At 29.8% G+C, this 72,089-nt stretch overlaps 3 protein-coding genes and 2 long non-coding RNA genes across 7 annotated transcripts in view; all 5 read right to left on the bottom strand.

The window, feature by feature from the left end:
* Window positions 1-8,278: 8,278 nt before the first annotated feature.
* On the bottom strand, window positions 8,279-15,582 carry LOC147801031 (uncharacterized). Its single transcript, XM_087155887.1, has 5 exons — window positions 15,472-15,582; window positions 13,679-13,705; window positions 12,000-12,026; window positions 9,829-9,846; window positions 8,279-8,490 (listed from the first exon to the last, which is right to left on the bottom strand). Exons 1-5 carry the CDS (start codon window positions 15,536-15,538, stop codon window positions 8,327-8,329), a joined length of 303 nt encoding a protein of 100 aa, XP_087012013.1. The 5' UTR covers window positions 15,539-15,582; the 3' UTR covers window positions 8,279-8,326.
* Window positions 15,583-22,950: 7,368 nt separating this feature from the next.
* On the bottom strand, window positions 22,951-32,285 carry LOC147801030 (uncharacterized). The gene is made up of 5 exons (XR_015430804.1): window positions 32,168-32,285; window positions 29,958-29,984; window positions 25,861-25,893; window positions 25,117-25,134; window positions 22,951-23,193 (listed from the first exon to the last, which is right to left on the bottom strand). It is a non-coding gene; the product is annotated as an uncharacterized LOC147801030 (long non-coding RNA).
* An 8,051-nt stretch (window positions 32,286-40,336) lies between these two features.
* LOC147801029 (uncharacterized) lies at window positions 40,337-47,276 on the bottom strand. Of its 2 annotated transcripts, XR_015430805.1 has the most exons (5): window positions 47,092-47,276; window positions 45,690-45,716; window positions 41,641-41,673; window positions 41,438-41,455; window positions 40,337-40,572 (listed from the first exon to the last, which is right to left on the bottom strand). It is a non-coding gene; the product is annotated as an uncharacterized LOC147801029 (long non-coding RNA). The 2 variants fall into 2 exon arrangements; XR_015430806.1 differs by lacking the exon at window positions 41,641-41,673.
* Window positions 47,277-56,164: 8,888 nt separating this feature from the next.
* LOC107437198 (uncharacterized) lies at window positions 56,165-63,342 on the bottom strand. Its single transcript, XM_016049123.5, has 5 exons — window positions 63,229-63,342; window positions 62,072-62,098; window positions 59,266-59,319; window positions 57,670-57,687; window positions 56,165-56,383 (listed from the first exon to the last, which is right to left on the bottom strand). Exons 1-5 carry the CDS (start codon window positions 63,293-63,295, stop codon window positions 56,241-56,243), a joined length of 309 nt encoding a protein of 102 aa, XP_015904609.1. The 5' UTR covers window positions 63,296-63,342; the 3' UTR covers window positions 56,165-56,240.
* Window positions 63,343-70,225: 6,883 nt separating this feature from the next.
* The window catches only part of LOC107437222 (uncharacterized), a 5,343-nt gene continuing 3,479 nt past the window's right edge, over window positions 70,226-72,089 (bottom strand). For both annotated transcript variants that reach the window (XM_016049153.4, XM_071188259.2), the window contains 2 exons: window positions 71,511-71,528; window positions 70,226-70,429 (listed from right to left, as the gene is read on the bottom strand). In XM_016049153.4, the coding sequence (XP_015904639.1) occupies window positions 70,287-70,429; window positions 71,511-71,528 (161 nt within the window). In that variant the 3' untranslated portion in view covers window positions 70,226-70,286. The remainder of the gene's footprint in view (window positions 70,430-71,510; window positions 71,529-72,089) is intronic.

Below are 72,089 nucleotides of genomic sequence, written 5' to 3'. Positions count from 1 at the left end.
AAATGATATGCATTAGGTTGAAATTATTATTATTTTGCTCATTAATTCTAAAATTAAGTCCTGACATCATTTAATGATTAAGTTTTATCTCAATTTATTAAAGGAGTTGAACTGCCTATCCTATTCGAATGTAGGCCCTATGTTAATTCAATATGAGCTCTTCTAAGCTACTTCGAACTTCGAATCTAAGATTCCATGTAATTTAACGGAAACCAATTTTAGCATTTTTTTTAACACAGTTTACCTCAATTTCTGTTCTACAAATCATCTTTACAAGGTTTTCAGTCATGCAAAATCAAAAACAGACATGAAACTTCAAAATATAAGGTTTTCTCACGGAGGTAAAAAGGGCCCTTTTGGCTGTTTTAGGTATTTCTGTGATTATTTATTTTAATACTCAACATAAGCGTTTAAAATTTTGATTTAGTATACTTAGAAACAATTTAGAAAAAGTAAAAAATATGACCTTCGAATCACATGTTTATCTTCAAAAATTAAATGAAAAAGAGCAAAACATGATGAAAATGTCTACTTTTAGTGTTAATTAAGGCATTTCAACACCAATTATATAGTCATGAAACGAAACAGTATATCACATAACTACATTATGAATTGATATAGTAATGAACACTCTTTCCCATGAATGTTTAACCCTTAGTGGTCCTGAGAAATCTCAAGTTTATCTCCCACCTAGCATAATTACAATATTTATTTATTGATAACAAGAAGATAATAAATTAACAAAAAGGAATTAAGTTTCTACCACTTTTTACATTTATAGTCACCTGTGGTATCCCTGAATTAATTATTCACCTATAATATCACTTGCATAGTTATTTCACCACCATTGGAAAAAAATCTTTTTTGAAGATCGTACAAGTCCACAGGTATGCACATGGCAGGAGATTCGCATAACTGCCAATTTTTAATTTGAGGATTACTTTCCTCAGTTGTAGTACGGGGAACATTCAATTACAATTATAGGCCTAAATAGACCTGAAAATTTAAATTTTCTGCTTGTAGGCAGTGGCTTGTAGACTTGAATAACTTAGTAACTACTTTTTCCCTTAAACCTGATGAGTCAAAGACCGATATCGGTAGGATCTTTTCATTTAATAGCCACTTTTTGCGAACTTATTTTTTCTTAGATTAAATTATATTTTTCAAGAAAATTATAAGTATAAAAATTTAATTTTAAAATGAAAATTATATAAATATGTGATAAAATTTAGTTAAGCATACTGACTCTAAAGAACGTTTTTAAAATTATTTTTATATATATTTTAAAATATTTTATATAAGGAAAAAAACATTTAATTTATTAGGGGGCCCAGAAAGTAATGTTGTTTCGGCGCATTAAATATTCGTTAAAACCAATTCATTTAAAGAACCAATTCATTAAAAACCAGTTAAAACCAATTAAAAACCAATTCATTTTTTTTGCATCCATTTCATCTTCAATCCGGCATTGAAAGGTTGTTGCTAACGAGTGAGAAAACATTACTAATTAAAATCTTCATAACAAATATCAAATTCACCAAAATGACATTATTTTCCAGTCCCCTAATATATGTTACAGTGAATGACCGAAATTGGTGGTTGTGGTCCTCCTCCGGTGAATGTTGACAATCACATAGCAGCTTTGGTAATTGTCCGAAATATATACTAGGTCTAATTAAGTGCCACTGCCCGGTATATATTCGCCTGGTATGCCCTACATCAATGTTTTTTTAAGGTTCAGTGCCACTGTTCGTTATACCCTACACCAGGGATGGCGAACCAATGGCACGCGTGTCATATATGGCACGAGGCACAATATTTTGGGCACGCCACCGATCACAATTGTTATTACACAATGAATTGCTATTACACAAATGTTATTACACTATGAAGCATATGTAACAATTAAATTAAAATTCACAAAAACAAACAAAATAATAAACAATTATTAATAAAAAATTAACAATTAATACTAAAAAAAACAAGCCAGCAATAAACAACTAGCAAAAAAAATTAACAGTCCTGCTTAAACTAACATTTTAAAACCTAACATAAGTTATTTGTCATCGAATCTGCAACAACAGAAGTCACACTGATGTTACTTTAAGTTGTTTTAAGACATGTCAAAATGTATTTATTTTCAATGTAAATAAAGAGTTTTGAGTTGATAGTGTTAAGTATTATTATTTTCCCATTAATCACGAAGTCAAAATTATTTGACGGCACGTTTATGACCTCATTAAGCAATTTTTTAGAAAAAATGGCACGTTGGTGTATCGCCACCCCTGCCCTACACTGATTTTTTTTTAATGTCAAGCGTCACTGACCAGTATTCATTTAACCGGTACTCTGAACACTGATATTTCTCCTAATCTATCCTCAGCAGATATCGAAAAAATATAATAATATCAACTAATTAATTAATATCAAATCGGATATAACAAATGTTTTTCTGACATTCACCGAGGCAACTATGTAGTTATTGACATTCACCGGGGAAAGTAGACATTCTCTTGATTAAACATAGAAGAAAGTAGACATTCTCTTGATTGATTAAAAACTCTCCTTCCATATCAATATTTCCACCCGAAAATGATGGATTCTGGACGATTAAACTTAAATTAAGATATTGGGCATTTTACTGAAATTTCTGTTATCCAGAGTCTATTTCTGCATCGATGTACAATTATTATCAAATGATTGAAAAAAACACATTAGGGGAAAGTGACCGGTGGTTTATTTAATTTAAGTAGCCACTTACTTTTGTTGATTCGCCAAGTGGCGAAAAAATGGTCGCTATTTTCAGGTCTAACTTCTCGTTTTGTAATATCTTATTCACGCTATCCTATTATTATTATAAATTTATATCTTTATTGACATGGATTTTTAGGATTAGGATGGATTTAGAACCCGATAAATGAATGGAAAAACATTAATTTTGCTACCACTTCAAACATAAAAATAGCATTTTACGCAAAATATGTAAAAGTTGGCAGGTATGCTTTTATGGTACTTGTGTTAAAATAGAAATAATAAAAGTGGTGGAAATTAAGCAAGTTATTCGTAACTACCACTGTGGGTATATTATACATTAACCCCTTGGGGACGGGTGATTCAGAAAAGCATTCGTGCAAAATCAGAATCAAGTTGTAATTAAAAAAAAAACGGTAACTTAAATGCAGTCGTTGCTAATTTGACGGATTTACTTTGCTTTTACTTTAATTATTGTTAGTTTAATCATCCATATAATCAATGTTAATTCAAAGTATAACTAAATAATTTTATTTTGAACAAAGTAGTGGTGAATTAAATAAATCAAACAATTATAACTCCGCCCACAAATAAACAGTTAAAGAATTACTTTGATTACCAGTTTTATCTTTTTACCCTGATTGATATGGTTTTATGCTGGCACATATTTGTGACAGTCGCGCCCGTTGGTTCATTAGAAACAAAAATAGTCACATCGACCTCAAAATTCCTACCTTATCAGAATTCATCAATAAACTAAACGCCGATTTTTACAGAAAAGCAGAAAAATGCAAAGCAGCAAATTTTAATCAAAACCTCTCATATGAAAATTACAGCAAAGATTCTCACCTCCGACCAATAGCAGCTTTTTACACTTCAGATGCATCTTTTCACCATCAACGAAAATAAAATCAAGCAAACTATAGCCGAACGGATAGAACACCCGACTACTACCACAAAGATCGCAGGTTCTACCCCAACAGACGTCACTTTTTCCAAACAGCTTCAGAATCATCCTTCCTTCCAAAATTACACCAGATCAGCAGAATCATCACAGTGAATAAAATCATCGACGTCAGAAAAAATCACCAACATCCTCAAAGCAACCTGAACTTCATCAACCATGGCCATCCTGCAGCTCATCCAAATCATCTGTGAAAAATCAAAAATATAAACTATGAGCTCTATAGAACACTAAAAATAATATAATATAATAAATCAATAGAATATCCTGCTACAAATTATATCACTATGTAAATAAAAATCACAATCATAATTTCACATAATGAAAATAATCAATTTTTAATATCTGTGTTAATTTTTCTCTTTTTATTTTTATCATTGCATACCATAATGTTGCAAAATCAAAATGTTTTCACATAATGTTTTTAATTCATGATGTATGGGATAGGGGCCGCTGCGCGGCCCAGGTACCCAATTTTTTGTTAATAAATGAAATAAATGAATTTGTGACAGTCGGAGCGGAAGGATTAATAATTGTGGTACGTAACACCCACCGTGGATTGCAATTATTAATGTAATATATTTGTTTGAACTCGTGGCAACCGTTTTCCCCAGCAAATATTCGTAAACTTCATGACTTGTACGTACAGGTTTACCTAGTATAGATGCATCGGCGGGTGGCGATCCCATACCTGCCAACTCTTCCGGATTTCCCAGAAGATTTTATTTTTATATTTAAAGTGGTAGTAAGTATATACTATTTTTTCTTTTATAAACTTAATTTTTAGATGATTTTGATAACCACTATTCTTACAAAAATTAAGCACATATATTAAAATGCGTTACTATCATGGCTGTCAACTTAAGTTTTTTCAATTACAACGTATTTGTTTGCTTAAAATTGAAGTTTTAATTCCATTTTAATACCACTGGGAAAAATGATAATGGAAGGGCTTAAAAGTTGGCAGGTATGCGATCCTTGCCAAATACCGAGCTCCCACCAATATCCAGATACCGCATACCTAGCAACTTTTAATCCTTTCCATTATAATTTTTCCCAGTGGTATTAAAATGGAATTAAAACTTCAATTTTAAGCAAACAAATACGTTGTATTTGAGAAAGCTTAAGTTGACAACCATGACAGCAACGCATGTTCATATATGCGCTTAATTTTTGTAAGAATAGTGGTGATCAAAATCATTTAAAAATTAAATTTATAAAAGAAAAAAATGGTATATATTTACTACCACTTTAAATATGAAAATAAAATCTTCCGGAAAATCAGGAAGAGTTTGCAGGTATGCAACTGTATTCATAACTATAGTTCGTTCACCAGGAGTTGGCACTTGGCTCCACCTCCTCGGACGCAGAGTTCATTTCAGCGCGGGGGAATAAGAGGAAAAACATTTCCCCGTTTGAAATCGAGATAACCTCTAATGAGCGCAAAACCTCCACACGGTTTTTTATAGGTAGTCCAATCAGACCACTATGAAGGGAAACCAGCTTGCGAAAAAGCCCTTCAATAGAAAATCTAGCAAAGAAAAAAAGTAGTAGCAAATATATGTCTAAAAATTTGCTTAATTTTTGAATATGATTTGTTTGTCTTATTTACTTGTCTACGACTACAGATTCAATTCTCAAATATATATGAGAAATTCCTCTCAGTCACTTTTAAAATAGAATTTGGTTTCAAGCGCCCAAACTGTTCACTTTTTAAATAGTCTGAGCAGACTACTTATAAGAAACCGCGTGGAGGCTTTCTGATGTAGAAGGTGAGGGCCAAACACAAACAGTGAATTCTTTTTCAGTCACTTACTTCGCTTTATCATCAGCTATTATACCTTTCGTTATTCTAGCTAATTTATATTTAAAAACTTTTCGCCAGCAAAATATCTCAAAAAGAACAAACTATTTAATAAAAAGAGAGAAATATCAACAAGTTTATGAAATAAAATGCACATGCTCAAAATATGCACATGAAGATTGAGAAATAAATATTTCTGTCATACGATCGCCAAATAGCAGCCTTGTTCACATCCTTCTTCCCCAAAATAGCGAAATAGTATCATCCGATACCACGTGATGTAGGCGGAGCCAAGTGCCAACTCCTGGTGAACGAACTATAGATCCTTCTTCAAAATTAAATATATAGGGAGTTTTGATAAAGTTAATTCCCCTTGATTAGAAACATAGCAACATAGTTTCCTTTTATTGCTCAATAATAATTACAGTTTTTAGTGCGTATTGCTTCATTTTCCTGTTTGTCCAAGAGTTCCGGTAAAGGTGAAATTAATTTGTTACCATTTTTTTCTATGCAAGAAGAATTTTTTTTATAAAATAACCACTGATATTTAAGGAGTTAAAGTAAAAGAAGAACTTTGTGAATGAACCAGGTAAATGGCGTTATCAGCGTAGCTAAAAACAGGGTAAGAAGAAAGCTAGTGGTACGTGATTTATTTTATTTTGAATTTACTAGATGACAGAGATTATTAGATTTACCAGATAATTGTTTGCCAACTACTGCCCAATTTATAATAAAAATCATGCAATCATCCTCAAAACTGACGTGGTTACGGTAAAATTTAAGTAAAACCAAAAACTATTCGACTACTTTAAGCATACCCATATTACTTCTACCACTTAATATTGTTTTACCTGATTAATATATTCTCCTGAAACTTAGTCTCCAAAACCACTAATCTATTGCCTGATACTCGTCATATGATAATAAATATAAATGGGTTGATGCCAACTCTTCCGGATTTCACATAAGAATCAATTTAATTCCAAAGCTTTTCTATTCAAAACTTAGGTTTCATTTTCTTTCTGAAATTATAAACTTATTTTTTAACCGCCAAAACTTTTTTCATTCATATATATGTATACCTGCCAACATTCACTCTCTTCGAGAATGGATTTTCCAACTGGTAGTAAAACAGTTACCGAAAAACTATCTTATATAATCGGGAATTGAAAATAGCACTGTGAAAGCTGAGGAAAAAAATCGTTTTATTGATATTTATCATTTACATTGGATTGTTAGCTATAACACTTACTTATTCAAGAATAAAATATGCAGAGATGCCAACTTGCACCGGACAGCAAATATATATTTTAAAGTGGTAGTTTAGCAATTGTGATTCTTGGTTTAATAAATTCAATTTAGTAGATTTTTATCCACCACTATTTTGAAATAATTCGTAGTCTTATATAATTCACCACTTTATAGTACTTTTGTCATGCTATGCCATTTGAAAAGCAAGCAAAAATAGCCAAATATTTACCAAATTTGCTTTGTAGTTTTCTACCGTTTTTGTAATTACTTTGGAGTATCCGGAGCTGTTGGCATCTCTGAATATAGCATTTTTCCATGGAGCAAAAGCGCAGAATATAAAAATTGTCCACCGAATGAAAAGAAAAGACAATTTTCTAAAGTACGAATTTTTACATTAAAAAAAATGATTTCTTTGGAGGTTTTTTTTTCAAGAACCCTGTACGTGAAGTGGTTAAAAACGTTTTATAAAACATTAACTCTTATAAATGCTGCGACAGATTTCTAAGGGAGTTAGGGCACATCATTAGGATTAAATCTGCATAGGAGCCCATTCCCAAAAATATCCCCATACGTCCCTAGGGGTGCATTCCCTATAATGACCACCTCAGAAGCACACGTTTAAAGCAGTTCAAAATAGAGAAGCACCCTCAGCGGTGTATGATGACATTTCTCAGTATGGGTTCTTATACAATTTTAATTCAGATGATGTGCCCTAACTAAACTGCGTCGCAAAATTTATGCAATCCCATGTCATATGCAAAGTTTTTAAACTCGTAAATTTCGTCGAAAAATGTACTGAAAATTTGATTAAAAACTGTAGGAAGGAGAGAGAAACCGATTGCATATTTGGAATCATCTTAACACGTTGAACACCGCGTCAGCCATCGGGGGCTGACACTGGACTTTCCATTTAGGCCGCGTGAACCACCGGTGGCTAACACTGAAATTACATTTATGCCGCGTCTACCACCGCTTGCAGACACTGACCTTTCACATAGACCGCGAAAAACAGCTGGCTGACAGCGTATAACATGATATAGAGTTATAAAATTTACACTCTTTCATGGAATTGCAGAAAATTTATTCAAAATTTACTTATTTATTGTGATTCTTGGTTTAATAAATTTAATTTAGCAGATTTTTATCCACCACTATTTTTAAACAATTCGTAGTCTTATATAATTCACCACTTTTTTCAGATGCGACATGCTAAACCTTATAAGACAAGCAAAATCTGTCTAATATTTGCAGTTTTAGTTAGTAGTTAATTACAGTTTGGCCAGACAGGCAAGCCATGCAAAATTACCGTGTCGTTCAGCGTGTTAAAAATATGCAACATGAGTTAAAATCCTTATGCAACAGTAAATGAAAACAAATTTGCTCCACAATGTAGTTTAAAAAGAAAATGACTAAATTAGAGGCCATTTTTTTAAAAGTGTTTTATTCATGTTTCATTCTTTGGTTCTATATTATAGTTGAGTTGTTAGTCTATAGTTAGTTTCTTTACAGTTGGTTTCCTTAGTATACAGTTAGTTGTTAGTATACAGTTAATAAGTTCAACCGTAAGTTCTTCGCCCATAAGCTCCTCCTCCATTTCGGTTTTGTTGTGCTCCTTGTTGAGCTCCTTGATTTCTCTGATTATTATTAAGATCTCCTTGACCATAGTTCACATTAAAGCCATCTTGGCCACTTCTCTGGGCGAAACCTCCTCCTTGATTGGCTAAAAGCAGAATCGTACAAAAACTATATTAAAATTTGAAATATTTAAGATCAAGTAATATCACCTTTATGATTCACAATTATACTCCCGCAGAGGATCAAAATCGTGATGTCATGTCTTCGGATCATCCTCAGGAATGCTTGCCTGATCGTCGTTAAAAAGCACATTGCGCAGCTCTAAGGCGATGCAATTAAACTATTACTATTCAGCTTAGCTCTTACGTAGTTCAAAAGAATATAATTTAACGTAGTTATTTCACATTTATTTGCTAAATATTTACTTTAATATTAATCCAATTATTAATCCCGCTTTTAATAACTATAAAACAAAACAAAAAAAGGTTTTGAAAAAAAGAAGCATTTACATCTTTTAAATCTACATTTGATAATTAGTACAAAACACAGAAATGTTTTTTTTTTGCATCTATTTCTAATTCCTTAACAATAAATTATTTTGGTTGGTATGGTAGATTAAAAACAGCTATATTTTTCTCGCTCTTTTTTTTTCTTTTTTTTTGCTGCCATTTAAAAAAAAATCTTGTAACAACCCTGATGCCTGGAACATATCTGCTTGTGACGCTTTCAGTCGGATTTACATGTACCGGTCCGGTAAACGTCCGGTCGAGATACTTTGGCATAAAATTATGCCTCCGGGACAGGTTTTTGTAACGCTGTATACGTAAAGTATACCCATGGATTTAGTAAGGTCAGTTCATAAACATGGAAAAACTTTTAATAGTAATAGAAATATAACTAAATATGTAATTCTTAATTTAGTAAATTTGATTTAAAGCATACCTGCCAACTTTTACGCATTTGGCGTAAAATTTCATTTTCATATTTAAAGTAGTAGTAAATATATGCTATTTTTTCTTTTATAAACTTAATTTTTAAATGATCTTGATCACCACTATTCTTAAAAAAATTAAGCACATATATTAATGTGTGTTTCTATCATGGTTGCCAGCTTAAGTTTTTCAAATATAGCGTATTTTTTTGGTTAAAACTGAAATTTTAATTCCATTTTAATACCACTGGGAAAAATGATAATGGAAAGGATTAAAAGTTGGCAGGTATGTTAAAGTTATAATGCACACCACTAATAAAGGAAAAAATATAGCAATAACTACAAATGTTTACAATAGCACAAAAGTTTAATGGGAAAAGGGCCGTAATGCCTCAGACGCCCAGTTCCACTACTACGAACGAAGCACAAGAGTTTACTATAATGCGGAATTTTTCGCCAGCTACATATTTTTTTTTCGTTTTGTTGGTGATTAATAATCTTTAAAATAACAAGAAGTTTAGGAAAAGAATTTTAGCATAAAAAGAATATTACCTTGGTTTGATGGTCTTCCTAAAAATAGATAAATTAAAGTTATATAGTGATGAGTTCATAATAAATGAATATTGTTTTTACTACTAATTGAATTTCAAAGGATTGAGCATTTATAATGGGAATTACAAATTCTGTAAATCCTTAATAAAACAAACTTCTACATAATTAATTCTTAAATAACCAATTTATATTTATCAAGTATTATTTTACACTTATTTATCTTATAATACATTTCATTTTATTACATTTAAAATTATTATTAATTCTCTCATCAAGATAACAATGCTACTTACTTTTTATAAGATGGTTTTTATTAGATGTTTAAAATATTTATCAATTTAATTGGCATACATGTTACTTATATATTCAATTTAACAGCAATTTTTTTTCTTAACTTGCACCTTGATTTCAAGATTAAACTGGAGAGAGTTTACATTTTGAAATTTTTAAGACTCCCAAGAGTTTTTAAGAATTTACAAAACAAAAAGAAACAAACTTGGATCCAATATACATTTACATCCATGCCAATCCAGAAATCTAAACATCATACAATATTTAAGGTGGTTGCGAAATAGCAATTTACATTGACACTAAATTTTATTAATTTAAAGAAGAACTTTTAAATCTTAAAAAACGTTTTTTTTCCTAATGGTAGGAAATTATATTTAAATTTATATTAAAGGCGGATCAACGCTAAAACACATTTTCAGACCTACTCCATCCGATATTTAACTGCAGAGATGCCAATTGTTCCGGAGTCGACAAACTATTGTAAAAAAACCGAGAGAGCTGCAAACTAAAATTTGCATAACTAAAATTAAAAGCATTCGTTCAAAATCAGAATCAGGATGTAAATGAATAAAAAACGGCAACTTAAATGTAGGCGTTGCTAATTTGACATACTTATTTTGCTTCTACTTTAATTATTGTTAGTTTAATCACTATATATAACCAATGTTAGTTATAAGTATAACTAAATAATTTTATTTTGAACTAAATGGTGAATTAAATAAATCAACTGTCGTGCCACTGGTCCTTGGTTCGATCCTCGGTTCGGACACGGTTAACTCAGCCTTTCATCCCTTCAGTGGGTCGATAAAATGAGTATAAAGCATGCTTAGGAACTAAACACTGGGGGATCGCGTTGAGCTGACCATCCAGCCGTAGCATCTGCTCTTGCACCCCAGAGCCCATACATAGGTCAAGAAAACTGAGAGGGGCACAGGAAGACTTCGATGAGCTGTCGTGCCACTGAGTTTAGTTTAGGAATCATACATTAAAAGACTACCCCTCGCAGGTATTTATCAGCTGTCCGGAGCAAGTTGGTATCTCTGCATCCGCAGTCAAAATAAATTTCAATAACATTTTTTCAAATAAGATTGAAGTGTGAACGTATAAAATTTACTACAGCATGAAATATAAAAATAAAATCTTCTGAAAATCTAGAAGAATTGACAAGTGTGAAATTCAGAAGAAGTAAGCAAGTATACATGGGTAACCACAACTATCTGATATTTCGTCACAAAAAAAATGTCTCTTTGAGAACTGTGCCCTATGAAATCTCTAAATATTAAAGTGGAATCTCTAAATTCCTACTAGCATTAACATAAACTTATACGACTATTAAAAACTTCCGAAAACCCGAGAAAAACCTGTTAAAGAAAGCAAGTATTTGTTAGTTGTAAAGAATATGTTGCTTTTAACTTTGAGAAAATTTAAATATTATTTAATCATAAAAATTTCGAATTTTTCTCTAAGTTATTTTTTTTATAACATAATAAAATAGTTATTAAAGTAACTCTTACTGCTTTGAGCTAATCATTACAATGAAAACATGACAGTACTGTTTAATATGAATTAAAAACATTTAACATTTATCTGGCTTTTCACGACGGGGAAAAAATGAATTTGAGTAGTAGTAGCTAAGGTTCCTCAAAGCTACTGTAAGACTCTTAAATTTAACTTTCACTTGAGAAGAATTACAGAATTACTCCTCAGATTTGCTTGGCACCCATGTTTTTTTCTTAATTAAAATTTTAAAAGAAATTAATGGCAGCTTCAAGCATTGAAATTTATATCATTTTTGCCATCACTTTAAGAAAAAAAATCAGACTATGGGAGCCTTGTTAAGTGTAGACGACTGAAATTAATCAAACTATCATATTACTAACCTCCATTTCTGCCACGGCCACCTCTTGCTGAAAACAAAAATAAAATATTGATATACACTTTTATACGTCAACAACAAAACTTGAACACTCTCACGCCGGGAAAAGTGAAAATACTGGTACGGGAAAAGAGAAAATACTGGTGGTAGAAGAACTATTTCAATATTAGATAATATTCGGGAGGAGTTAATCTATTCTCAACAATAACAATTCACTGTACGGAAATTTATCACGGCGAAGAAGCAATTCAATGTGAAAATTGCATCCGTTAAAGACAATTGGTAGTTATGGATTTTTATTATTCCAGGAAAAAAACTAAAAAATGAAATTTATTGTTACCAGTTTTTACTCCGATGCGCTGCCAAGATGAGACAATCTAGCGTGACCCACCGGTGGGTCACCCCGGCGTGAACGTGTTAAAGAAACTAATTTTGTAAAACTGTTGGCTAAATCTCTATAAAATATTGTTTCTGAAAAACCTACCAAATTAATTCATTTCTTCAAATGTTTGTAGCATCAAAAGTTGCGGCAATAAATATGCATTCCACCTTTTTTTATTACAACTGATATCGTATTTTTCCTTTTTTAACATCAGTTTTAGATCCAAGGAGAGACCCCCTACATATATTATTCAATTCATCCTGTACGCACTATTATTACTACCCTATATTACCCATACAATATCACCCCATATTCATACCCTCCAACATTTGAGGTTTGTATGAAACATTTTTTAAGTGGTAGTAAACTGATGAACAAAGCGTCTATCAAGAATAAAGGGCGTGGCTATTTGGTCTATCTGACCTTTTAGAAATCTTTTTTAAAATTAATTATAGATGGAAGGCAAAATTATTTTAATTCAAATTTATTAAAATATTAATAAATTACCTTTCTAATGCTTAGGGAAGTGAAGGAAATGTCAAAGAGGTTGTAGGATATGATTATATACATTATTTATTATCCCTCTATATACCATTTTTTTAAAAAAATTTTAAATCAAAAAATATTATAATTTCTAAATTAAAGAATATTCCACAGCTCTCACTTCAGTAGAAATTCATAGCTAAATTCCGATTACATTACAGTGATAAACATGTTTTTTATAATTACCTATTTCTTAAAAATAAATAAGCTCGAATGAAGGAATTATACAAATCATAAAAATTTTAAAAATTTTCAGGGTTATTTATATATTCAATTGAAAACTCTCTTCATAAAATTGCAAAAAAAATCATGGCATTTTCAAACTAATTTTAAACATTTTACAAAACACAATAAAGAAAATGTATTTACTTTTTTTTTCTATTTTTTCTCGTAAAAAGAAACAATAAAATATTAAACATTGTATTACTATAAAATGAGCTATGGAAGGTTATTGCAAAAATTATATAAATAAAATAAATAGTAACTAACTAAGTACATAAAATAACTAAACTAACTACATAACTACATAACTAAATTATTAAAATATAAGGAGAGAAATTCAGAAGAAAAAAATTATAATGATAGCTTAAAAATTCTATTACAAACATTTAAAAGTGAACTTAACTTTATAATTATGCTTAAAACACAGTAAAACCATATTTATTTTGAAAAATAAAAGTTAAGTTAGTGCTCTAGTTGTGACATTTCAAGATGTAATAGGTAATAGATAAGGTACATTGATACGAAAAGTATCTTACCAGGTCCATTATAACCATTGTACTGTGCTGTAAAAAGAAAAGCAATCATTCATTTATACTTTTTAAATCAAAAAATAAATTTTTAGTTAACTTAAACATATTCAATAAAGGAAAACACAGCAATATTGAACTGAAAATGTATGAAAACTCATTTCATACATTTTTGAAATAATTCTTAAAAAATGAACAATTAGCAGAGTTAAGTCGCAATCAGGCGATAAATTTCCTTAGACAAAAATTTAATGAAAGAAATTAGCTAATTATTTTCCGTTAATGGTTCATTTAATTTTTAATGACTATTTAGTTTTGCAAAATAAGCTAATGCTATATTTAACTTCCCTAAGAACAAACTGAGATGGTGAAAATTAAGCTAATTGATGTTTCTTGTTACAAGAATTAAAAGTTCAAATTTATTTTTAAATTGAATTAAATAATAAGTTAATCTTTGGATTGTTTATTTTTAACCCTATTTTCTTTAAAAAATATCGTTGGTAAGAGGAAATTTTCTTTTTTAAAGATTCAAGATATAAAGTATTCAAGACATGAAATTTTGTTTTGAAATGTTGTTGTGTGTTGTGAAATATTTTGTGAAATGCAGATTAATTAAATTGGGTCCCATTTTCTGTGTAATACTGTATAGTGTTGATGTCTTTTATGTATAAAAGTAATTTTTAATTATTTTGCAAATGTTTACTTCAGTAAATAAAATATCTTTAGTTTTAGGAAAAATAGCCAAATGAACTGAATTTTTTTTTTTTACATAGAATAAATAATACGACTTTTAATATATCCAAATAAATATCCGAGGTATCTTCTTCAGATTTAAATTTTTTGTAGTTGTCAATATATGATATTATTTCAATTATCTTAATTTTCGCTTAAAACATTGCATGTTACCATTTTTTGCTGAAATATTTTATGCTATTGCAACCAAATATAATTTTTATTTATTATTTTGAAATTTAACGCTATTGATGCAAACTCTGTCTACTTTCTACACTTTATGGAAAGTTCTTGTAGTAGCTAAGTTTATGTTTTGTATTATTTTTTATTAAATAGTATGTATTATTTTTTTATTTATTTAGTATTTTGTATTATTTTTTTATTTATTTAGTATTTTGTATTATTTTCTATATGGTAAATTTGTTTATTTTCCACGATATTACGAGTAAATGGATTCAAAAAGTCATATGAAACGTCTCGTTATCCCAGGTCACTTGCGGTGATGATTTTGTAATGTTGACAAAACTACCAAATATTCTGAAAACGTAGCTGTTAGTTACTCTTTAAAATATTTTAAAAAAGCTTACTAGTTGATGTGCAAATTAGATTTCATTTTTATGTGTTATTTTAAGTGTTCAATGAACGATTGATTAAGATAAGTGAAGGAGAACTATTAAATAAAATTTAGCATACTAAAAAACTGCATTGAAGCACTTTAAAAATAGACATTAATAATCGTTGGCAGAAATAAAAGTACTATATTTGAAACAGAAAAAATGGAATTATAAATTTCTGAATGCACTGAATATGAAACGAATCGTAAAAAGCTAGCGGAAAACAAATTGTAGGCATTAAAAGTAGTTTGATTAAGATTTGCTAACTTATTTTATATGAGTGAAAGTATTGAATATTTTTAATAATAACATATGTTTAGAAAGTTCAACTCAATATTTTTTTCAAAGGCTTATATCTTTACTAATTCTCTTTCAAATTAATCATTAAGTAAAAAATAAACTTCTTCAGACTTCGAATAATAAATTTGGATTTTTAATAGTTAAATTCTATCTTACCCTCTGAGAATGCAGTGATAACAGCAATAACTAAAACCATGAGAAGAAATTTCATGCTGGCCTTCATTTTATCACGGGACTCAAGGGTTATTCCTAGCAGCTAGTTTGAAGAGGTAAAATGAATTGTAAATGTTGATTGCAGCTCCAGGACTTATATACTGTTTTGCTTTCACATAAAGAAGCTATACCTCTTTGCAAAGCTAAATTTATTCTTATATTGCTTAATTTGAGTGTATTTGAATTAAAAACAGATGTTTATGAAACCAATCAAATCTCATTTACTTAATACAATCTGCAACAGAATTTAAATCATAAAGTTGAGATTTTGAAATTTCCAGTCGTAAATAATGCTAAAGATAGTACTATAATGAGAAATATTGCAAAATATACTTTAAACTTCCTTTCAAAGAGAAGCTATAGCAGTAAATTTCTGAAATAGATATAAAATGCACCTGTAATTATCTAGATAGAAAAGATTTAATTTCAAAATGCTCCATTGAGAATGTCTAATAAAACATTTCAACATTATACTTTGAACAATTATCAAGTTATTCATTCAGAAATGTTTATGATTTAAAAACTTTCTTGAAATGTATAAAAGTAAGTTTAGAATAATCATTGGCTTTTTCATCAAAAATAGTTCAGGCATATTTTACATATGAGAAAGATCACGTTCTTTTTTTGTACAAAAAGAAAAAAAAACGAGTAATATTGACATGTTTACACAAGGCCCTTGTAGCCAATTGTACTTTTATAGTCCTTAACTGTTAATTAAATACAGTCGTATCGAAATGACTATTTGCCTATTTTTAAAAACGTTTATAAAAAACGACAGCCTAGCACTAGTTTATCCTAGCATTAACTTGAATATATTCTCTCTATTAAATTTTTCTTACAACCTTTGAGAATCTAAATAATATTGACATGTCTATAATATACCCTTGTAGTCATTTGTTCTTTTAAGCTCATTAGCTGTTAGCTTCAGAAAAGCATATCGAAATGACTATAAAAAATAAGTTATAAGCATATTCATTCTTAATCAAATATCTTCTATTTTTAAAATTCTTGAAGAAATCGACAGATCTCAAACATTAAAGTTGTATCTTAAAAAAGGGAAATTGTTCCTAGCATTAATTTGAATATATTCTCGCTATTAGATTTTTCTTATAACCTTGGGAACCCAAATAATATTGACATGTCTATACTATACCATTGTAGTCATTTGCACTTTTAAGCTTATTAGCTGTTAATTAAAGAAAAGCATACAGATGTGTCTATAAAAATATATTATAAGCATATTCAATCATAATCTAATACCTTCTATATTTAAAAACGTTGATAAATATATATTAAATTCTCAATGTAAGTTCAAATTAAATTAATTTTCTTCCATGAAAACCTCGTTTTTCTTTATTTTCTACTTAACAACCTTTTTTGGTATGTATCTACTTATGACAGTATGACAAAGTTCTACCAATCTGCCAAAATTCACAGAAAACGATAAATAACAGAAATGTTCCATCTGTCAACACTGGCCTCATGTTCACAGTAGCCCCCAGTCCCTAACTTTGAAAATATCTGGTGATTTATACAAAGGAAATGAAAAGACAATTTTTAATGCAACGCTCAACTTTAATGTTTATTATGATAACTAGGTAATAAAAATTATCTGATAATAAAAGATTCCACCCCCAAAAAATCCATTTCAATACTTAAAATTGCATGAATAATTTTTAGTGCAGAGCAGCCAACCCCATAGTTTGAGCTGTTCACAATATTGATAGTTGTAGTGAAATCACATATGCGAGTAAGCATATGTTTTTTTAAAAAATATCGCCTAGATAACACTAAAATAAATCACAGCTTATTTTTAGATCGTTTATAAAAATAATAGAGTTAATTAATAGTCGATGAAGGCTATACATCGTTTTCATTTGAATGCTAAATAATAAAATTTTCTCTAGCTTTAAAATTCCAACTGACCGAGGAAATTAATCGTGCTTTCTTATGCTTATAAGCAAAATACTGTTTGGAATTAATATAATTGATATTTATGCTGCTTATAGTCTTATTTCATCAGTTAGCTTTATAGCATAAGCCATTTTCTATAACATAAAATATTTCATAAAATTTCAAGAAGAATTTCGCTTAGAAAACTATTTTTTTGTTAGCTCGTTAGTCGTCAGTGTCTCCATGTACATTTCATCAAAAAGATAAGCTTATAACTCATGTGGTAATTTTAAGTAATCGCTTATAAGCGCCCTAAGTCAGCGTTCCCATGGGCCTTGAAAATTTAAAGAAGTGGTAACGAAAATAAAACAAATGCCGAATTTTAATTTCTGGGTAACCACCACTTAACATTGTTTTCACCACTAAAAAAGTATATATGAATGATAATTACAGCTTGCTAAGCCACTTAAAAATTAAACTGGTATAGTGAAATACGATATATATTCTAGAATTAACCTAAATTTACTACCACTACTAATATGTTTCAGGGACCGCGGGAGCCCTGTAAGTCCTTTTAGCAACCACTATTTTTTAAACAACAAAGCGCCCAAGCATTTGTCTGTTAGAATTCGTGATGTTCGATCGCAATTGTTAATGTATGACTTCCTAAAATTATCATTAAAAATTTGGTAAGGGTTAAAAAGTAGTTTTGACACTCTAATTGTCGTCACCTTTGCTTGATATATTTTTCTTAATTTGTATCACACATCATTAACATACAAAGTGTCTCAACTAAAGAAAGCCTATTTTGCCATAATTGCATGCGAAGAAAACCATCGAAAACCAAACTTACATACTTAGAAAGTCTATTTCTAAGCTCATATTCACAAGGCTTAATTCACTTCCTTCTCCATCTGGGCAGGAAAAATATATCGATTGAGTAAAGAATTAGGGAAAAAAGTGTCCTAACAAAATAAAGCCACATTTAATTATAGCTAATACATCAGTCATTTATTTAAATGACTTAAAATATATGATGATGCGTACTGTTTACTAAATCCTAGAAGACGTTAGCAACAATATTATCCCAGGTTTAAATAAAACCAGCCTTCCATTCAGCCAGAACAACAAACAGAAACTGCTACCTCTTTTTAGATACAGTCCTCCTGAAGATAATCATCATCGTGTAAAAAGCAATGCATTAATGACATACACACTATAATCCAAAACACCAACACTATAAAGTTTCTCCAATGTAAATGGCAGCATTATCATGCTCGAAAATCAAGCTTGGTTCGCTAATTTTCTCCGCAACGAGCAATAAATGGACTTATAGTATCTTTTGATTATCGACACTTTCACTTAGCCTGAGGAAGAGACTAGGTTATGTTTGCTACCATATATGAAGCCTTCTTACGCAATGATTGAGCTTTCACCTTTCTGTATAATGGAGACGAAATCATCATCTTTTCTTATGCCACTGTAGTAGCACAGAAAACTGTCAGGGCCCTTTTATTTATTTTTTTCCACTATCTTTTGCTTGTGGATAGCATTCATCTTGGGATGCTGATTAATTATTTTATATCGTAAATTATTTGTAGGATATGCGAAACAAAACAGTAGATCAAAACAAATGAGAAAAACTTCTCCAAATGTGCAGCAATGTGGAGGTTCATAAAGGGTTTGAAAAGGCTTCAGCTATGGTAGTAAACTGAATGTGGTCTTTTCTTCAAGTCGCTTGAAGGCAACTGATCCCCACCCCAAATAATGCTAGAATCTGATTTACTGGCATTTAAAGCTAGAGTCGTTGACCCATGTTGGATTTTTCCAGATGGAAAATGCCTTCACTTACGCTGCAAAATCCGTAAAGTAGTAGTTTTGGGGGAAATAGGGTGCCTGCATGAATGCCCTGCTCTTCTTCATGATCTCAATCTCCAAGAAAACATGAACGGCTATCCTCAAATACACAAAAAAGAAGCAATCTCATTCAATGGTAGAATTGAAGACTGCCATCATTGCCATAAAATTGATGCTATTATTCTCCTAGGATTGGTAAATGGTATTCAACATCACACATTTTAAATCAGATAAAAAATGTGGCGGATATTCTGGCTAGAAAACGAAGTGGCTTTATTTCGATGGGACAATTTTTTTCCTCCTTGTTTACTTCGTAATTTTTCTGTTTAGGTGAGACAGAAAGTGAAATACTTCTTGTAAATATGTGTTTAGATATTGATTTTCGTGATATATATCTTTGGTACCTATTGGTTTTCTTTTCGTCCAGTTATGGTAAAAATCCAAGTGGTTTTAATATGTTATGGACTAAACTGTAGCTGCCGAATCTCCTGATTTTTGCAGAAGAGTTTCAAGTGATAACAAATTGTATTCGTTAATATTCTCATCTTTAACAAACTTGATTTATAATATATTTTACCACAAATGCATAAAAATAATTTAAATAAAAAAAATCTTAATAGTATTCCATAAAAAAGCATTTGCTTAGTAAACCCATTACCATTTTTAAGCAAAATTTTCAGAATTTAGCATTTTTGAAAAGCTGATGTATTTTTCTCAGTTAAAGGTAAAATTTTCCATGCACGGCTCACTTCTAAACAATAAATTTTTAAATTTGCACTTATTTAGATCTAAGAGAAACAGTTATTCATCATTGAAAATTCTTTAATTTTCAAAACAAATCATTAATGAATTTTTGAATGTGAATGAAAATAATTACTTTCAAACTACTTTTTTTATAATTTACAAATCGGTACAAATATTTAACAGAATTTTCTAGTAGCTAATAGGCTATTTTTTATAATTGAAAAATACCAAAATATATTTTTGCTTTTAATTAGAGCTTCAGCGAAAAATAAATAAAAGGAATACCACTGTTCCATCTGAATCAAAGCGTTAATGTTTAACCACTTGGGGACGGGTGATTCAGAAAAGCATTCGTACAAAATCAGAATCAAGTTGTAATTAAATAAAAAACGGTAACTTAAATGTAGTCGTTGCTAATTTGACAGACTTACTTTGCTTTTACTTTAATTATTGTTAGTTTAATCATATATATATAATCAGTCTCATCTCATATGTGTTGGTTATCTTAGCGTCAGCCCCGCTAGGGGCATATATAAACAATGTTAATTCAAAGTATAACTAAATAGTTTTATTTTGAACAAAGTAATGGTGAATTAAATAAATCAAACAATTATAACTCCGCCCACAAAAAAACTGCTAAAGAAATATTTTGATTACCAGTTTTATCTTCTTACCTTGATTGATACGGTTTTATGCTGTCACGTATTTGTGACAGTCGGCGCGAAAGGGTTAAACCCAACACGACGTCAATATGTCAAAAACGTCGTTTTGAAAAAAAAGTGGTAGTATATATTTGTTAATAGGAAGTGGATATTTTTTTCTGCAACCTACCGTTTTATCTTCAAAAAAGCAATGTGACATGATTCACACTAAATATAAATATTTATTTTATTAATATGTACTCATATGGAGAACTGTCTTGTTTCTTCAAAATAAATCCTAATTGTTAATCACAAGTGTAACCACTTTTTTTTCTTTATAAAAGGGAATTGCCTATTTAATCCGACGCTAGGCAAAAATAGGTTAATATATTGTTACATTGTTAACCTCCATATAATTGTTAACCTCTTCGAGACGGGCAGGAGTCATGTATGAATTCTCAGAGAGTCGATAATCAGGGTAAGAAAGATAAAACTGCTAGCCAAACTATTTATATAGCAGTTTATGTGTGGGTGGGGTAGTATTAGTTTGCTTTATTTAATTCACCACTACTTTGTTCGACACAAGGATTGGATGTGTAAGATTCAAAGTTAAAGCAAAAATAAATCTACCAAATTAGCTATGACCGAACTTACGTAACCGATTTTTAATTTTTACTATCCTGATTCTGATTCTGTACTAATACATTTATGACTCCCCCGTCCCGAAAAGGTTAAAGTATTAAATTTATTTGTTACCAGTTTTTACTTCGGTGCGCCGCCCGATGAGACAATCTAGCGTGAACGTGTTAAGCAAACGTTTTAAAATTGAGTTTACTATAAATTTAGAATTCATGTACTCTTTGCTTTCTAAAAATACATTCTACTTCTGTTTGTATTTCAAATACCTACAAAAGTATAGTTGTTTTTGTGCAAGGTGATAACAGTTGATAGACTAATGATTTTAAATCATACGTCTGTCTCAAAATCAGATTTTTCCCTATTTTACATTACCTTAAACGCTATATCTCATGTTGTTATTAAAATAATTGCCTACAATTTTTCAGGAGTGTTTATGATTATGGCGCACTTGTTTTAAGTCACAAACTAAGAAAAAATAGTGTAATTTCATTTTGTATGCGCATGTTTTTTCGTAATGATAAGTGCGGAATTTTTTTAAAAATTTGCTTTTTCTTCTACTTGATTCCTGACTCAATAGTATATGTACTTGCTTTTAACACTTTACCGACCGGTAGCGGTTCGAACATACTATGCCCTTTCACCGCCCGTTCAGCTGCAGATCGTCCGAGACACCGGCTCGGTTTCGGCCTAGACTGACGCGCGGACTTCACCACTAAATATCAAAAATTACAAATATGATATAAAATGCAACGTTAAATCATCAATATAGTGATTACTGTATTAAAAAGTAGGCGTAACTATCTTTCTTTAACTAATCTTACAAAATATTTTGCTACCACTTTATTAGAACTTTTCCAGAAAGCGGAGCAGTTGGCATCCCTGCCTTCATATCGATGAAAAAATCCCGACTTTCCTCGCAGGAAAATCTAGTCGCACCCAGCTGCACGATGAAAAATCCCGACTCTTTTCGCAGGAAAATCTGGTCGCACCCAGCTGCACTCGAGAAAACGACAGCTGAATTTTTTTCAGGGCATGCTGAATTGGTGGAAAACGTAGTCACCACAGATCGGTCAAAAGTCGATTAATCGACGACCGGTCGGTAAGCGCTGGGGAGCAAACGTCGAATAATCGACGGCCGGTCGGTATACGATGAGAACAAAACGTCGATTAATCGACGACCGGTCGGTAAGCGCTGAGAACAAAACGTCGATTAATCGACGGCCGGTCGGTAAAGTGTTAAGATAATAGCTCAAAACATGGTTGATAGGCCTCTCCAAAAAATCCTCAAAGTATTTTTTGTTTTAGGCAATAGAAATGTTTTTACAGCGTTTCGCGTATGTGTAAAAAAATGACTTATTTTTTCCTAAAAATGACAGTTTCAAAATAGCAATAATTATAATTTTCTGCTAGTTTTATAAGTTTTTAAAATTTTACTATAATATTTAAAACAAAGTTGCCGAAACTTGGCGGATGCCTTCACTCAATTTTTATATAGCATTGTTATGAATCTTAGCAACGGCAGATACGCATTAAATATAAAAAAATTTCTATTTTACATAATGTTATTATTTTCAGTATTCATTCATTATTTACTGATAAATAATGTCTTATGAGATTCCATGTTTTGAATAGTAAATCAATAAACAAATACAATTTCTACAAGCTGTTTTATTTATGTACGATGACATCAGATGCTCAGACATATTTTTTTTAATTTGTTGACGCATGGTTATACCCAGTATCTATAGCTATTGATATCCTCCATTTCGGTTTCGTTGATTACCTTGCTGAGATCCTTGATTTTGCTGATTGTTGTTAAGATCTCCTCGGCCATAGTTTGAGTTGTAAGCACGTTGATTGTTACTTTGAGAAAGACCCCCTCCTTGGTTTGCTGTAAAATCAAAAAATTTTAATATTTCTTCATTTGAAACTTTTCTTTTTATCATATTATTTCTAATTATTACTCTTTATTTAAGCTAAGCTAAAATGATATTCATTTAATCAAGCATTTTATTCCTTTGCTAAGCAAAACTTTGACCTTACAAGCATAAATTTAATTTGTTTGAAATGAAAAACTTAAACTTCGTTTTTTATAGTGCCCCTCCCCCATTATAAGTATTCGAAATCCTTAAAATTTATTACCCATTAGATTGGGACAAAACATGCTTAATTTTTATTAAATTTGAAATTAATATGAAATATAGTATTAAAGTAGTAAAATAAAATACCAAACTTCCAACACCATAGCTTTAAAAAAGTATGAAAGCGTAGCTTATTGCTTACTTGTTTGAAATCATGTATCGCGATCTCATTCAATAAAACGTTTATACATCATGTGAGTAATTAAAATTATTTTCGAATTATATAAAATGGCAAAAAAATAACTCATAACTGCCATGCTTTTATTACCCTATTCATTGCTTTGTTATTTTATTACTTAATTGTTTTTCTAACGGCAGACACTGAACTTCTCGCCTTTATATATGGAACTGTTGCTCATTTAACTTTCCCCGATGAGCACCTGCGAACCTAAGTCACAGAGGCGACCAATATTACGCATGCCACACTGCCACAGAAAACTGTTAAAACTATGCGGTCCGCATATATTTAGTGATAAGTTTACTATGTAACCCGTTCCGTGTAACTTGCTCAGCTTTGTAAAATTGTATTTTCTAGTGGTAGCGAAATGTAAGTTACTTTTTGTTTGCTATTTTTCATTGTAAGTAACTTTTTCACCACTAAATATCAAAAATTATAAGTATGATATAAAATGCAGCGTTAAAGCACCAAACTATTGGTTACAATATTAAAAAGTAGGCGTAACTATCTTTCTTTAAAGAATTTTACTATATAATTTGCTACCACTTCATTAAAACTATTCCAAAAGGCGGAGCAGTTGGCATCCCTGTACTCTATTGTACCTTGACAAAATGTCACATGAATATCAGGTTGCAACGCGCGACATCTATGTGTTGTCACCGGCCACTAACGTTTGGCTTGGACGTGGCACCAACGTGTTGTCACCGGTTGTTAGTGTATGGCGTGCGTATGGCACCAGCGTGTTGTCACCAGCAGCTAACGTTTGGTTTTCACGTGACAACACGTTAGTGTCACCGGACATGAAAGTGTTAAGAGGACAAGCCACATCACACAATAGAAGACAACACAGAGCGAGAGACATCCAAGACCTAAACCAAAGCCTCCCATAACTGAAAGCCTCCACACGGTTTCTTATAGGTAGTCCGATCAGACCACTATGAAGATAAACCAGTTTACGAAAGAGCCATTTAATAGAAAATATAGTAGAAATAAGAAAGTGGTGGCAAATATATGTTTAAAAACTTGTTTAATTTATGAATATAATTCATTTGTCTTATTAACTTGTCAATCACTACAGATTCAATTCTCAAATATATATGATAAATTTCTCTTGATTACTATTAAAAGAGAAATTGGATTCATGCTCACAACTGGCTCACTTTTTAAATAGTATGCGCATACTACTTCTAAAAAACCGTGTGGAGGCTTTCTGATGCAGGAGGTGATGCCTAGACGCCCTGAAAACTAGCAACCACTGGCTTTGCAGACAGACGCGCTGATCGCACGAACACCTGACCGGCTCTTACTTATTCTAAAAGAGTTAAAAAGTGATAACATAAATTCTAAAAACATTGATCACATCCTGATTGCAGTTAAATGTATTTGTCGGTTTAATAGTTTTTCTTAAACTCAATATCAAGCTGCTGAAAGGCTGGAAAAAACTAAAATTTATCAAAAAAATGCATGAAAGAAATGTATAATTAAACAAACATACCTTGATTTACAGGTCTTCCTAAAAAGGATATCAAAAATAGTTAAAAATACAAAACTATGATTTATTCTAAATTCATCAAAATTTATTTACTTATTTTTTAAAAAAAATAGCATTGCTGTAGGAGAGATAAAGCTAATGTGGATATGGGGCTAGTGTAGACAAATGGAATATTTCTATTATTTATCAATCGAAACTTGTTAAATATTTTATCAGATTGGCCAAACTGTGTCACAATAAAAATTATAAATATAAATTAGCAAATTTAAGGACATATTTTTATAATCAAAAAGTAAATTCTTAAGTTTCTTTTTACTTGCCATTTAAATTTATCATTTTTAAAAATAGAAGTTATGTTGCTATGAATAAATAAGTTTATTGCATATTTTAAAAGCCATTTACTCATTTCACGTTTTTTTCTCAAACCTATACGAATCGTTTGTAGTATTACGCTTTGTTTAAAGATTGAACGACTCTTAACCGTTTTAAACAATCAGCAAAATTGCTCAAAAGAGAGAAGATTAAATGTTATACCACTTAAGAATACCAGAACACAATTTTAAAATGAGTATAGACCATGACAGATTTTTAGGAAAAATGGATTTAAATTTTTTTTTTCAGATACATATACCATAAAAATTTTCATTTTGACTTTCTGAAATATTGACATATTTTGCGACAGGTGATAATTTAAACATGAGGTCTAATTTTTTCTATCATTTATTAATATGTTATCAAAATACAAACCTCCGTAACCGCCACGACCACGGTAACCTCTTGCTGTAAAATAAAAATCAAGCTTTTAGTAAACAGCTTTGTATAAAAGAGATTTTCTAATGTTATTTGTATGACACATTTAATGAATAATGCTTAAAAATATTTCTTTATTGTTCTGTTACATTTATCTGGTAATGTCTTCAGTTCCTTTTTGTGAATAGTTGTATTTAAAAAATTTAAAAGTTTAGTAGACGTTTATGGTTAGTGCTTTTCTTGAAGAGTTAAAATATTTGTGTTTCCTTACATAATTCTAATTTCTCTCTTTCTTTTCTTTTCTTTCTGTCAGAAGTTTTTAAGATATGCTATTTAAACATTTATTTTAAAGATAAATTTGTCATAACTTTTCTTCATAAGTATTACCTATCACTGCAATATGTAAATTTAGTTGTTCATAGATTAACGTATTAATTCTTTTTAACAGAAAACAATACCTGCATAAATATTTTACAATCAACTTGTGTTTTATTTCTATTTGAGAAGAACATTTTGACAAAATTCTTTTTCGAATATTTTTTCATTAAGAAACTAAGAATTTCGCAGTAATAGTTTTTTCTTCAAAAAATTTAAAATTTGAAATTCTAATACTTTGGATTTATGGATATGTGTCAGGGAGATAATAAAAATGGAATGGAAAATTTCTTTTTCTTATTTATTTATTTATTTATTTTTGAAAGAAACTGAGACTTTCTCAGCAATAGTTTTCCATTTAGAAAACTTGAAATTCGAAATCCTAATACTTTGGATCTATGGATGTGTCGACAGGAGTTGATAAAAACGGAGATTTGCATAAATCTTTAAACAAGATGATCACTTTCGCAAGATTTTAAAATAACAAAACTGTGTAGTGATTTTCGAAAGAAAATAAGCAATTTGATCAAATCTTTTAGCGGTTTTGGTAAAAAGATGGAATAATATAGTTTAGATAGTATGGTCAAAGTAATGAATTAATAATGACCGGTTATTATTAAAAATAACCAATAAAGTTAAAGTATGTAAGAATGTATGCCAAGCAATGGAACTTAACCTTAAAAAAAATTTCAATGTAGGGTACACCTAACAAATATGCACCGAGTAATGGGAATTAGTCTTAAAAAGACTTCAGTGTAGGGCAAACCAGACAATGTCATTTTCCTTGACTAATCAGATTATTAAAAACAATGAAGTGTGTTTATTATCAATAGCCACGTTCCCTTCACAAATATTTTTATTAATCGGAGGGGTAAGAATAAGAAGAGTAAGATTAAGCGAAACATAAAGTGGTAGCAAATATATGACTGAAAGTTTGTTTTATTTATGAATATTATTGGTTTGCCTTATTCACTTGCCAACCACTACAGATTCAATTCTCAAATATATATGATGAATTCTTCTCAATTACTTTTACAACAAAGCAAATAAAACGATAACATACCTGCCAACTTTTAATCCTTTCGAGGATGATTTTCCCCACTGGTAGTAAAATGGAATTTAAATTACAATTTTAGGCAGAAACAAACGCAATATTTTAAACTAGCTGATGCGGACTGTCAGAACAGTATTACATATTAATATATATGATTAATGTTTTTAAATATAGTGGTGGATCAAAAAGATTTTAAATTAAGTTTATAAATGCAAGGAAGCATACATTTTACTACCACTTTAAATACAGAAATAAAATTTTACGCCAAATGCGTAAAAGTTGGCACATATGCGATAAACATGCCTCTAAACAGTGGTAATGGAAAAATTTATGCAGACAAAGACAAGACAGAAATATTTGCAAACTCAATCGAAGATCAATTTTCTCCAAATAAAGAACCAAATGATAAATCCTCAGATCAACAAATTATATCTACCTATAATACCTACTTCAGTAAAAATAAAATTAATAACTCAATGAGTTATACGGATAATGACGAAATCAAAAACATCATTAAAAAACTAAATAAGAAGAAAGCCCCCGGCTACGATAACATCACCAATATCATGATTAAAAATTTACCCCCCTTAAGACTGAACCAACTCACTAACATAATCAACGCAAGCGTCAAACAGTGTTATTTTCCAAATCACTGGAAGCATGCTAATCATCTTATTCCCAAAACCAGGGAAAAATCATTTAAACGCAGAAAATTACAGACCGATTAGTCTTTTATCTTCACTATCTAAAATCATGGAAAGAATTTTATTAAATCGAATTTACCCACTATTAAGCTTTCTCCCGAACGAACAATTCGGTTTTCGGAAAAACCTCTCCACAACTAAACAGTTGATTCGAATACTTGAATTTATTAGTGAAGGATTCTTCAAAAAACAAACCACTGCCTTACTCATGTTGGACATCGCTAAAGCGTTCGACAGAGTATGGCATACTGGTCTTATATATAAAATGATACAGCAAAATATTCCTGATGATCTTGTTCATATTATTAATAATTATTTAATCAATAGAACATTTCAAATTAAAATTAATGACCATTTTTCTACAAGGAGAAAAATACAAGCAGACGTACCACAAGGCTCTATTCTGGGGCCCATTCTCTTCCTAATATACTGCTCAGACTTCCCAGTTAACAGGGGAGATATAAATATTCAAACAGCCTTCTAGGCGGATGATACCGCGATACTCAGCCGATCCTTAAATGTAAATAATGCAATTAAAAGACTACAAAACAATGTAAAAGATATTGAAGCCTGGTGCAGCAGGTGGAAGGTTAAAATCAATAGCTCCAAATCAAACCTTCTCATTATTCGTAAAACATATAAAAAGAAAATTATAAACTACGAAAAAATCTTATTATTCATCGAAGAAGTTCCCAAAGTCCTAAAGCAAACTATTTGGGTATCACTATAAACTGCACACTAAATTGGAAATATCACGTCTCTAATATACTTAAAAAAGCTGAAGCTGCTTATCAAGCTTTGAAACCCATTTTAAATAGCAATAGCAAAATGGCTTTAAACACGAAAAGGCACATTTATAGGCACATTTATCTAATGTGCATAAGACCAATCCTCAGCTATGCATCCCCGGCATGGGGGACGCTTACAAATACACAAAGAAAGAGACTCAGAGTCTTCGAACACAAAACCCTAAGACGAATCACTGGGGCTCCCTGGTTTGTCAGAAATAACACCCTCTATAATGACCTCAAAATCGACAAAATAGACGAGTGCCTTTTTAAACTCAATGCATCCTTTTTTAAAGGTGCCAAAAATTGTTCAACACGTAAATTCAATAAGTTATTAGACATTGATTTCATAGATGACAATAAAAATTTCAGCCCGATAACCGCTTTTTTCTTAAGCGACTGTGTTCTCTCTAAGCATTTCGGATAATCATGACTATCCCCACTGCCCTAGACAAACTGTGTTCTCTGCACCAATGAAGCCCGGCTATACCGGTGGGAGGCGAGAGAGTGCACAGGGAGTCTTCCCACTTTTGTAAATTTGTAAATAGTGTAAATATTCTTTCTTTATCTTTATCTTCAATTTGTTCCCTTTATTATGCATCAACTTGCGACTTATTTTTATGTATGACTCAGACTTGATTTTATCAATTATTGTTCATTCTGAGATATAACTTAATGTTAACGCAGCACCTCCCTTCCCTTCCACCACATATTATCCAATTTAGATGAAAGAGCAGATATCCATACATGGATAGGTACTCTGAAGAAAGTTGATTAGTTAGTTAGTTAGTACTTTTACAAAAGATTTTGGGTTCATGCGCACAACTGGTTCACTTTATAAATGGTCTGCGCGGACTATTTATAAAAGACCGTGTGGAGGCTTATCCCACAGGGCTATCTGCCCTTTCATCGAAATTTAAATTGGATAATGACGGATGAAGTGGGAGAATTTATTACGTAAACGTAAAATTAGATACAATTAGAATAACTGATACGTGAGGGTAATTTTTATCATCTCCAAGCCGCAAATATATCTGCTTTGCGATTTTTGAATATTCCGGTTGTTACGAGCAAAACATTATTATATTACAAGCAAAAAATAAACGAAAATAATTGAATGAAATACTAAAAGCATGTGAAAAAGGTAAATAGCTTTAAAAATGTATTCCTTACCAGGGCCATTATAGTTATTATATTGTGCTGCAAAGAAACAATTTTGTGTGTTATTTAAAGGCAACCAAGCATTAGTTACAAATATATTTATTTTTAAAACAACATTTTTTAACTCACAAAAAATGATACAAATTTAATGATTGCTTAAATCATTTAAAAATAATATTCTAAACTCAAATTGAAATGATTTACACTCACAGATGATAGATTTTAATGAATGTAATTGAGTCACTGAATTACTGCGGTAATAAAGAACGATTTACGTTTCTACTGCATGTTTTGAAAATCAAGGCGTAATTTTTGTTACTATTTTAATTATTTCTGAAGACATTTGGGAGCCCTTTGATCATGTACAGTAATTTATTACTATCCCTGTCCCAAATTTGTTGCAACTTTTGAATACTTTTGTACTGATTATTAATTCTGATGATTTTATGATTTTACTTGAATATTTTTCTGAAATTTCAGGATGCTATGCAATCGATCAACAGGATTTACTTACCAAGCATTGAATCCTTAACTCAGTACCAAATTAGGTTCAAACCTCCAGGGCTCGTTCGCTCTTTAGCCACGCCCATTTTGTTGAAACTATTCCATCAGTAATTGCACAAAACTATGAATCTGAATTCACTTTACTGGTGTCTATTGCATCAGGAAATTATTCATGACTACTTAAAATGTAGCAAATAATTTGATGCAAAATTACCGACTTAAATGTAGCAACGAATTTGTAGCGGAGGGAGTAATAATTTCTTATAATCAGTGCATTTTAAAATAATTCAACATTATTAATACCTTACTCACTTGTTAAAATTAAAATTTAGTTGTGGATTTTAAGAAAGGGAGGATTAGCTATGCTTGTATTTTTTTCCATTAAGTTTAATAGAGTTACACATACTTGTAAAACATATATTTAATGTGTATATAAATATTATACTGCAGAAAAACATAATATGATTGGGTTCCGTAAGGCAATTTTAACAACTCTAAAACTGCCATAATTTTAAAAAAAGCTTGGAAGCTATTTCGTGTTTCGAATTAAAACAAACTGACCGTTTATTTTCAATTAAGTTTTATTTTATTTAATCAATTTAGTTTATAGATCGATAAGTTTCAAAGATAAAGTTAATGTATTATTTTTCTTTTACTTTAAAACAAGCTGAGACTACGAATTTTAAAAAAATTAAGCTCTGATTCATTTCAGATTAACTAAATTATTTACTTATCCGGTTTATATATCTCCAGAGTATGTAAATATTTACTTATCTTATGTCTCACCTTGCATTTATTTAAATTGCAGTAAAAAGTGCTTAATTTTACACAGAAACCCAGTTTTTATTCTTGCAGAATTAAATAATATTATATTGTTATCCATCAAAAAGATAAAATTAGAACAAGAGTGTGTAATATAAACCATTCGAGGTTTTTTAGTAATTTTATTGTTTTCAGTGATATATTTTATTCTTGAATTGATTTCCTTGTTTTTCATGATATAATTTATTACTTTATTCTTGATTGCTTTTATCATTCAAATGATTGCAAATCATTCAGATGATTTAAAAAATTTTTAAGTTCGCAGTTTATAAGTATATTTTAATTTTTTTTTTTTAATTCTCTGACAGAGCAGTGAAATTCTGACACCTAAATACGAAATTTTTCATTTATTTTCACTATAACATATTATCGTAATTTAAAATTTAAGCTTATTTTTTATTACCACTTTTCACTTGTATTATTTTCATGTATCGATTACATTTAACGTTACTTAATAAGCTACTTCCCGTGATATGAATTGAAAAAAAAATCCCGAAAGAAAAGCTCTGTAAATTACATAAAAAGCTGCTAAGCTAGCTTTTCCTTATTATATATTTTTGGTATATCTTAAAAAAGGCAAAAAATTTATTAAAAGTCTAAACTTAAAAGCTAAGTATCTGAAAACTAAGTAGGTTAAGCCAAGTTATATGACATTACTTAATATTACGGATTTCTAAAATGTTTTTAATAAAATTTCTTTAAGTATTTTAAATAAGTAAAAATATATTTATGGAAATGATTTATTTTCCTGGATATTTTTTCAAAGGATCATCAATCATTCATCAGATTTGCATGCATACTTTAATAAATAAAGGATGGAGAAATTTATTTAGCTTTGAATGAATTCAATATTTTTTCAAAATATAAAATTCTAATTTGATAATTGTCTATCTTACCTTCTGAGCATGCTGTGAGAACAGCGACAACAAAGACCATGAGACAAATTTTCATAAAGGTGTTCATTTTTATTATATAGTTTAAATGCCTTAAATAGCAGTTAGTTTGACAAGATGAGTTAAATTTTAAATCTGCCTTCTGCGCGATATCTTTTATACCAATCTGCTTTCAAAGAAACAAAAATTACCTCTTTGCAAATTTAAAATTTCCAAATCATTAATTGGTTTTCGTGAAGTTAATTTTATTTACAGTGAAACACATGCCAATTACGTCAATTGAATTTGATTCGTTTAATAATGCCTTCAATGCTGTTTAAACCTATAAAAATCATATTGCAAATATTTTAATCCGAAACAGTGTCGAAGATATTAAAAATTTTGCAATATATTTTAAGTTCTCTCTTATTTTCCTTTAAAGAGAAGCTGCAAAAATAAATTTTACAACCCTGGCGTAGGAATATATTACGTGTAAATATCTGATTGGTTTAATTTCAGTTGCAAAATATATTTAAAGCGAATATCAAATGAAATATTTCAATAGAGCGTTCGAGGGCCGGGATAGCCTGGTCGGTAGGGCGCTGGGCCCATATCCAAGAGGTCGTGGGTTCGATCCTCGCCAGCCGAAGACTCCCCGTGTAGTAAATGGTGACTGATGCACGTTAAATCTGTCGAGTCTCAAAGTCCTCCATGTTACCACAACAAATCAATACCTCTGGGGGTACTGATCCAGGAGTTTCCTTGTCTTCTGGATTGGTTCAAAATTACAAGGCTACGGAGTTGAACGTTAGTAGTCGTAAACCCATGAACTTGGGTCGGCTGTTCAACGACGGTTATAAATGTAAATAAATAGAGCGTTCGCCTTCCAATGAGGTAAACTGGGCTCGAATCCCAGCAAAGGCTGGTCGATACAAATCCACATCCGGATTAAACCAACCACATTGCGGACTTGAAATATCTTCAGTGGTAGACGTATCATGCAACTAAGGCAAATTTCTCCCAATACTGGATGAAGGAGTTGCCTTGTCTTCTGGAATGGGTTCGAAATTACAAGGCTACGGAGTTGAACATTAGTAGTCGTATATTCAACATTTGATCACTGTTATAAAATAAAATAAAAACTCTACTAAGAGCCGCAATGGCTCAGGGAATAGATCGTCCTCCCTCCAATGAGGTGAACTGGGTTCGAGTACCATTGGTGGCTGGTAGAGTCAAATTCCGCACCTGGCTCACACTGACCACAATTTTGACGTAAAATATCGTCTGTGGTAGACGTATCATGAGTTAAAGTTCCCTTGCCGTCAAGCTAACCACGGGAGATTTCCGTATTTTTCCACTCCATGTAACGCTAATGTGGATTAGTTCCATTAAAAAGTCCCCCACGAAAGCAAATTTCTCCCATTACTTGGTCCAGGAGTTCCCTTGTCTTCTGGATCGGGTTAAAATTTAAAAGGCTGCGGAGTTGGTAGTCGCAAACCCAAAATTGAGACGGCTGAACAACCACGGTTTTATTTATATATATATATATAATATATATATATATATATATATATATATATATATATATATATATATATATATATATATATATATATATATATATATATATATATATATATATATATATATATATATATATATATATATATATATATATATATATATATATATATATATATATATATATATATATATATATATATATATATATATCCGAATTGGCCAAAAATGTAATCGATTACATTTTTTGATTACAGCAGTAATCATGATTACAACTTTCAAAAATTTTTGATTACAGCTGTAATCATGATTACAATATTGATTACAGTAATCAATTACTTGTAATCGTGATTACAAAGTTTGATTACAGCTGTAATCATGATTAAATAGTCGATTACAGTAATCAATTACTTGTAATCATGATTACAACTTTCAAAAATTTTTGATTACAGCTGTAATCATGATTACAATTTTGATTACAGCAGTCAATTACTTGTAATCATGATTCCAAGTAATTGCGATTACAAGCAATCACAACAAAAACGATTACGAGTAATTATGATTACAAGTAATCAAAATATATGATTACATGTAATTTGATTACATGTAATTTGATTACATGTAATTATGATTACATGTAATCTAAATACACGATTACAAGACTATTGTATTCTTATAAATGATCATATTTTACAGTAGATAGTAGAATGTATTTTATAATGATAAATTTTGCACGTATTAACATGTACTGCATTTTGTACGTATTTGTATACGTACAAATGAATGTAACTAAAATGTATGTACATATGATTTTATCAAGTGCATATGTTCAGACATTTCAGTTTCACACACATATACATACACTTATGTTGTAGGTATAAAATACATGTACGTATCTATATAGATAATAATTACGTATGTATGTGCAAGCAATGTAGACATGTACATTTATGCACAATGAACATATGCATTTTATGCAAATATTTGTGTATTTAAAATGTATATCTATGTTCATGTATGCATGTATATACAAGTACTCGTGTTTGTATGAACATACATACATTGTCTGTACAATATATGTCCCATGCATGCATGTGCAATTTATTTATGAACTGTATAATATATGTATGCATGTACAATATAGGTATATCTGTAGGATGTACAATGTATGTATGTATACATGTACATGATATGCATGTCCAGTGTATTTATGTACATATACTTAATATGTTCATGCTCAATGTATGTATCCAAATATGCTTAATACATTTGTGTACGATTGTACGTACATTGGGCGTACTTATATTTTACATATATTCATACATACATTCGACATGCATAACGTACGTACATACACACATTTAAGATGCATATATTGTACAGATGTGTATACATATAGCGTACAGATGTATATGCATGTAATGTACATATGATGAAGTGAGCATATAATGTTCACATAATGTACATATGTGTGTACATATACAGTACATATGTGCATAAATATATAGGGCATAATTCTTTCGTACAAATTTTACATGTGTACATGCATGCTATCCCTATCTGTGCATATGGTGCAATGTATATATGTCCAATGAATGCATCCATACATGTACAATACACGTATGTTCCATGTATGCATATCCATATGTACTATATATGCACCTACAATACATGAATGTATGTACATACATTGTACATGCGTACTTACATTACACGTATACATATGTACATTACATTTATGTCTAAATATGTGTACAATGCAATAAATAAAATGCATGTAAGTTAACTTTTAATGACTCAAGCAAGTTAAATAACAAAATCAAACGATATTTAAATTTAGTTTTCAGCTTTAATTGTTCTTTATCATTTTGAAATTCTCTGAATAAAAAATTATTTTCAGGTATTTTCATGAAATGTTTGACAATACAGATTTATTTTTTTTATAACATAATGCATGATTCATAGAAATTTTTTAAATGGTAAGAAAAACGGTCAATTTTATGTGTGGAATAAATATTTAGAAATTCAAAATAAAATTATCGTTTGCTTTCTAAAAAATATGAGGTCTAGTTTCATATGCCTTAGAATAAATTATAAAAGAAATTTTAATAACTTTACTCATGTAAATTTTTTTAATGTATGCACAATGTATGTGTATATTGTAATTACATATATTTAAATGTACGCATGTATTTGTACATTACTTGTAATTATGTACGTGTATACGTTGTATGTACATGCGTACATTGTGCACATAACTATTTTTGTACATCCATGCATTACATGCGCATAAGTATTAACAAAGTATGTAGTTATACAAGTACATACGTATGTACATAAGTACATACTTTGCGTGCACATATATCGATGTACATATAAATATACATGTATACAAGTACGCATTTTATTTACGCAACTATGTGCATAGATTGCACCTTTAAATAACATTCTTACATGTTGTACGTAAATACGTAAAATTTTATATACATACGTACATTGTATATACGTGCTGTTATCGTAAATTTATACAATATATGTACTTAAGTACATAAAAGCATGCAAACGCATAAACATTATTTTCATATGCGTTCATACATATATTGTCTATGTATACAAAGATACAAAACATTGCCTTTTTGTACAAACTAACATACATGCGTACATGTATCATAAATGCATAATTATATGCACTAAGCATAAGCGCATTGCATTAAGTATATTACAATATAATTATGAATATTGTACGTACAAACAACGTTTGTGCATACCTTGTATGTATAGGAATCGCATATTGTACGTTCATGCGTGCGCACATTCTATGTACATAAAAATATGTAAACACATGAATACTTACATAAAAAAATTTACTATAGTATACAATCGTAATAACTTGTAATCGTATAGTTTGATTACAAGTAATCATAATTACATGTAATCAAATTACATGTAATCATGATTACATGTAATCATATATTTTGATTACTTGTAATCATAATTACTCGTAATTATTTTTGTGGTGATTACTTGTAATCGCAATTACTTGGAATCATGATTACATGTAATCATATATTTTGATTACTTGTAATCATAATTACTCGTAATCATTTTTGTTGTGATTACTTGTAATCGCAATTACTTGGAATCATGATTACAAGTAATTGATTACTTGTAATCGTGATTATAATATATATATATATATATATATATATATATATATATATATATATATATATATATATATATATATATATATATTTAAATCGTTACGATGTGCACAAGTTGTATAAATTCGCATTTTATTTATGAAAAAGTTTTTGTAGTCGGGCTAATAGAGGTAACATAACATATATTTTTATCAAAAGAGATTTTGATGGTTTTTATTTATAAAAATACAGTCTTTTCAATACTACTAATGTTCTAATAAGGGGAAGGTGCATTTGAAATATTTACTTCGGACGGAGGCTTGTGGTATTAACGATACATACTTGCCAGCTTTTGACGCCCGGTGGCTTAGCGGTAGCGCTTCGCACTGTCGTGCCACAGGTCCCTGGTTCGGTCCTCGGGCTGGGCAAGGTTGACTCAGACTTTCATCCTTTCAGTGGGTCGATAAATGAGTGCCAAGCAAGCTTGGGAAGTAAACACTGGGTGTTCCGCGTTCGGCTGACTACCTGACCGGAACATCTGCTTCTGCACCCCAGAGCCCAAGGTCAAGAAAACTGAGATGGGCACAGTAGGCCTTGGCCCTCTAGGGCTGTCGCGCCGCTGGATTTTTATTTTTTCCAGTTTTGGTGGAGGATTTTTCTTGAACATTTATATTAGCAGAGATGCCAACTGCTCTGGATTCGAAAAAATATTTTTTTAAAAAATGATAGGGAACTACAAATTAAATTTGCAACTTTTTGGTTAATTTTGTAAATTTTTAAAATGTTCAACAATGCTTAACTGTAGCAAATTGGCGTATCAGATACGCCTATGAATCATTTATTGGTGAGTAGAAACCCTATAAATCGAGAATTGACTGAGCCAAGAATCATACATTAAAAAACTACTACAGGAAAATATTTATCCAATATCTGGAGGAAGTAGGCATCTCTGTATTAGTAATTAGTAATGAGATTTATAGTTTACCCTTTTATCGAATTTCATTTGCATCGATATTAATTACCAACTTGTACGGCCTTTGAGAATAGTTTTTATAAGATCTATTTGTTGGTGAATTTTGCCTAGAGAAATCTTAATAGTTTTGATTTTAAAAAATAATTAATTGTTGTTTTATTACAGCTTTGTAAAATCTTTTTCAGCGACCGTACAATTTGGCAAGTATTCATATAAGAGATAAATTAAACCTGATAATCATATACCGTAATTTTTCTGTTCGGGCAAAATCAAACAAGTTACGCGTACCCGTTTTAGTACCCCAATAACTTGAATAGTAAACTTACAAAATATTTGGGTATTATAGCTTAATCAAGATTTTTTTCAGTGTAGAAAAGTGTCACAAACTTAATTTTTACTAACTTTACTGCAGCCTTACACTAAAAAACAGCAATGCTTTTTTTCAATATCTCAATAATTTGAATAGTGGACTTTTAAATTACTTCGATATTGTAGCTTAATCAAGATTTTCAGAATAGAAAAGTGTCAAAAAATACATCACTGATTTTGCCACAGCATAAAACTGAAAAGCAACAATGTCATATTCCTTATCCCAATAATTTGAATAGTGAACTTTCAAATATTGAAGAATTGTTGCTTAATCAAGAATTTCTGTATAGAAAAGTGTCAAAAACTGCTTTTTTTACCAACTTTGCTGCAGCATTACACTGAAAGCAGCAATGTTCATATTGAGTATCCCAATAATTTGAATAATGAATTTTGAAATTATTAAGAGATTGTTGCTTAATCAAGATTTTAAGGGTAGAAAAATGTCAAAAACTGCATTTTTTACCAACTTTGCTACAACATACACTAAAGCAACAAACTGCCATAAAGCCATATTTAGTATCCCAATAATTTGAATAGTGAGCTTTCAAATTATTGAGGGATTGTTGCTTAATCAAGATTTTCAGGGTCGAGAGGTGTCAAAAACTGCAGTTTTTTCTAACTTTGATGCAGAACAGCACTGAAAAACAGCAATGCTCCTTTGCAACAATTGCGTATTGCCTAAGCGGCAGTTTACTAATAATATAATAAGAAAACTTGGGGAGTTCATGTTTTCGTTAAGTGAACCCAATTAAGGATACTCATATTTAATGTTTAAAGAAATGATCTTGATGAGCTTTAAACTTTTTTATATTTTATTTCCCAGCCGGCGATGAGCAGTCGACCCAATATTGAGTTTCCAACTATCAATGTTCTACAAGGTTGCTTTGTAATTTTGAACCTAACCCAGAAGACAAGAGGATTTTTGGATCAAACATTAGGACATTCTAGCCTTCGTATGACTTTTGGGGGGAACTATCCCACATTTGCGTTACACGGAGAGAAAAACAAGAAAGCTTCCCGCTTTTCTCGTCGGCAAGGGAACTCTAATGCATGATCACTGAGTATATTTTACTTCTGCAGAGAGCCGGGAGCAGAATTCGTATCAACCAGCCATCATTGGGATTCAAACTTAGGGCACTTCATAGAAAGACGAATGCTCTATCCTTTGTCTCTGAACCTTGAACATCGAAATTTTCCGTGGGGAAGAGGAAATTCTCTCAAACTTGCACAGTATTCATTACTCATAATCTACTTCAATAAAAAGAATCAGAGCAGTGATGGCTCAGGGGATAGAGTATTCGCCTTCCAATGAGGTGAACCAGATTCGAATCCCAGCAATGGCTGGTTGATACAAATTCCCCATCCGTCTTGAGCCGACCACTGTGCTGACGCAAAATATCCTCAGTGGTAGACGGATCATGGGCTAGAGTCCCCGTGCCGTCAGGCTAACCGAAGGAGGCTATCGTTGTCTTCAGCTTCATGTAACGCAAATGCGGGTTAGTTCAACGCCTCCTGTAACTGAAAGCCTCCACGCGGTTCTTTATAGGTAGTCCAATCAGACCACTGTGAAGGATATCCACTTACCGAACGAGTCATTTAATACAGAATATAGTTTAAAAAAAGAAAGTGGTGGCAAATATATGACTAAAACTTTATTTTATTTATGAATATTATTGGCTTGCCTTATTCACTTGTCAACCACTACAGATTCAATTCTCAAATATATAAGATAAATTTCTCTCAATTACTTTTATGAAAGGTTTTGGGTACATGCACACAACTGGCTCGCTTTTTAAGCAGTCTGCGCGGACTACGTATGAAAGACCGTGTGGAGGCTTCTTGATGTAGGAGGTGATGGTTAGTTCCATCATGAACTCCTCCACGAAGGCAAATTTCACCCAATACCTGATCCAGGATTTATCTTGTCTTCTGCATTGGGTTCAAAATTACAAGGCTACGTAGTTGAACATTAATCGACGCAAACCCAAAAATTGACTCAGCTCTTTAGCTGCGGTTATAATATAAAAATAATAAATTAAAAAAAACCAGCAAATCAACTTAATAACACTTAAATATCAAGTTTTTCTAATTTATCATGGTGTTATTATTTCCAGTATTTAATAATTCTTTGCTGGTAAACAATGTTTCAAAAGATATGTTTGGAAAAGTAAATCACTAAGCAAAACACAAGTTTTTACAAAATATTTTATTTATGTATTATAACATCATTTGTATCTTCTTTTTTCAAATGTTAGGCTTATATATACTTAGTATCTATAGTTAATAGACTCCTCCATTTCGATTACGTTGAATACCTTGTTGAGAAGCTTGATTTCTTTGATTGTTGTTAAGATTTCCTCGACCATAGTTTGTATTGTAAGCATCTTGTCTATTATTTTGAGAAGTAGCTCCTCCTTGACTTGCTGTGAAATCATACAAAAACAAGTGAAAACTGACTGTTTCATATTATTCTTGATTATTATTCATTGTTTTAAGCTAAACTTGCACAAAAACATATTCATTTATCAAGAATTCCATTGCTTTTCTAAGAGAAATATTTAACTTACATCAACAGTCTCTTGATTTGGCTTGAAATAAACTAATGATTTGGTTTTTATCACGCATGTATCATGTAAATATGTGAAATGCCTGGAATCTATTATTCATAGGATCGGAAAATATATACGATCATAGCTGTAATTTCGATAAAATTATAATTTGCTTAATATAAAAAAACAAAAAAATTTAACCCCAACTTTTAACATCATAATTTATAAAAAATGTGAAAATGTAGGGTTTTTTATACCTATATAAAATCAGGTGCCGCTAAAAATAATCCCATGCCATTTATTAATGCATACTGAAAATTAACATACATTACAAAATTTGTATTTTCTTTACATATAAAATAATAAATTAAGTGCTAACTTCCAACATTATTATTTATAAAGTGTGAGAAAATGTAGAATTTTTTTCACTTATATAACAACTATTATAACTACTATATAACTAGCTACTATTATTTCACTACTGCTAAAACATATCTGATTTGATTCACCTGCAATTTTATGTGGACTAAGTTTAATCACGAAATTTGATAATTGCATTCCTTTCAAAAAATTTCGATTAGCTGCACAACCACAATAATAATTTAATAACATAGCAATTGAAATTTACTCAATTTTCATGTTTCTCTTGAACTCTGTTACAATTACTGAGGTGTCATAACAGAATATCAAATTTATCAAAAAAAAATTATAAAATAAATGTAACATTAAATAAACATACCTTGATTTACAGGTCTTCCTAAAAGAAATATCTTAATGTATTAAATATTACAAAACAATGAGTTTTTCCAAATTTATCAAATACATGTACCCTAAAATTCTTTTTGACTTATTGTAACTTTCATATTTTTTGAGAAAGATTATGATTTAACCATCAACTCTAAATTTGCCCCTCAATTGGTAATATATTATAAAGTTACTAACCTCCGTAACCACCGCGACCACGTCCACCTCTTGCTGTAAAATAAAAAGTAAGCTTTTATTAAACAGCCTTATTCGAAATAAAGAACAGATTTTCAAATGTTATTTTTTTATAAACTATTCAATAAATGCTTTAAAGAAATGTCTGCATTGTTTTGTTGCATTAATCTCTAATTAATATTTTCTATCCATTTATACGAACAGTTGTATTTAAAAAAAATTGAAATTTAATAAAACAGTTATGGGTAGAGCTTTTCTTGAAGTGCTAAAATATTTGTTTCTCCGAAAATATGTTAGCAATATAATTCCCATTTCTATTTATTTTTCTTTTCTGTCTGGAGTTAGGTAATGGTATTTTAAAAGCAAAATTGGTAGCCAATTGTAGAAATTACCCACTTATTTCAAGCAAACAAATGACATGCCTTTTCTTCATAAATATTACCAATCACTGGAATATATAATATCAATGTTAATAAATTAACGATTTTAATTCTTATTTACATAACACCATAGTTTAACGGATATTTTACAATCTCCTTGAGTTTTAGTCCTAATCGAGACATTTGACAAAACATACATTTTGACAAAACTCCTTTCAGAAAAATTCACGACAGAAAACGTATAGTTCTCGATGTCAAATAATAATAAACAGATTTCAATTGCTGTAAATCAATTATTAAATTTTTGAACCTACATCAAAGCTTTTATTTATATATTCAAATTAAATGAATAGTTAACTTACTGAAAATATACAAATGTTTAAGGTTCTTAATAAAAATGCATTGTTTATAAAATTCAGATGAAAAATAAGCAATATAGAATTAAAATTCGCTCTTGAAAACATTATCAGGTTTCGCATGAGCCTGGAAAATATATAAACACGTAACAATTTTTTAAAAGAAACCGAGAATTTCTCAGTATTAGTTTTCCTTTTCAAAAATTTAAAATTCGAAATCCTAATACTTCGGATCTATGAATGTGTCGCTTGGAGATAGTAAAAATGGAGATATGCTCAAACCCCTAAGCTAGATGTCCAATTTACGGACGATGTTAAAATACCATATGTGTGGGGTAATTTTCCTACAATAAGTAAGCGATTAGAACAAATCCCTTAACTCTTTAAGTCAAAAGATTAAATTCTATTATTTAGATGTCTGGTCAATGTAACATTAATATTACGGTCAATCGATTAATATTAATAATTTTCGGTAATACTAATATGCGTCGGTGTAAGTATGTGTGAATTTATACCGGGCAGTGACGCATAACCTTAAAAAAAATCCATGTGTTGCATATCAGTAGGTCATATGTGTACTGGGCAGTGATATTTAACCTTAAAATACATCATTAGTGTAAGGTATACTGATGAACAGCACTTATTTTCTTTGATTTATTCGGTTATTAAAGATAATATTGACTATTATTTATTTATTTTGATGGTAGGCACTGAACTCTTGTCCTTCGCATCGGAAGATGCCAGAAGTTCTGCTCTTTAACGTTACCCGGTGGACACCTGTGAACTTAAGTCACGAAGGCGAGCAGCATTACCCACTCCACACTGCCACAGATACCAGTTCATAAAGTGGGCCACATTCACACACCACACAACAGAGAACAACACAGAGAGAGAGAGACATTCATGCCCTGAGCTAGATTCTAACCCGCAACCATTGGTTTCGCAGCCAGGCCAACGCCTCCTATAACTGAAAGCCTCCCCTCGGTTTTTTATAGACAATCCAATCAGACCACTGTGAAGGTAAATCAGTTTACAAAGGAGCCATTTAATCGAAAATCTACTAAAAATTAGAAAGTAGTAGCAAATATGTGTCTAAAAACCTGTTTAATTTATGAATATGATTGGTTTGTCTTATTTACTTGCCAACCACTACAGATTCAATTCTCAAATATGTATGACAAATTTCTCTCAATTACTTTTAAAATAGAATATGGGTTTATGCGTTCAAATGGTTCGCTTCTTAAATAATCTACGAAAATTCCGTGTGGAGGCCTTCTGATGTAGGAGGTCACGCTGACCGCTCGGTTACCTGGCCGGTGCAGACTATTATCAAATGCAGCATTCTTTAATAAATCATAAATTTGATTTTCAAAACGTAATCAGGTTTCACATGTACCAGGAAAAAGTATGAACTGTTATCAAGATAATTATAAAGATAATTTCTCAGTATTAGTTTTACCTTTAAAATATTTTAAATTTAAAATTCGAAAGCCTAATACTTTAGACCTATGGATATTTCGCAGGGAGATATGATAAGAAATGCAGATGCGATCAAATCCCTGAACTAGATTATCAATTCATGAGAGATGTTAAAATTAAAACATAATGAGGTGATTTACTCAAGAAAAGTAAGTTATTTGATCAAATCTCTCAACTATTTTAGTGAAAAGATGAAGTAATGTTGTTTATATGTAATGGTCAAAGTAGTTGACAACTTAAAATATTCGCCTATTATTATTAGGTATAACCAAGTGAGTCGGTTAAGGTTGCGTAAATTTATATCACCCAGTGTCACATAACATTAAAAAAATGTTAGTGTAGGATATATCGAGAGAAAATGTATACCAGGAAGTGGCACTAAACCTTAAAAAACAAAAGTGTCGAGTTTGCAGTGTATCCACTTTCTAGAAAAAGAAGTATGGTCGGTTAAAGTATGTATAAATTTGCATCAGACTATGGCGCATAATATTGAAAAAAAAGGCCAATGAAGAATATTTTGTGCAAATATACCCCGTGCAGTGGCATTAGCCTTAAAAAACATCTGTGTAAGGTATATCGGGCAAATGTGTACCAGGCAGTGACTATTAATCTTTAAAAAAAACAACAGTTTGGTAAACCGGGCAAAAAATATTAAACAGTGATTATTATCCATACATATTTATTTTCCTTTAACGAAACAGAGCGGTGAAGTAAAAGTATGGCTGCATATTTCTACTCCTTTTGCGTAAAGTTATATTTCAAGCTTAAAGTAAAATGTATACTTGTGGTAAAATGTATGCTTTCCATTTATTTGTTGGATTTAGAATTTTTTTTAAAGAGGTTTTGGTCACCACTGCATATAAATACTTACTAAAAAAGTATTTCTGGCATATGAACGAACTAAAAAATATATTTCTATATATGACTGTAATTCAGTTTTAATTTTGCTTCTACATGGGAATATTATCCTCGAAAAAATGCAAAATCTGGCAGGTATGGGTAAAAGGAGTTGCAACAAGAGAAAAATATTTGAGTCCAAAGTTGTTTATTTCATCTTTTCAATAAGCAATTAAAATATTTGATCAAGTCACTTATTTTCTTTAGGGAAATTACCCCACAAAATTGGTATTTTAACAGTTTTCGTGAATTGTTCATATTGTTTAGGGATTTGATCAAATCTCTGTTTTTCTAATCTCGGCAACAGTTATTTCTACGTAAAGATTTTAAACAAATTGACTGTCTCAAACAAAAAAATAATAATAAATAAATGATGAATTAGATGTGTAAATAAATAAAATACGATTTTTCATTTTAACATTACTACTGATTTTTAAGATTTTCAATACGCATATAAATCTTGGTAACATACAAAATCTTAACTATTCAAGAATGCTTTCAAGATAAAATGTGCTACTCATTTTTATCAAACTATCACGAAAACGGGCTACAAATAATTCTGCTTTCGAGATAAAATGCTACTCGTTTTAATTAAAATATCATGAAAATGGTCTTAAAATAATTCCGTTTTCAAGATAAATGCTACTTGCTTTCATTAAAATATCATGAAAATGGGCTAAAAATAATTTGATCAAGTGTTACAACCTGGAAAAGTTTAGATGAAATTAAGCAACATTTCAGCTAATTTAAAAAATGAAAATTAAACAAATTATTTGAAAAAATTTCCAAATTTGGTGTCAGCTTTAAAAATTCTGAGCAATTTTGAAAATTCGAAGCGATTTCTGTATTCAGGATCTCAAAAGTATAGTATTCTTTATAATTGAAAGTATTATTAAAAAAATGTAAAAAAAGCAAATAATTTTAAAAATATATCCCTTACCAGGACCATTATAGTTATTGTATTGTGCTGTAAAGGAAAAAAAGTATGTTATTTAAAAGCAACTAAATATTATTTACAAATTTATTTATATTCAGAATACATTTTTTCACACCATAAAAATTCATTGAATGCATAAAATTTAAACCTAAGTAAACAGTAAATTAAGTAAGTCAAGCAATGTAATTTTAAATTACATAGTATTATATTATAAGTCATTTTAAATTACTTACACAGAGTTTCTTGATAAAATTATTTAGTATTTTGAATAAAAATAATATTTGAAAACAAAGAAAAACAATTGTGGGTATTTTTTTTAAATAGAGATTTCATAGATCGCATTCAAATCCTAGTAAATAATAAATTAAAAAACTGCTTCATTTCAAATGAAATTAAAATATTTTTAAAATAAACGTTTTTGAATTTGTTAGCACTTCATCTTGCCTTCTGAATATTCAATATGAACAGCGAAAATAAATGCTACCAGGCAACATTTCATGCTGGCGTTCATTTTTATAATGTAAGTTAAATGCTTCAACACGTTCACGCCGGGAAAAGTGAAAATACTGGTACGGGAAAATAGAAAATACTGGTAGACGAACTATTTCAGTATTAGATAACATTTGGGAAGAGTTAATCTATTCTCAACAATAACAATTCACTCTAAGGAAATTTATCACGGCGAAGAAGCAATTCATTATAAAAATTGCATCCGTTTAAAAACAATTGGTAGTTATGGATTTTTATTATTCCCGTAAAAAAACTAAAAGATGAAATTTATTGTTACCAGTTTTTACTCCGGTGCGCTGCCAAGATGAGACAATCTAGCGTGACCCACCGGTGGGTCTCCCCGGCGTGAACGTGTTAATTAGCAGTTAGTTGAGAAACATGTGTTAAAATTCAAAATCTGGTTTCTGCGCGAGAATCTTGAATACCATTCTACTGTTACAAAAACATGAATTACTTCTTTACAAATTTAAACTTGTCGTATTGATTATTTATTTTCTTGAAATTGAATGTATTTGTAATAAGACATGTTAGCATTATGTAAAATAAAAAAATATGAATTTATTAACTTTTTATCATACATTCTGAATATGCAGTGAGAATAGCGACAACAAATACTATCTTTCAAATTTTCATGAAGTTGTTCATTTTTATAATGTAAATTAAATGTTTTAATTAGCAGTTAGTTGAAGAATATGTGTTAAAATTCCCAAATCTCGTTTCTACGTGAAAAGCATTTTTACCTTTCTGCTATATAACAAAAACATGAATTATTTTTTTACAAATTTTAAACTTCTCGTATCGATTATTTATTTTCTTGAAGTTAAATGTATTTGTAATAAAAATGTGGGCATTTTGTAAAATAAAGGAGTTTGAATTTATTAACTTTTTATCTTACCTTCTGAACATACTGTGAGAACAGCGACAACAAATGCTATCAAGCAAATTTTCTTGAAGGTGTTCATTTTTAAAATGTAGGTCAGATGCTTTAAATCTGTTAGTTAGAGAAGATTATTTAAATTTTAAATCAGGTTTCTACTCGAGAACTTTTATACCATTCTGCTTTCATAAACAACAAGAATAAACTCTTTTGAAATTTAAAATTCCATATCAATTACTGTTTTACGTGAAGTTAGACGTATTTACAATGGAACATATGTCGATTATGTCAATTGAATTTAATACCCTTAACGTTGGTTAAACCTATAAAATCATATTGTGGCGAAAGGATTTAATATTGGGAAATGTATTTTAACTTGTCATATATAATTTTAGCTAAAAGAGAAGCAGTAAAAATGCATTTTCGAGCACTCGCTTTGGTAAATTTCAGAAATAGATACCTGATAGTTTTAATTTTAGTTTCGAAATATAATTAAAATGAATAACTATTAAGGTATGTCGAAACTCTTCATACGTAATTTTCCAATTTATTACAGATGTATTAGCAATTTATTTTCATTTTATAAATCAAAAATCTTTGCAGTCTAGGAAAAAGAAAGTTAAAATATATTTTTATCACAAAGTGTTTTGATACTTTATATGACTTTAAAAAGAAGTCTTTTTCAGACTACAACAGTCTATCAAGGATAAGCGACAATTTAAATTTACTACGGGGTGAAAACTGTTGAATTACACTTTTAGAATTTCCCTTCTGAATTTACCGTAAAATAACTGTCAACAGTCTGTCCATCCTATTAAGCAAAAAAGTTAAATTATAGCTGGGTGCATTTCTTTACAGATGCAGTTTTGAAACCATTTACAACTAGTAAAATTCATATTCCATGAATAAGAAACTATACGATTTTGCAACCATTTGAAACTAAAGTAGTTTCAAAACTTAAACAGACATTGGAGCTCTTTTGGGTTTTGCGCCATTTATGCGTGAATGATAGTTTTGTATTCTGAAAGAAAGTCACGAAAGAAGGTTGAAGAGTGAATTACAATAGAAACATTTCATATATTGAGAGAATGGAAGAAATATTGTGGTATCATCTCTGAGATTTAAACTCCTGTTCAGCAAGTCATGAGACCAGCCGATTAGCCCTCACAGCTACATATGTACCCAAATGCACGTAACAAAATGACTTCATACGTGGGCCTAGTTGGTACAAGATGCTGGTTGTTAAATCGTGTTAGGTTAAAACAATCAATAACCGTTTTTTCTTTAACTTAACAGTTAGAATATCATCTTTTTATGGTTATGTGATTGTTTTAGCTGAATATAGTACAATAACAGTTAAATAATTTGCTATTTAACCATATTTTCCGAGGAACTTCTAACAGTGTGGTAGTTTATCTTTGGGGTGTTCAACCCTTAAAAAACTAGCCCTTATAGAAATGCACTGGTCATCCTATCTCGAAGAAAAAACCTTCGAAAAGTGAGACACGGTTTAAACACTAGCTAATTCTTATCTTGAATAATGAGGCATCAATCAAGGGAGTAAATTATGAATAGCTACCTTGGCTCAATTAATGCTTACGGACGTTTGCTTTGTAATAACTTTATTGTTAGCAAAGTAATATATTAGAAGCAAAAAGGAAGTACCATTATCTTGAATCAAAATAATTTTATTTCCTATTTTTTTATTAGTTAATTACGTCAATGTACGAATTAATAATTAAATTTTTCATGCTGTTGTTGTCTTATACAATTTATCAATACTGACAAGCCTATTTTAGGGCAGAGGGTGCTCTTCTCCCTGTTTTTCAGTGGTGCCATCTATGGCCCAGATTTCGACTTTTGCTACACACAATCCGACAATCCCGTTCAACCCAGAGGACGCATTCACACACCATTCATCCGTCCTCAATAGTAATTTTGACCTTAACTAAAGCACGATCAACCTCCTATCCATTGTCCTAGAGATAATGATTGCTATGGGAACTTGAAAGACTTTGTGACCACAACAGAATTAGCGAGCACTAGTCATTATTTTGTACACTGGAAGTCTTCGATTGGCGGGGATCGAACTCATGGCCACTTGGACATGGAGCTAATACCGTACCAACCAGGCTACGCCGGCTCTCAATCTTTCATAAATAAGTAAATAAGATGTATAATAAAAGCAGGCATAGAAAGGGCTTAATAGTGGCTGGGTGGCGCAGTTGGTTTGTCGTCGGCCTTCTGAGTCCAAGTCTGCGGGTTCGATCCCCGGCCCAGACACCAGATTTTCGGGATGCAGAAAATCCTCAGCGTCCATGTCGGATGATTATGCGGCATGTAAAAGATCCCTGGAGTGCCTTATTGGCTCTTGGCATTTCCGGCAAAATTAAATTCCTAGTGCACGTTAGCATCCAAATAGAGTCTCGGTGCTGCCATCTAGTGTGGCAGAAACTAGACGTCCAAATTAATATGACCAACGGTATCTCACACATTGTGGTGGTCCTGAAAGAGTGGATACCACCTCTGGAGAACGCACTAGGTCTGCTCATCGGCAAGACCGATTGTGTAGCTCATTGGAAATAAAATAAAAAAAAAGTGCTTAATATAATAGAATGAAGTATTTAGAATTTTGAGAAAATGAATGCATAGAATATTTTAAAATTTTGACTTTAAAATGTTATGGCAACAGGGATTGTGTGATCTTTATTTATAACTATTATTATTCAAGTAAAAATATATTGTAATAATAAGACTTGCCATAGTTTCTGTTCTAAAATTAAAAAAGTCCTATTTTGTCGAAACATAATATCCCTGCGTTTATGACATTATTTCTGTTCCTTTCTCGTTGTTCAGCTTTAGATTATTCATTATGCTCTGATGTTTATTGTTTTGAAAATATGAATTTTAACTAAAATGCAAATAGCAAGCAACTATTTATTCAAAGAATTAATAAATGAAATAAATTAGTTATAGTTAAGTTAAAATTATTATTAAACAGTAGATATTTTTGAAAAGATATATTTTTTATGGGTAATAAGCAAATAACCATGGGAATGAATGGAACCCTGCGCGACAGAAGAGCATGCGAAAAAGCAGCAACCAAGATCACTACAGCAGTGATATGAAAGGAAAGGAACCATTAAGTTATTTTATTTTATTTTATTTTATAACCGTCGTTGAACAGCCGACCCAATTTCATGGGTTTACGACTACTTACGTTCAACTCCGTAGCCTTGTAATTTTGAACCAATCCAGAAGACAAGGAAACTCCTGGATCAGTACCCTCAGAGGTATTGATTTGTTGTGGGAAGGAAAGAGCCGCGATGGCTCAGAGGATAGAGCGCTCACCTTACTATGAGTCGAATCGGGTTCGAATCCCAGTCGATACGAATTCCGCATCCAGCTTGCACTGACCGCAGAGCAGACGTGAAATATCCTCAGGGGTAGACAGATCATAAATTAGAGTCTTCTTGATGACAGGCTAACCGTGGGAGGTTCTCGATGTTTTCCTCTTTAAGTAACGCAAATGAGAGTTAGTTCCATTAATAAGTCTGCCACGAGGGCAAATTTTTCCGATTACTTGATCAAGGAGTTCCCTTGTCTTCTGTATTGGGTTCAAAATTACGAGGCTATGGAGCTGAACATTAGTAGTCGTAAACCCAAAAAATTAGGTCGGCTGTTCAACGACGGTTATAATAAAATGGCCGCGTTTCGACGCTACATTTACCCCCACTCCATTTACTATTGGAAATGCATATCTTCATTACTCGAGGCTCATGCGAAAGATCATTCTAGTAGTTGAAAAAATTTTAAAATAGGCAGAAAATTTTAAAAAACTTTATTTAAGTTTAAGAACAAGATTATTTGTCTATCCAAATTTTTATTCATGTGGTTTAACCGTCTTCCAGCTGGACTCTTATTTTGCACCAATGGAAAAAGTGCCTTTATGATCAGATTTACATGAAAATTAAATGGAAATTTCGTTCAACTACCTACCACGCTTGTAAAAAAATGCCACACAGATTTTATTTCAGCAAAGTTACAACATATATCATTTTGCATAATTAATAGATTATGGATGATAGGAATATTCTGCTTTTTCAATTGTATCAGAATAAACTTGTGTAAGAATAAACCATTTGAGTAAGCAGCCTTTAACGTTTTGAAAAAGTGACGTGTTCCGAAAATGGAACGTTGGCATTCAAACGGCTCATTATAACGGCATATTATAACGGCATAAACGGCTTTACCTAATTTATTAGAAAAAAAAACTTTTCCACCATGAAGAAATAAAAATAAAAAATTTCTGAAACTACCGAAAACCCTCATTAGTTAGGGGTTCGAAAAGGGTTAAAACTTTCAAATATCCACATAACCTTTTAAAATCTATAGCAATGCGGTCAGAATCTTAGCAGTTCAATCAGGGCGCAAAGACGGAAAAGACAAACTAACTAGTAGTAGAATCGTTTCATTAAAAGCTGAACTTCATGAGATTAAAAATAAGCTTTTACTATCCTTAACTATTAAGTTTACCAAAAAATTCTGCTCACGAAATTACACAAAAAGTCAAAATGTTAGGGCATTTACCATTTTACCCTTTATTGTATATTTCAAATATAACGCTTAGTTTTGAAGGACGCTTTCTTTACAAGTTTTAACCCGTTTTCTACCGAATTTATATATTGAGATGATACAAAAAGCGGTTTTATGGAAAAAGTGGTATAATATATTTTCCAAATTAATTGTTTTTTCGACTGTTAGGGCATTCAAAAAGTCTTTGATAGATCTGAAAGTACTTGATTGATTGATTGATATGATTGATATGAGTGGAATCTCGGTGTTAAGCGCGAAGCGCTTCTAACCGATTCATCTATACTGTTTTGGCATTTAGTCCAGAGGTCATATACAGTTCAAAGTTCTAAGTTAGGATCAGATAATAAGTCCATGATGAGGTGAGGCATGAGTTGATTCAGTAGTACATCAGTTGTATGGGGAATTCCCCTGGATTAAAGTTGTGAGAAGATGCAGTACGTCTTGGTCCTTCAGCAAGTCTTTAAGTTCACTGATGAGGCTAACAAGTCTGTGGGCTGTAGAAGTAGGCGTGTCCTTGGTCGTGAAAGTACTTGCTCCTTATAATTCTAGGTCTAATCAGAAATAACTAAATCATTGTGGTATCAGAGAATCTTTTAATTCACCCAGATAAATAAAAATGCTAGAAAAAGTTTCCCACTACAATGAATGTTTTTGAAAAAAGGAACTGTCCTAAATATATGACGCTGGGCGTTAACCGGTTAATATGCTTCCGCCAAACGTGATGTTTATATTTATGCTTGAGTATTATTATTGAGTTAAGGGATAAATATCCAGTCATTTTTTTTTTCTTTTTTGTAAAAGAACCATTTGCGTTACTGCGGAGATGCCAACTTGCTCCACTTTGTAAAAACATATTTTCTAGCGGCAACTAAATTTATGTTATTTGTAGTTTAGAATTTTTCATTTTACATAATTTTTCCAGCATAAGACATCGAAAATTCAAAGTACCATGTGAAATGTAACTTTTTTGCAGTTACCTTGTGATGATACTTTTAAAGAGTTGGATGTAATTCTCTTATTCTGCAGGCTTTACCATTTAATTCGCTACCAATTTATTAAAACTTTTGCAGAAAGTGGAACAGTTGGCATCAACGTTATTGTAAAATGATGCGTGTACTTCCATGAACTACACTTCCCTTTAGATCTAAGATTAGTTATTCATCATTGTTTCGTTTTTTTCTAGCAAATAAGCACTCCAACATATATACTAGATCTGATAGAAACTTATCAATCATAGATATTTTAATTTTCTTCGTAACAAACCATAATGAAATGATTTACTTTCTAGTTTTTTCCCTGTTACATATACCTAGCTAGCTATATATAAGCTATATATATATATTGTTTTATATACCATATATATATATATAATATATAATATATATATATATATATATATATATATATATATATATATATATATATATATATATATATATATATATATATATATATATATATATATATATATATATATATATATATATATATATATATATATATATATATATATATATATATATATATATATATATATATATATATATATATATATATATATATATATATATATATATATATATATATATATATATATATATATATATATATATATATATATATATATATATATATATATATATATATATATATATATATATATATATATATATATATAGCTAGCTTCCAGCCCTAGTTTGAATGTTTGAATTGAAGAGCGTAGAAAAACACAAGCTTATTTTCGGAAACAAAGCAGTTTTTTTAGAAAAAAAGTTTTAAAAATGCTTAGCAGTTTTCAAAATAACATTCAATTTTGTCTTATCTATAACTACAAAGGTAAGTTTCTGTCACTTTGTATTAGAGAAGCATCCTCTGTTGACTGTAAATATTTTAAATCAATTAATTTAAAATAGAATTTAATTGACTTTCAACCTCTTCGAGACGGGCGAGTCATATACGCATTCTCAGGGTGGCGACAATCAGTGTCAAAAAAAAAACTGGTAGGCAAAATATTTCTATAGTTGGGGGAGGAGTAATCGAAGTTTTATTTACTTAATAAATCACTACTTAATTCAAAATAAAATTTATATAGATACACTTTGATCTAACATTAGATATGTCTGCCCCGCCATTAACACTCTAAGTGATCACTTAAAAAATAAACTCTCTATGGCAGAAGGGAAGATTATAAGAAGACTCGTCGGCGCCCCTAAATGCATTAGCAATAATAGTATAAAAAGGGATCTTAAAATTGATGACATCAACGTCTATATAAAAAATTTAAACCAAAATTTCTACGATGAAGCAAAAACCTGTACCACCAGCAATTTTAACTCACTCCTAGATATTGAATTAATTGACGACAACACTAAATTTAGCCCAATCACTGCCTTTTTCCTTAGGGATATGACGTAGCCCTAGCACACGAAATACACTCTCGATTTTTGGTGCTAAGCACCACCTCTTCCCCCCATCTCCAATCCACCTCACTACTCCTCATCATCGAATTACTACTACAGATGGATCGGTTAATGCCGCTTCGCGGCAGCGCACCGAGATTTATGTAATTTCTACCATTCTACCATTCTACATTAGATATGTCAGAATTAAAGTAAAAGCAAAAATAAAACAATCAAATTATAAATAAAAGTCATGCCCAAACTTTAGCTACCACTATTTATTTTTTCCAATTTTGATTCCGATTCCATACGAATACACTTATGACTCGCCTGTCCCGAAAAGGCTAAACTTGACTCTTTATTGAAAATGAAAATAAGCTTGTATTACGCTAGTTAAGATTATAATACGCTCTGAGATTCAATGCACAATGTTGAGATTCATTGCTCAATATCTATCTATAGTAGGAAAAATTCTACTTATTTCTACTACTGCTGTTATATTTCATAAACTATCCTTTAACCCTTTACTCTCGAAGTATTTTAAAATACTGTTTGAACTAATGTAAGAACTAAATCATTTAAAATACATAATGCAGAATTTTTACTCTATTCTAAAAGTCATAAATTAGTATGATTACTAATTGCTAAGATATCAAAATTTTAAAGTTTGGAGTGGTGACTTTTGAAGCCATATCAGCGGAAACATAGGAGTGTGCATGGTTAGCCCTTTCGCGCCGACTGTCACAAATACGTGCCAGCATAAAACCATATCAATCCAATGCCTCCTATAACTGAAAGCCTCCACACGGTTTTTTATAGGCAGTCCGATCAGACCACTCCACTGTGAAGGATATCCACTTTCCGAACGAGTCATTTAATACAAAATTTAGTTAAAATAAGAAAGTGGTAGTAAATATATGACTAAAAATTTGTTTTATTTATGAATATTATTGGTTTGCCTTATTCACTTGTTAACCACTACAGATTCAATTCTCAAATATATGAGTTAAATCTCTCTCAATTACTTTTATAAAAGGTTTACTTTTATAAAGGGTCATACGCACAACAGGTTCACTTTTTAAACAGTCTGCGCGGACTACTTATAAAAAACCGTGTGGTGGCTTTTTGATGTAGGAGGTGGTGATTAATCAGGGTAAAAAGATAAAGCTGGTAATCAAAGTATTTCTTTAGCAGTTTACTTGTGGGCGGAGTTATAATTGTTCAATTTATTTAATTCACCATTACTTTGTTCAAAATAAAACTATTTAGTTATACTTTGAACTAACATTGATTACATATAAGATTAGACTAACAATAATTAAAGTAAAAGCAAAGTAAGTATGTCAAATTAGCAACGACTACATTTAAGTTACCGTTTTTTATTTAATTACAACTTGATTCTGATTTTGTATGAATGCTTTTCTGAATCACCCGTCCCCAAGGGGTTAACAGAGATGCCAACTTGCTCCGGACAGCAAATATATATTTTAAAGTGGTAGTTGATCAATTGTGATTCTTGTTTTAATAAATTCAATTTAGTAGATTTTTATCCGCCACTATTTCTAAATAATTCGTAGGCTAATATAATTCACCACGTTATAATGCTTAAGTCATGTTATACCGTTTAAAAAGCAAGCAAAAATAGTCAAACATTTGCAAAACTTACTTTGAAGTTATTTACCGTTTTTTTTAATTATTTAGGCGTGTCCGGAGCAGTTGGCATATCTGGGTTAATTCAAAATTAAAATTGGGTGCTTTATTATCTTCAAAACTAACAATATTCCCAAAAATCCTGCTTTGTTTCCAATAACTCACTGATTTTTCATGTTTTGTTCCTTCAAAACTGTGAGATATATTAGCTGCAGTAATTGAAATACATAAAAGAAATTGCAGTCGTATTCATAGTTAGATTATTTACTACATGTTTTTGACTCTCTGAGTGTCGTCACCCTATTAAATATTTTTTTCATTGCTTCGTATGCTTAATATCAAAGTTTTTCTTCTAATATATGCAATTGTAATTATTTTCAATAGTTATTTACTAACATATGAACCTTAACTTGAAAAGTATCGTTTTTAGAAACTATTCAAAATACTATATTTTTGCAAAGAGTTTTATTTATGTTCTAGCATTGGTAGTATTTCTTTTAATGCAAGGAATGTTATCGAATATTAATAGTATCCTCCGTTTCTGTTACGTTGTAAGCCTTGTTGAGATGCTTGATTTCTCTGATTGTTATTCAAATCTCCTTGACCATAATTTACATTGTAGCCTCCTTGATCGCTATCTTGAGATGTATCACCGCCTTGATTTCCTGTAAAATCATATAAAAATCAATCGAAAATTGGAATATTTTGAAGTGTGAAGCATAATTAACTATTTCATATTATTTCTAATTTAATCTTTCACATGAGTTTACACTTGACAAATATAAAACAATGATTTTTCTAGCATTTCCTTCTTTTGATAAGAGAAACATACCTTAATTGTTTAAATTTATTTGACTTGAAATAGACTTAAGCTTTTTTTTTCATCGTACACTTTCAATATTTGAAATTGCTGTTATTTGTTCCCTCTATGAGTTCGGAACGAAAAAATTGTTGGTTTTCTATTTGTATTATGCATGGTAACCGTAAAATATGAAACTTAAATAATAGAACAAAATGCCAATAACTTCCAACTTCATAGTTTTAGAGCAAAGTTAAAATATAGTCTTTCTTTATTTTTTAGATTTTTTTTATTATTTGGTTGAGAGTAAACTAAAATATAATTAATTATTAGTATTTGTTAATTAATTATTATTAAAAATCATATGTTAATTATTGTTAATTAATTATTATTAAAAATTATATGTTAATTATTGTTAAATTATTGTTAATTAATTGTTATATTATTGTTAATTTATTAATTATTGTTAATTATTGTAAATAATAATGTTAATTATTAATAATTAATTATATAATTAATTATTAATATCGCAATGTACTAATAAAGTTATTAAAACAATTTCATAAACAAACTACTTTCAAATTTGGTTGACCTTTACATGGAAAAGAAACAACGCATAATTTTAATTGTTTTACTAACCTTAGTTGAACTATGTTCAAAACTGTTAACGTAATTAAATACTAAAATCATTATTTTGAATAACCTAACAGTTTCAACAACAACAAAAAATTTAAATAAAATAATGAGTAAAAAAATAATGATTACTCTAATGAATAATTTTTTTTTCGTTCTTTTTTCGTTTTTTTTAAATAAATACTATTTATTTACTTTCACCTTCATACACATTGATAAGAGTTAATAACGACACGTTATATGTAATATTTACCGCTTAGCAAGATTCCTACTGCCATAGGCAACTTTAATACTGCTCCATAATAAATCCTGAAAACGCTAGATGTTAAAACATTGGAATAATTAAAATTTTCTTTGAGCTTATCTTGGTTTTAATTTAAAGTATGCACAGCTTAGAAAATTCTCATTGAAATCGGTTGTGAGGTACTAAAGTGCAAGAAAAAAACTTTTCCACTAAAAATAAATATTTCGAATATGTCTAGATATGCATAAGAGAAATGTAACATAAATTTATTTTACCTTGATTCACAGGTCTTCCTAAAAGAGAAAATAAATCAGCTTTTAAGTCTTATAAGTAATTAATAACTCTTAACACTAAAAGGACAGAAACTTAGTAAATACGTATATTGCCCAAAAGCAGTCAAAATGACTGGATTGCAAAAAGTATAAATAATGCGTAAGGAAATTTGTTTAGAATTAATTTTTAATACTTTTTATATTATTTGCAGTTATATAACAAGTTATTAGTAAATATTAACAATAAGAAAATTATATGTTGTACAAAATTCTAAGTTATTGTATCATTATATACATCATTGTATTTCTAATTTAAATTAAAAGTAGTCAAAATGACTTCCTTAGGCAATCTAGTGTTAATCATTTAAAATAGTATTTTTATATGGCTTTATAAGTTTCCAGACCTATTGGAATCCAATATATTTAAATACTAGACTAAAACGAGACGGCCAAATTAAAAACTAGTAGAAAGTTTTTTTTTCTTTTTTTTTTTTTTTTTTTTAACGGTCATTGATATTTTTTGCTTAGTCGATATGTTACCAAATCAAATTTAATAGCTATCTATATTGTTGTTTAGATGTTAGTTATCAACGCATTGTCTCTCTCAGAAATAAGCTGATAGCAAAATTATTTTTCAAACACTTTTTACTTTTTTGAAATAAATGCATGACCAGAATCACTTGTCAAATAATGCCATTGCATGAAAACTCTTATACTTTTTTGTTGTACTGCTTGCTGCGTTTTGCTCAGAAACCAAAATTTTTCTCATAGAGTTTCACGATTAATATCAATATTTATGAACAAAAATTTCAAACAATGTTTTCTGCCGCATGTCAGATCATTTTAACTGAGATATTTGCTCGAAATCTGTATATTTTTTATAAGGAGCCACATTGCTGCTGCATTATTTTTAAACATTGTTTAATAAATTTCTGCTGTTGTTGACTTCATCTTTTGATGAACAAAGTTAGTAATTTTTAATTTGAGAGCACATTTTCTGATGGTCTAAATAAATCACGGCAAATCTTTATTTCTTATCTACTTTAGTTTTGAAAATTGATTTTCCTATGGCGCCGATTATTTCGAGACTCCTGAAATTAGAAACTGACAATAGTTTATTGATTTTCAATATCGGATTATTTGAATATATCTGCCCCAGAAAATGCATATTTTCTTACCATGGAAAATTTTGATAGCAAAATTTTAGAGTTTATAATAAAAATAGTATAAATTTAAAGTTAAAAATGTTTCATGAGTAGGGACTAAGATCAGTTTTAGAAGCATCTGAAATTTTACTTCGTGATGAGAATGCTTATTGAAACGCTACAAAATTATTAAACAATTTAACTTTCAGATTTGTTTTAAACAGAAACGTTTCGAAAATTCCTAAGTTACTATTTACATCTTAAATAAGTAGTCACAATCTTATTTATTTTTTCCTAAATGAGAGAAGGAACTACTCTATAACTTAGCAAACAGTCAAGAATTTTTTAAAATTAAGTTTAAATTATTTTTTGCACAATAATATCTATGCACATATCAATAATAAATGTGTACCAAGAGAAAATTTTATGAAAAATGAATTATCTAAATACGAACCTCCATATCCAGGTCCACCTCCATATCCACCTCCGTAACCACGACCTCCTCTTGCTGAAAATAAAATATTGAACTCTATTTAAACTATTTTACTCAAAAGTAGATCTTTGAGGTTTAACTGGAGGTTTAGAAAAATGGCCAAATTAGGAGAATTTTTTCCCCAAATACCTTATTTCCTTATCTATTAAAATGGTTGCAGTAGTAGTTCATTTACGTCGCACTAGAGCTGCACAATGGGCTATTGGCGACGGTCTGGAAAACATCAACGAGGAAGATACGAAGGCATGCCATCACGATTTTGATCCTCAGCAGAGAGGATGGCACCCCCGCTTCGGTAGACTGACGACCTGCACGTGAAGTCGAGCACTTACGGTAGAACAGTTTAACGAGGACTAATGCCGCACACCCTCGGTCACTTTGCAGACTGATCCATTTGATCTCCCACCCGCACACTGACCAAAACCAGTAATGCTTGACTTCGGTGATCCGCTGGGAACCGTGTCTTAACTATCAGTGCACTGCGGGACCTATTAAAATGGAAAAACCTGTCTTGATATGCGCAAAAACAGCATGTTGAAATACGACTTTTTACTTGCAGAATCATCAGTGGGTTAATTTTTAATAATATGCTTAGTAATTCATTTAATATTTTATGAATACTACTTCCTTTTATTAACGACTATATTCCTCTGTCATGAGTGAATATGAATATGAATGAATGAAGGCTAATGAAAAGAATAAACACTTGTTGCATGACTGTTGCTAGTACTTTTATTGCAGTCGTGTCTTCGAAAATATATTAACAGTAAAATTCTCCCTTCTTTCAATTTTCCTTCATAACCTACATTATTTCAAAAACATTAAATAATAGCTAATAGAAGAATAGTTTAAGCATGAATGAGCTTTCATATTTTTCATAAATTATTGGTCATCTTTTTCTATCATGTGACACATAAATTTGTGGATAATCGAGTAATAGCCCTAAAAAAATTTTTACATGCAACCAATGTATTTTTAATTCTATAGCTATTTGAGAAGAACTTTTTCTATCTAACTTAATACTATCTGATTTTGTGCAATAATTACACTTTAAAACCTTACGGATTGTTTAAATTTCTGAAACATTATTTGTATATCCTCAAACAATGCATATTTTTTTAAGATCTGCCCGATCCCAATGATTATGAAATTGTTGGTTATCATAATAATAATAATTTTAAAAGTGTCTTAATTCAAATTTCAAAATAAAATCAATGTTCATACAAACCTGGAAAAATTATAAACGGGTGCCGAATTCCGATGAGTTTGTTAAAATTATCTGGTTGTAAAAAGCATATTAAAATACAATTTTTTACCTTAATATTACTGCACTTTTTTAAGATTTTCCGGAAGCTTATGAGAATTGGTCATATACTAAACTGATTACAATAAGTTTTCTGAAAAGTTTTGTTTCACAGTAATATTTATTGCTCAAATAATTAGCAAATATCTGGAAAAGAGTTGTTGCTAGCAGGACTGCAAATTTTCTACGATTTATCGAAAAATTTCTTCCAGTGGTACCTAAGTTTATGTTTTATCGTACTTTGTTTTCTAAACTTGATTTAAAATTACCCTCCCCACCGCTAAATGTAAAAGATTCACACGTTAATATGAATTGGCACTTTGTTTCAGCTCTCTCTTTTTACTTCCTTTCTTTAAAATAACAATAAAATTACCAAAAGTTCTGAAAACTTAAATTTTTAATTGTCTACCTCTCTATAAGATGCACGCGGCACTGGTTAGCAGGTCTGGTTAGCTCTGTGACTATCACATATTGACAACTACTAAGCTTTTTCCAAAATTTTCTATATAAAGTGGCAAATTAAAGCTTTTTTAAATTTTAGGTAATTTAAGCTGCATTTTAAAAAGCCTCTCAACTGAAGCAAAATGGCATTTCAGATGAACTTTTAAATCATTTACAAGTAGTGGTGTGGAAAATGGTTTAATTCAAATTTTGAAAACTAAAAAAATGTTTATAAGCATAAACCTAGCTATCACTAGAAAATATTTTCTCAAAAAGCGCAGAAAGTCTAAAGCTAAATAAATGCCAACATTTACGTTTCTTACTTTTCCGCTATTTAACCGCTATTTTTAATAAGATTTTTTTAAATATAAATCGGCGTTATAATATGTAACAGGGATATTTTTTTAATGTATTAATAAATAAATCAATAAGTGACGAAATTCTTATACAATGATACAAGTGACTATTTATTTCACAACACTGATATTAATTAAGCATTTCCAAGATATCCTCCATCAGTTTTGGTTTGCCATACTGTTGATGTAAACTATGCCTTTTCTATTTAATTTTTAAATAAAAAGAATCCCAGAAATATTTGTGTTTCCAGAATAACCAAACTCAAATTTCAGCTTTTCGTTGACCTAATCACAACAACTTTGGGATTTTTTTATTTGAACCAATTAGAAAATGATATCGATTCCGCAGAATCAAAATTCGTGTAAGATAACGTTATTCAAAATTTCTTCTAATTTAAGAAATTTATTTCTTATTTAAATGTCATGAAAATAATTTAAAAATAATTCCAGTTATAACTACTTTACTCACAAAGGGATTTTCTACATAAGGTTCAGTATTTTTTAAACCAATATTTTAGTAAAAGCAACAAAAAAAAATATTTAAAATACATACGTATTTTTAAAAAAAAAATATTTAAGCATTTTCTTAAAAATTTAAAGTCAACTCGGTTTTCTGAATTCTAAATTTGAAGTTCATATTCATTAATATAAAGAAAGTATTTCTTACCAGGACCATTGTAGCCATTATATTGTGCTGCAAAAAGAAATTGTAAATAAGAATGTTTTTTTAAGAAAAGAAGATGAATGTTATTTTTTTAGAATGTCACATTACAAATAATCACAAACCATAATATAAAATTATTATAATTTATGTTATTGTGTGTGATTTTTGATAAAAAAATTATAACTATTACAGGAACTAATATTTTTAGTTACAAATAAATATACATGTCCTTTTGCTTAAGAAAAATATTAGCAATGCATGGATTCTTTAGATTATTAAAATAAAGTATTTTATAATACACCTGCAGTTTTGAAATTATTCACAAACTTAAGAAAGCAAACTGCTTAAGTACTTCAAAACGTTGCAATCACGTTTCAGACAAATTAACCAAGTTATCCCTACAGAATATGTACGTAATTTCATTTTAAGTAAATTTAAAACTTCTCAAAATTTAAATTTTAATTTATTGAATACTAAATTATTCACAAATTATAATGATATTCAAACTTTATAAGCTCGCATTCTATTAAAGTATTTCAAATTTTCTTAATACTGTGAAAAAAACTTTTAGGTCACCGGTATCCAACTATTATACACAAAAATTTTAAAATCCTTTCTTTGCTATACAATATCGTAAATTGAAACTCTTACTTATTTTTGTATAAACACTTTTAAATTATGCGCTTTTCACATTTTATATGCCTTTTACGTAATTTTAGGTATTATTTAAGTAATTAGATTTCAGGAATCATAAAAGAGTAAAAAGTTCGGTAAATTTCAGTATTCTAGCAAAAATAAAAATGAAATTCTGCTTCGCAAGTTTTTGTTAAACTTTGTATGATGCGGTTCTAAACGAAAAAAGGCTAAATTCCTTTTACGGATTACAATAAATTAAGCAAGTTAAGAAAACGTAAATTATTTTATTATCTACTTATAAAGAGGTTTCGATAAAATATTTTAGTATTTTAAGTAATAAATTATTATTTCCAAATACGATTAATTTTTTTTCTACATTTTTTTTTTATTTCTAAAGGTACTTTAATAACTTATTATGTTGGAAGTAAATTTTAATAAGTAATTGAAAAAAAATCTTCTAAATTTGTGTGAATTAACATTTATAACATATATATACATTTTAATTTGATAATGGCTTATTTTACCTTCTGAGCATGCAGTAAGAACAGCTACAACAAAAACCATCAAACAAACTTTCATGAAGGTGTTCATATTTATAATGTAGATTAAATGCTTCAAATAGCAGTTAGTTTGACAAAGTAAGTTAAATTTTAAATCTGTTTTCTGTGCGAGACCTTTTATACCATTCTGCTTTTACATAAGCATGAAATATCTATTTACAAATACAATATTTCACTGTTCATAACTATTTGCTTTTAAATTAAATTTGTTTAGAATAAAACAGATGTTTATTAAGCGAATTGAATTTTATTTATTTAATAATATCTTTAATGCTAGTTACACCTATGAAAATCGGATTGCAAAAATTCTAAATTGTAATTGTGTTGAAATTAGTGCTATCCATAAGAATATTTTGAAATACATTTCAATTTGTCGGTTAAAGCTTCCAGTCAAAGAGAAGCTGTCAAAATATATTTCTTTAACACTCTCATTTGTGAATTTTAATAATAAATGTCTGACTGTTACAATTTCAGTCGCAAAATATATTTTAAGCGAATTACTAATAAAGTATTTCAAACTTATTCATAATTTTCAAGCTCGTTATCTGAATATGTGTATTGTCTATGGATCATCGTTCGATATTAAGAAAAATTTTTTTGCAAGCTGATTCAACAAGATTGAGATATATTTTTGCCAAGAGACATTTTTATTTTTATTTTTTTTATTTAATATAGTATTCTTTCTAATACTACACTCTCACAAGAATACGGTAATTATTTCGAAATTCCAACTACTGATAAGTAATAAAGATAAGATTACTTAGGATAAAATTAATAACGCTAAGGATAAGACTAAGGTAAATTATTAATCTGTATGCAGGATGTTTTTCGATTAAAAATTTACAGAACAGTGACTAAACGATAAAGAGAGAAAAATAAATCCTTTGAAAAGTTAAAAACAGTTTATTGACTCTTTAATATTGACATGAGATTAATACTGCATTAACCCTTTTAAAGGCCGTGGTAAGTATACTTACCACCACGTTTTACCGCTTTTAATTTAGGTTTCCATTTTTCAATAACTTCAGCTTTTTTGAAGAGAGTTTGAATAAAATTGGTAACCATTTGTCTCATCAATTATGCCTTTCATTTTTCAAAAATCAATTATTGTACATATCAAATCATGTTTTATCTTTATTTTTAATTTAAGTTTAGAATCAACATTTCGAATGTTATGTAAAAACGCCAATTTGTCATATTGAAAATTTCCTTGTTTTATTATTTCACAAGCAAAATGCTTGATTTTTTTATGGCTACCACAATGTAAATATGTTCCTTTCAAATTATGTTTATATTTATATGTGTCAATTTAGATTTGATATTCAAATGTTATATCTACTATATTTATCTATGTCAACCTATGTATACATATTTCAAATTATGTTTTTATTTATATGTGAAAGTTTAGTTTCGATATTCAAATGTTTATTTACCCAAGCAAAGTGCTTGTAATTTTGAATTAGTTACCGCATCGACTGCTAAATTCAAAATGTTATTACTTTAAACTTATCTAAATTTCTAGATGTATGGGATAAGGACCGCTGTGCGGCCAAAGTGCCCAATTTTTTATAAATAAAGGTAACCATTTGTCACTTTTAAAAAACGTATAAAAGTTATAAAATACATAATTCCTTTTGAGGTTTGTAGCGTTTAAGGAATTTATTTTATAAATAAAGAAAAATAAAAGTCAGTAAGTTCCTAATAGGTCATGTTAAATATATTTACCACCAAAAAAAAACATTTTTATAAACTAAATGAGTTTTTTTTTATATCATTTACTGTTCTCAAAACAATTTCAATTCCAAAAATACTTTAGTTCACCTTTACTAGAAATAAAGGGCCTATTAAAGGGTTAACTAATGCGATTTTATTGTATTTAGTCATATTCATGCTATTAAAACTGCAAACTTTATATATTCAGAGTAATTAATTAAGGTACTAACTAATCAATTTAATTTATCTTCAGATTCCCTTCGTATATTCATAAAAATAGACTCGTCTAAACTTCAAATTGATATTTTTGAAATGGAGAAATAACTTTCCATTCCCAACAAATTAATTTACAGTCATCAAATTAATTTACAAGAATTCTAATACATCTTTTAGTGTTTATAAAAATATTATTTTATCTCAAAATAATCGTATTAAAACTATAAGAACGAATTGCTGATTTGAAATAATTATGCAGCTCTACATAAACTTCTCTTGAGTACCTAGTATTAGGATTGGATTAGTAGATAGGTATTTGATTTTGAAGAGGATTGCCTTTCAAGGCTAAGTAATGCTTAGAATTATGCTATGGTATGGCCACAGCATCTTTGAATGTTTAGTTATAACATCTTGAAGTACACTTAAATACCTGTTTATATTTCCAATATTATATTTCCTGTTTATATTTCCAGCGTCCAATTTAATCACTTTGGTGATATTTTTCTTAAATTTTTAAATCTTTTTCTCATCTACAACTTTCGATTTGTAATTCATAAATTTGTGGTCTTCCACTTTGTGGTTTTCCATTTGTGGTTCGCATATAGACTATTTAATACTCGAATCTCATTTATTACCTTTTAGTGTAATATACTTATCTCTACTTCTATTTTATTATGTTGTTCTATTATATTATATTTATTTCTAATTTTCCTGATCTTAGAACATTCTTCGTCGGGCGTGCTTCTATATATATATATATATATATATATATATATATATATATATATATATATATATATATATATATATATATATATATATATATATATATATATATACTGATTCACTTTTCAAACAGTCAGCGCGGACTGCAAGTAAAAGATCGTGTGGAGGCTTTTTGATGTAGGAGGTGATGGGTATGCCAGCTTGGCCAACGCCTCCTATAACTGAAAGCCTCCACGCGGTTTCTTATACGTAGTCCGATCAGACCATAATGAAGGTAAACCAATTTACGAAAGAGCCATTTACTAAAAAATCTAGTACAAATAAGAAAGTGGTAGCAAATATATGTCTATAAATTTGTTTAATGTGACAAAGGACTTTCAAATTTTTTTTTTGAAATTATCAAGGGATTTGCTTGAAATTTTCAGGATACATTTATCTTGTTAAAAACAACTTTTATACAAAATTTCAAAAAAATGTTTCAAAATTTAAAAAATTAAAAAATTTGAAATTTTAAATTTTTTATGTTTTTTTTTATATTACTCCTCGCGTCTGAAATTTTGTCAAAATGGCAAAATTCTTCTGAAATATTACATATTAGATAATATTGAAAAAATTGTTGGAAGCACTTTTTTTATTTTTTATTATAGAAACAAATAACTCTAAAAAAGAAGTAAAAAACCTTCATTTTTAGGAAAAAATCATGATACCTCTATAAAATATCATGCATAAAAAAAATACTATTCACTTAATTCAAAAAAAATTTCCAACAAAATGTTAATAATATTCATAAATATATAGCATTAAATTCTCAGGTCTGTCCTTCTACATTACGCAGTTTGAAAATTGTAAATTTCTCAAAAAAGACATTTTGAGAAAAATAACTTTTATTACTTTTTCAATGCAAATTTTACTTCTGAACAAATATTTCCTGTTTTTAATATAAATACCTATAAATATTGTCTAATGAAATAGTTTAATAATTATGTACTTTAATTTTTTTTTAAAAAGTTAACAAAATGTTCAACTAATTTTAAATTAATTTTAAACTAAACTAATTTTAACAGCTACCTGCAGACAAAAGAAGGTAAAAAAAGGGGCGTGGTAAAAACTGAAATGGCCATAACTTTATCAATTTTGCTCTTATTCCAGAAATTTTTTTTTAAATGTTCAGTTAAATGCCTAAATTTTAAAAATATAAAATGTAAAATATCGATTTTTTGACAAATTTTTGCTTTTTTCAAAGTCCCTTGTCACCTTTCAATTCGCAAATGTATATGCTAAATTTCTCTTAATCACTTTCAAAATGGAATTTGGTTTCATGAGCACCACTGGTTCACTTTTTAAATAGTCTGCGCAGACTACTTATAAAAAACCGTGTGGAGGCTTTCTAATGTAGGAGGTGATGGCTTGGCTGTTATCTGCAATTTTCAATAAATTGTTTGCGATTTAAATAGTAAAACTTGTTGAGTAAGAATAGTTACGCCCAATTTTTAAAAACGTCCTCACGAGATAACTACCATAATCATAATATGAGATTTTTTTTTTCAATGCCCATCTGGAGAATGCAGGCATCTGAAGTGCAGATTTGTTGGCCATTCTTCCAAGGGCACCATATTAGGTGGTACAACTACAGGTAGGACAGGTAAGGACAGATAGTACAGAGAATGAAAGAACACCCATGCCCAGCCCGGGATTTGAACCCAGAACCTTTCTGATGCAAGGCCACTTCCCTACACAGGCCTGCCGGTTCTATAGTACTTTATTGCTGAAGGCTTTTGGTCCCCGAAGGGCTCTTGTACCATTTATAATAAATTACTTAATGGTATGATAAGAATATCATGATTTAGTATAAAAAGAAAAAAGAAACAAAAATGATTTTAAGTTCTTAAAATAGATACAATAATCAAAAAATGTGTCATGATTGCGGCTCCATGGGTTACGATTGTAGTGAAAGGCTGTGACCACAGTAACAATGATTGTAATCAAGATAACTACAAAAAAGTTCCTTTTCATATGGTACTTTGAATTCTTGACGTGTAATAGTGAAAAAATTACTTAAAATTAAAAATACTAATTTAAAAATAACTTAAGTTTTGGTAACATTATTTTCTTTAACAAGGAGTATTGGCTGACTAATTTGTTGACTAAGTTAGATAATTTAAAATCTAAATGTGCAATGTACACATTTCGTGATAAGGTACCCCGTTTTGTAACTATATTTATTATATTAATTACTATAATTATAATAATTACTATAAGTAATTATATTATGTAACTATAGTGGAGCAGAGTACAGTAACGAAAGGGTTAAAAGTTAAATGTGGTAGCGAAATTCAATCTTTTATTGTAATAGATATAAGTTTAATTCTAAGCTGTTAAACACCATAATAAAGCTATTAAACGTGAATGTTCACCCTCTGAGGAATATGTCCTATTTAAAAAAAATTTATAACTAAAGAATAATTAATTAATTGCTTAATTCTTAGCTTTATTTTTCTATTTTCAGACGTTTGTGTTCACCATTGTATATTATAAATATGAATTTCTTCTTGCAATCTTTAATCATTCAATTTAGCCCATTGCGCAGCTTGCGAACTTGGGTTAACTTATTCGTTGGCAAGTGCCTTATCCTTCCTGCCATCGCGGTTTAATTTGCTAATTACAGAAAATAGACCTTTACTTCCAGCACAAATGTCCTACCACTTTTTTATAAATGACAGTGCTCTGACATTTCTGCAAATGCATATTTTAGGCCCATACGAAAAGATTTATTAGTGACTGAGAAATGTTTAAAACAAATAGCAGTATTATAAAACTTTTAGTGCTGCGCGAAGTGTGGAGGTAGCGGGTTCAAATCCCGTTGTTACCCTGGACGTATATTATCGTGCTGTGCTTCTCTGCATTGTGCTATCTGTCCTTCTACATAATTAAGAATTTTACGCCTTACTAGAGCAGGAAAACCAGTATATCTATGTTGTAAATTAATTGTAATAAAAAAATTAATACACTCAAACATAAACATAGCTAACACTAGAATAAAGTTTTACAAAAAACGTTGAAAGTTGGTCGACCTGCTATAAAGGGAGGCATTTACTTTCATGGGCAGAACATTTTGGTAGACCTAAATTTAGCTATTTATCAATATTTCTTTTTTTTTCTAGTAAATAAACAGTCCTACATGAATGGCATAGTTGTTAAAAACTTGTCAGTCACTGATTTTTTAATTTTCTCCGTAACAAGCCATAATGAAATAATTTTTTTACCACTTTTTGATCTGTCTTGTCTTCTTATATATATATATATCTTTCCCGGAAACAAATCAGGCTTTTTAGAAAACGCTAGAGTTTTCACAATAACATTCAATTTTGATTCCTTATCTAAAACTCAGATACATCTCTTATCTGTATCATCCAGAATTATTTTTCTATTTTTTTATTATTTTAATTAATTAAATCAGAATTGAATTTAATTCATGTTTAAGTAAAAATTTTAATCGCTAACAGAAAACAAAATAAGCTTATATTAAATTGACCATGCTTATATTACGTTTTGAGATTCCTTGCCCTCAAATGAAACACCCCAAGTCGTTTAAAAGCTACGGGTTTTTATATTACAAATATTATATTTCATAAACTATTATTTAATTAAAAATTAAAAATGTGTGATTTTTCATTTACTTTCAAAATTCCTGGTTTGTCCCCTGTAATTTCCAGGTTTCCTATGTATTTCAAAGAATGTGGGATATATTAGTAGCAATGCATGAAAAATTGCAAACCTATTCGTAGTTAGACTTTTTAAAACATAGGTTTGACGCTTTGAATGCCATCACACTATTAAGCAATTTCTTTAATTGAACTACATGATTAACACGTTCACGCCGGGAAAAGTGAAAATACTGGTACGGGAAAAGAGAAAAAACTGGTAGAAGAACTATTTCAATATTAAATAATATTCGGGAGCAGTTAATCTATTCTCAACAATAACAATTCACTTTAAGGAAATTTATCCCGGCGAAGAAGCAATTCAATATGAAAATTGCATCCGTTAAAAACAATTGGCAGTTATGGATTTTTATTATTCCCGGAAAAAAACTAAAAAATAAAATTTATTTGTTACCAGTTTTTACTTCGGTGCACCGCCAAGATGAGAAAATCTAGCGTGATCCACCGGTGGGTCACCCCGGCGTGAACGTGTTAATATTAATTTTTCTGATTTATTCAATTGTAATTATTTTTAATACTTATATACTAACAGCTATACTATGACTCAAGAAATATCGTGCTTGGAAACTATTCAAAATACAATATTTATATAACTAGTTTTATTTATGTGCTAGAACATTGGTTATAATTTTCATAATGTTCTTTCTAATAGTATCCTCCATTTAGGTTTCGTTGAAAGCCTTGTTGAGATCCTTGATTTCTCTGATTGTTGTTAAGATCTCCTTGACCATAGTTTACATTGTAGCCATCTTGGTTGTTGCCTTGAGAAGTATCTCCGCCTTGATTTCCTGTAAAATTGTTCAAAAATATAAATGGAAAATCGGAATATTTCAGATTGTAAAATGTATCTAACTGTTTCATAATATTTCTAATCTTACTCCTTAGGATTAACTTACTCATTACAAATAAAAGGCATTTATTTTTCAAGCGTTTGATTCTTAAGATAAGAAAAAAGTTATAACTTATTCGTTTAAATTTAATGTTCTTGAAATAAACTTAACCTTTGTTTTTATTGAGCATTGTAAATACTATCTGAAATTTCGAAATCTAATCCCTCTATAAATTCAGAGCAAAGAAATTGTTGGTTTTCCATCTGTATAATTTATGGCAACCGTGAAATGGGAAACTTAAATAATGAAACAAAGTACCGATAACTTTCAACTTCATAGTTTTGAAGGAGATTTAAAAAGCAATTTGTTGGTTTGTTTTTATCTTTAAGTCGGGTATCAAGGATTTAAGTCGGGTATCAACTAAAATGTAATTCCATGCCATTCCTCAATGTATAAAGCTAACAAGACGTGAAAGAAATTATTTTTAAATTAGGTTGACATTTACCCGGAAAAGAAATAACTCATAATTGTGATTGTAAAAATGTAACTAACCCAGCTTAAACTGTTAAAAAAACCGATAACGTAATTAATTACTAAAAGCTTTACTTTTAAGCACATAACAGTTTCAGCAACAAATTTTTAAGAAATAATTAACATCTAAATCCTGATTATTCAATTGAATGAGTTTTTTTAATTAATACTATTCACTTTCTTTTAACTTCATACAAATTCATAAGAGGAAATGACAGCGTGTAATATGTAATAATTATCGTAAAGCAACATTCTTACTGTCTTAGGCAGTATTAACAGTGCTACAGAAGTACCGAAAATGCTAGATTTCAAATCTTTGGTTTAGTTAAAATTTGCTTTGTGCTTATCTTGGTTGGAATTTATAATAAGTACTGTTTAGGAAATTCTTATTGAAATCGGTAGTAATGTACTGAGGTGCAAGAAAAAAAATTTCTAATCTAATAATTTAAATCTATGAATAAATATGACAAAAAGTACATGAGAGAAATATAACACAACATGATTTTACCTTGATTTACAGGTCTTCCTAAAAAAGATAGAAATTTACTTTAAAATACATAAATGTGAATTAAAAAAAAATTTATTTCTATCACCAAAAATAAACAGCTTTAAGTCTCCTACTAGCTGTTTATTACTCTTAACAATTTGAAATGGCATATTTTTGCGGTTATTATTATAAAAATAATTTATAATACAGTTTTTGTCGACACTTTACCTACTGGAATCCGATTTATTTAAATACCAGACTAAGTTAAAATAGCCAATATAAAAACTGGACGTAAATTTCAGATTAAAGATGACTGATATTCTTATTTAGTCGACTAATTACCAAATGAAATTCTATCCATTCCTGCACAATCATTTATATGATTTGGTAGTCATCAATGCAGTATGTCTTTCTGAAATGAAGCTATATATTTCTGCTGTTATCTATATATTTCTGCCACCCCTTTTTATTTTTTATAAATATATTCATAACTAGCCCCATTCGTTATTTCATGCTGTTTGCTTGGCAGAGCGGTAGCACTCATTAAACTCTGTGCGAAGTATGGAGGTAGTGGGTTAAAATCCCATCGTAACTCTGGAT

Source organism: Parasteatoda tepidariorum, chromosome 12 (genome assembly GCF_982258835.1).
Source record: "Parasteatoda tepidariorum strain Cologne lab strain chromosome 12, Ptep-v5.0, whole genome shotgun sequence".
Classification (NCBI taxonomy): Eukaryota; Metazoa; Arthropoda; class Arachnida; order Araneae; family Theridiidae; genus Parasteatoda; species Parasteatoda tepidariorum.
The sequence above is the reverse complement of the archived record's forward strand: the minus strand, read 5'-3'. Positions and strand labels throughout refer to the sequence as shown.

What these genes read in the sequence shown, in the direction of transcription:
- LOC147801031 (XM_087155887.1), bottom strand. Translation starts at nt 15,538, where the DNA reads ATGAAGGCCAGCATGAAATTTCTTCTCATGGTTTTAGTTATTGCTGTT. An exon ending in TATCACTGCATTCTCAGAGG is followed by an intron (nt 13,706 to 15,471) that starts GTAAGATAGAAT and finishes TTCTTTTTACAG; the next exon opens with CACAGTACAATGGTTATAAT. An exon ending in CAATGGTTATAATGGACCTG is followed by an intron (nt 12,027 to 13,678) that starts GTAAGATACTTT and finishes TTTTGTTTTCAG; the next exon opens with CAAGAGGTGGCCGTGGCAGA.
- LOC107437198 (XM_016049123.5), bottom strand. Translation starts at nt 63,295, where the DNA reads ATGAACACCTTCATGAAAGTTTGTTTGATGGTTTTTGTTGTAGCTGTT. An exon ending in TCTTACTGCATGCTCAGAAG is followed by an intron (nt 62,099 to 63,228) that starts GTAAAATAAGCC and finishes TTCTTTTTGCAG; the next exon opens with CACAATATAATGGCTACAAT. An exon ending in TAATGGCTACAATGGTCCTG is followed by an intron (nt 59,320 to 62,071) that starts GTAAGAAATACT and finishes TTTTATTTTCAG; the next exon opens with CAAGAGGAGGTCGTGGTTAC.